At 36.3% G+C, this 72,089-nt stretch overlaps 3 protein-coding genes, 1 non-coding gene and 2 pseudogenes across 8 annotated transcripts; 2 read left to right on the top strand and 4 right to left on the bottom strand.

The window, feature by feature from the left end:
- The first annotated feature begins 22,164 nt into the window (after window positions 1–22,164).
- On the top strand, window positions 22,165–33,059 carry LOC107613136 (3-deoxy-manno-octulosonate cytidylyltransferase, mitochondrial). Of its 5 annotated transcripts, XM_088497144.1 has the most exons (12): window positions 22,243–22,785; window positions 24,037–24,412; window positions 24,511–24,748; window positions 25,856–25,930; window positions 26,663–26,965; window positions 27,974–28,019; window positions 29,512–29,598; window positions 29,729–29,853; window positions 30,296–30,435; window positions 30,552–30,603; window positions 30,718–30,828; window positions 32,706–33,059. In XM_088497144.1, exons 5-12 carry the CDS (start codon window positions 26,693–26,695, stop codon window positions 32,796–32,798), a joined length of 927 nt encoding a protein of 308 aa, XP_088353270.1. In that variant the 5' UTR covers window positions 22,243–22,785; window positions 24,037–24,412; window positions 24,511–24,748; window positions 25,856–25,930; window positions 26,663–26,692; the 3' UTR covers window positions 32,799–33,059. The 5 variants fall into 5 exon arrangements, with proteins under 5 accessions (XP_088353269.1, XP_088353270.1, XP_088353271.1 ...); XM_088497143.1 differs by lacking the exon at window positions 25,856–25,930 and having other exon boundaries at window positions 22,165–22,785; XM_088497145.1 differs by lacking the exons at window positions 22,243–22,785; window positions 24,037–24,412 and adding an exon at window positions 25,678–25,753 and having other exon boundaries at window positions 24,672–24,748; window positions 32,706–32,990.
- A 5,773-nt stretch (window positions 33,060–38,832) lies between these two features.
- On the bottom strand, window positions 38,833–56,412 carry LOC107612033 (delta(14)-sterol reductase-like; annotated as a pseudogene).
- Window positions 51,055–51,162, top strand: LOC148547479 (small nucleolar RNA R71). The gene has a single exon (XR_015897787.1). It is a non-coding gene; the product is annotated as a small nucleolar RNA R71 (small nucleolar RNA).
- A 651-nt stretch (window positions 56,413–57,063) lies between the features above and the next one.
- Window positions 57,064–57,699, bottom strand: LOC110265266 (uncharacterized). The gene has a single exon (XM_021108183.1). It carries the CDS (start codon window positions 57,697–57,699, stop codon window positions 57,064–57,066), a length of 636 nt encoding a protein of 211 aa, XP_020963842.1.
- A 1,340-nt stretch (window positions 57,700–59,039) lies between these two features.
- LOC110265267 (uncharacterized) lies at window positions 59,040–60,438 on the bottom strand. Its single transcript, XM_021108184.1, has 3 exons — window positions 60,406–60,438; window positions 60,120–60,223; window positions 59,040–60,039 (listed from the first exon to the last, which is right to left on the bottom strand). The coding sequence occupies exons 1-3, from the start codon at window positions 60,436–60,438 to the stop codon at window positions 59,040–59,042; spliced, it is 1,137 nt and encodes a 378-aa protein (XP_020963843.1).
- Window positions 60,439–71,603: 11,165 nt separating this feature from the next.
- The window catches only part of LOC148547480 (protein FAR1-RELATED SEQUENCE 5-like), a 1,207-nt pseudogene continuing 721 nt past the window's right edge, over window positions 71,604–72,089 (bottom strand).

A 72,089-nucleotide genomic window follows, 5' to 3' on the forward strand; every position in this document is an offset into this window, starting at 1 on the left:
TGTGGGTTGAATTATGAATTTGTGTTATGAGTTGTGATTTTTGACTGTTATGATTTATATTAGTTATGAATAAGAGGGAGCAATCTCCTTATAACTAAACACTTTTTTCTATTTAGGTAATGCAAATTTTGCTACTTATTCTTTTTTCTAGCACAAGAGTTATCAATTTATCATGAAAGACTTTTTGTATTATGAATAAATAATTGGAAGTACAACTTTTTTGTTAGAAGGGCACTTGGAATTTGTTAGAATATGTTGAGTGGCTTATTAATAATTATGTTCTTGGTTATGATTTTTGGTTTAGGATGTTGATTATGTTCTTATTTGTTCTAATTATTCATTCTAATTTTTTAATTCTGATATTTTTTTTCTAATTATTTGGTTTTGATTTTTAGTTCTAATTATTTATGCTATTTTTTTTATTCTCATTTCAAACTAGAAACTTAAATTTATTTACAAAGTTACCTTTAATTATGAGTTTTTACTCCCTGCTTCTGGCGCATCTAATCACATATGATTTAGATGGCAAGTTTCAATTGATATTTTAATTATACTTAGTATAGCAATTGAATGATTTTTATTTTATTTTACTAATAATTACACAAAAATAAATATGTAATTAAATATGCAAGACACACAAAATATTAATAAATCCATAATACTCTTATCTTTTACCTTTATCATCATCACAACACAAACTTTTATTCTATCACCACCCAATTTTTTTTTCTCTATCACCATTTATATAACTAAAAATAAATTATTCAGATATCAGAAAATTTCAATAATATCACCAACAAATTCAATAATATTAAAAAAATAGAGATGAATAATAAAAAAATTTGAACTTTTTTTAGGAACAAAATAGAAAAATGAAGAAAGAGACAGGAAGAAAGAAGAATGGACAAAAAACAAAATCAGAGAGAGCAGCAGTGGTGGACTAAAGAGGAAGAGGAAGAGACACTGGTGCGAGCCATGAAGAGGAAAAGAAAGAGAGGTGTCGACGAGAAGAAAGCAAAGGCAGCAGGGGATCTGAACCGGCTGTGACGACAGTGGCGATGACGGAGAGAAAAGGAAGTGACAAAGGAAATAGGGAGAAAGAAGGAGAGAAGAGGAGGAGAGTGGAGTTTCTGAAAAGAAGAATGAGAAAGGAGAAGATAAAAAAAAGGAGTTAAGATTAAAGGATAAGAATGGTATGTCTTAGTGTCTCATCTTTTTTGAAAGACATCAAATACATGTATTTTACGAATGTTTGTATATTCTCATGTCTTTAAAAAATTAGTATCATAACAACCAAACATTATACTGTGTACCTGTGTCTATGTCTTCTATAGACACGCACATAAAACAAACCCCCTCTCACTTAGAAACCTCAACCTTCTTTTGATTTGGATTTTTATTTAATCATCATTTTCTTAAACAAATACATCATTGATACTTTCATATGGGAGGAAGGAACACAGTGCTTTTGGATGCTTTAAGTTGGAGGATCCCATTAGTTAGTGACATTCCAACAATAACTTTTGGAGCTGATGTAACTCAGACAGAAGTAACAAAGCATGTAGGATTGGTTTGCATGCAACCACATCATGAAGATTAAAAGATGGTTCAGTTCCGCCACTCCTAGTTCTCAAAGAAAAAGTCAAGAATGTCATGTTCTACTGTTGAATATTATAAGGCCAAACAAATGAGATAAAAACTTCAATTAAAATTAAACAGCACCATAGAAAAAACATCAAAGCTAATATTAGTGATCTCATGAAAAAGTCCATCATCATCATCATCATCATCATCATCATCATCATGTACAACAACATATCATTGTTCATATAAATTGTATATCATTATCTCTATGAAAATTTTGTTAACTCTAGTAGTCTTTGTTTTTTCAAGTCTTTGTTACCAATCACATGTGATGCAGAAAATTGCTTGCTTTCAAGGGTCTAAATGGTGGAAATCAGGTTACAATTTATGACTACGACATTTCAATCCACAAGTCCAAGTTGTAAGAACAGTCTTCCTATGCCAGTATACTAATCCATTTTACCAAATATCGACAAAAAATAAATATGTTGATCTACTTAAAAAAATAAAATTTATAATAAATAACTAAAGAAAAATGATTCCATCACTTACTCTAAAATCTAGAAGTAGGACGAAAGGTGCTAACAACCAATCAATGGGGCAAAATAAAAATAGCTTTGTACAACTTTGATTTTAAGATTGTTCATTCAATTATAATAATTTAAAACTATTAGATAATTTGATATAATTTGAAGGCAAACTTTATGATAGAAGGAGAAAATCCTTCTACACTTGTATGTATGTATTGTTAAAGTCATAGAATAACGATTGTCCATTACGGAAGACAAAATCTTGAAACTGTCAGTACTTTTTTATGTTGCTTTTGATGTGCATCACGTGAGGCATTAAATGATTAAGAAGAGTGAGTTAACATGGTTAATGATTCACATAATTATGGACCTTATATTGGAGGACTTTGAGCTTTTTGAAGAAAATTAAAAGGATAGAAAGAAGGCTTCAAGAGGGTAGGTAGAATTAAGATGTTAGTTTTTGTATCCATAACAAAAATTAAGATGTTAGTATAGATTCCACTGTGTTTGGAATCCGTTAACATATGACCCAACTATACATAAAGTTAACTCAACTATAATCAAGTTGGGTTAGTCTAGTGGTTAGCTCACTAGTCCGCTTAAGCAAGTGTTGAGGGTTTGAATCTCGCTTTCTGCACGCAACAACCCATTAACCAGCGACAAACCGTTAAATGGAGCTCAGTACCGCAGTAGATTAGTCCTTGAGTTGTCGGATTGAGGAATACCGTGGAAAACAAAAAAAAAGTTAACGCAATTATACAAAAAAATTATAAATTTTATTCTATAATTTAAACTAATCAAATTAAATTCATATCAACGTTACAATTATTTCTAATATTATCATTTTTATTATTTATGATCAAGAAAAAAAGCTTTTTCTTGAATAAAAAGGGAAAAAAATCAATAAAAAAATCACTAGTGAATACAAAGAGCGAAGTGCACTTTATTGCTCTCTCTCTTTCCTTGTACAACCTGGACATTTTTTTTTTTGAATCCGGATGCAACTTGCAAAAGGCATATAGATATGCCATCTGTGCTACGCCTCCGCTGCCAACCTGTACATTGTTTGTTAGTATTTAGTACCCATTTTCTTTCTCATTGTAAATAAAAATCCCAATTAAAAAAACAAAAAAATTCAAAAGAATAAAACACACTACCCTCCACATTTTAATTATTATTATTTTAAAGGATTACCATGTGTTTATAATACGTAGCGGGAGAAAAGAAAATAATCCTAAAGATATATTTTGTGCTTAAATTTTATTCTAGAAACAATATATCTAGATCAAATATAAATACCTGTGTACGCTAGTAAAAATCAATTTCTCCTTCGATTGTACGAAGGCGCTATGCGTATCCACACCGATACCAATCTTTGCTGTCAACTCCTCGACCAATGGACATCTTATCTAAATTGAGAAACTTCTTTGCAACTCTTTGCACACCATAAAATTCTTCTCCAAGAATTAGGCTCACATACATTTATGTGTGTAGAGGTAAAGGAATAAAATTCTTATGTTTTTATTCTCATCTCTTCCTCTACTTGTAACACCTTACCGCACAGAGTCTTATGCTTAAGTCGTAAAATAGAGGTGATGGGGTATTAAGACCTCTAAGAATAAAATATATATGTGGATATAGTTGAAGAAATTTGTAACTAGGAGCCTTGAAGAAAGGTTTAAGCAAAAACCGCGAAAAAAAAGCGCATTACACTTGTAAACGTAAAACCGAAGAAAAGATAAGGCTAAGACGTGAGTACAAACAAAGAGTTGAGTATCAGAATACAGAATATCAAGCTCCGGATACAACCTACAAAGCTAAGGCTGGCCGGAGTATAAATACATATATAAGCATAAGTATATATCCCAAGATAACCCAACATGCATAAAGAAAACACCTAGTTCTCCAAAAAGCCTCTAAGAGGATTAAACATCATTTATCTATATATATACATAGGAGAATCTATGAACAGAAAATACATAACAGAAAATTCTAAAATATAACTTCCTAACTTCGCTTGCCAGAGAAACCTCTAGATTCTCTCCAAGTCACATCTCGACCTGCATCTGAAAACAATACCATAGATATAGAATGAGAACCGGAGGTTCTCAGCATGGTAATGATGCCCACATACATAATATATAAGGTCCCAGAAAAGTCAGAGACGATCCTAGAACTTCGACAGTCAGATTTAAATCTTAAAGTTTATAAATGGAAAACCATAAATAGGATAGGTTATATAAGGTTCTTATTTCTAATTCCTTTCTAACTTAAGCCCTAATTTCTACCTTCCTCCAATCCTTCAAAAACTCTGGTGCACAAACAAGCAATACAGACAAAGCAAATGCAAGTAAGATACAGATATAACATATAGCAAATATAACAGGTAAGCATGATAATCACATAGACAAGCCCAATTAATGCACCATCAAATAAAGCATACATATAAATATGATGTATGTCTGCCCTATGGCTGATAAGTCTCATCTGTCAGTTATATAGCCAACCCGACATGTCCGGTAGCTAACCCGAACATCATCCTCTTGAAAACTGGTGAGTGGTATAGAACCACGATCCTCACCTGGGGGGCAGTAAACCACCTCGATCCCCACCATCTGCGAGCGGTAAACCACCTTGATTCCCATAGACATTTTCAATTGGAAAACAGCACACACGTGGGCGGTAAATAACCACGATCCCCACAAAACAATTTTCTTTAAAATCTGGTGGGCGGTTAATAACCACGATCCCCACAAAATATTTCCATATTAAATTTATCCTCGTCATCATTGAATTCATTCAGCAATTATCATCATCACACCTCTCATTCTATTCATCAATAATTCACATTCAAAATATAATTTTCTTCTTAACTAAATAAAACTCAAAATATAATACTTTTCTTGATAATTTAAACTCAAACCTAATCCATTCTTTTCTTAAATAAATCAAAATCAAATAAACTATTCTTCCATCCAAATTGACCAATACAAAATTTTCTAAAATTCTTATAAAATTTCGACAGCACCTTCCCTAAAACTCGGACTTTGCTACCCTAATCGGGTCTCAACCAAACCACCTTTCAAATCCTTTTTAAATCATTTCCAATAAGCCAAACCAATTCCACTATCAAAATTATTTCCAACTCTCAATTCATTCATTATTCAACAAACATATATATATATATATATATATATAACTCAACCAATCCTCAATCTTTCATCATCAATGCTCACATTCATCAATAATCATTCATCAACTCCCATCAACAATATTAATTACCACAATTCTTACAACCAACTTAACAAAATCATCATTCATCAACTCATTCGCAATATGATTCCATATTTCCATCAAGGTTACTAGCATTAACATATTCCCACATTTTCAACCTATCATATGGTCATCTAGCCTATGTTTTCACAAAACATTATATATTATCTATGAGAAACTAAAATTCCGGTTGTGTGCGAGTTTCTGGAAGTGTTTCCCGACGACATAGATGAATTTTCACCTAACCGAGAGGTTGAGTTTGCTATTGAGTTGGTGCCTGGGGCTAGACCAATCACGAGTGCTCCTTATAGGATGTCGCCACTGGAAATGGCCAAACTAAAGTCTCAGTTAGAGGATCTGTTGGGTAAGAATTTTATCCGACCAAGTGTTTCTCCGTGGGGTGCGCCACTATTACTGGTAAAGAAGAAGGATGGGAGTATGCGGCTCTATGTGGATTACAGGCAGCTGAACAAGGTTACGATAAAGAATAAATACCCACTGCCGAGGATTGATGATCTCATGGATCAGTTACAAGGAGCTGGAGTTTTCTCCAAGATCGATTTGCAATCCGGTTATCACCAAATAAGGGTGAGGGGTGAGGATATCCCCAAGACCGCTTTCAGGACTCATTATGGTCATTACAAGTATACTGTAATGTATTTTGGGTTGACGAACGCTCCTGCAGTATTTATGGATTACATGAACAGAGTTTTCTGTCCATTTCTGGATAAATTTGTTGTTGTCTTCATTGATGACATACTGATTTACTTCAAGACTGAAGAGGAGCATGCGAAACACTTAAGGACCGTGTTGTAGATACTAAAGGAAAAGAAACTCTATGCGAAGCTGTCCAAATGTGAATTCTGGAAGAGTGAGGTGAAGTTTTTGGGTCACGTGGTGAGTAAGCAAGGGATAGCAGTTGATCCATCTAAGGTGGAGGCAGTGATGGAATGGAAGCAACCAACCATAGTAATTGAGATAAGAAGTTTTCTGGGCTTGGCTGGCTATTACCGAAGATTTATCAAAGGCTTTTCGCAATTAGCTTTGCCATTGACAAAGTTAACCCGCAAGGACACACCATTTGTTTGGACTCCTGAGTGTGAGGAAAGCTTTCAGGCGTTGAAGAAAAAGTTGATCACTGCACATGTGTTGGTGTTACCTGAGCCGAGCAAACCATTTGAGGTGTACTATGATGCCTCACTAAAGGGTCTAGGGTGCGTGCTGATGCAGCACCATAATGTGTGGTGGCGTATGCCTCACGGCAGTTGAGACCACATGAAGTTAACTACCCTACGCACGATTTGGAACTTGCTGTGGTTGTATTTGCCTTGAAGGTGTGGAGGCATTATCTCTATGGGGTTAAGTTCCAAGTTTTCTCCAATCACAAGAGCTTGAAATACCTCTTTGATCAGAAAGAGCTTAATACGAGGCAGAAAAGATGGATGGAATTACTGAAGGACTACGACTTTGAGTTGAATTACCATTCGGAAAAGGCGAATGTAGTGGCGGATGCGTTAAGTCGGAAGTCGTTGTATGCGGCTTAGATGATGCTTCAAGAAGAGAAGTTATTCAAGGAATTTGAGAGCCTAAATATTGGTGCTCAGGAAGTATCTGGAACCCTGTGTTTGAGTCGATTAGAGATCTCAAGTGACTTTAAATCCGAACTCCTAAAGGCTCATGAAGATGATGCGTTATGGAAGGTGTTACCAGCTATTAAGCAAGGGAAACGGTGGAGAGTGTCGGAGGATAAGAATGGGCTATGGAGATTTAAGGATAGGATCATTGTACCAGATGTTGGCACTTTGAGGCAAGATATCCTAAGAGAAGCACACAAGAGCGGATTTTCTATTCACCCGGGAAGTACTAAGATGTACCATGACTTAAAGGCAATGTTTTGGTGGCCAGGTATGAAGAATGATGTGGCGGAGTATGTCTCAAAGTGCTTAACTTGTCAAAAGGTAAAGATTGAACATCAAAGACCTTCCGGGACGTTGCAACCTTTAAAGGTTCCGTAATGGAAGTGGGAAAACATTGCGATGGACTTTGTGTCGGGATTGCCAAGGACTAGGGCCGGTTTTGATACTGTCTGGGTAATTGTGGACCGACTGAGGAAGTCATCTCACTTTTTACCCATTCGGATGACTTACACCCTTGAGGAGCTAGCACGGTTGTACATAAAAGAGATTGTGAGACTGCATGGCGTACCTGCTACTATAATCTCTGATAGAGATCCTCGTTTCACTTCGAGATTTTGGGGTGCATTTCAGAAAGCTTTCAGAACCTGACTAAGCTTTAGTACGGCTTACCATCCTCAGACAGATGGTCAATCTGAGAGGACGATCCAAACACTAGAGGATATGTTGAGAGCTTGTGTTTTGGACCAACAGGCGAGTTGGGACCGGTATATGCCGTTAGTGGAATTTGCATACAATAATAGCTACCATGCGAGCATCAGAATGGCTCCGTATGAGGCTTTGTATGGGAAGAAATATCAATCTCCACTGTGCTGGTACGAAGCGGGAGAGAAAGGCTTGTTGGGGCCGAAGATGATAGTTGAAACCATTGAACAAGTCAAGAAAATCCGAGATAGGATACTCACGGCACAGAGTCATCAGAAAAGTTACGCCGACCAAAGGCGGAAGCCCTTGGAATTTGAGGAAGGAGACCATGTTTTCCTTAAAGTTACTCCAACCACGGGAGTAGGTAGGGTGATTAAAGCAAAGAAGTTGAATTCTCGATACATTGGCCCATTTCAGATCTTGGAGAGGGTTGGACCAGTGGCGTATCGGGTGGCTCTACCACCTCATCTTTTGAACTTGCACGACGTGTTTCACGTGTCGCAACTTGGAAAGTACACTCCTGATGCTAGCCATGTGTTAGAACTTGAATCGGTTCGGTTAAGAGAAGATTTGACGTTTCCAGTGGCTCCAGTCAGAATCGATGATACTAGTATCAAATAGTTGCGTGGAAAAGAGGTTTCATTAGTCAAAGTGGCATGGAGACGAGGCGGTGTTGAGGAACACACTTGGGAACTTGAGTCGGAGATGCGAACGGTTTATCCGTACTTATTCTCAGGTAATTAAATTTGAATTTTGTGGACAAAATTCCCAATTAGGTGGGTAGAATGTAAAACCCGGTTAATTAATGGCTAATTAACCCATAAATGAGAATTTATTCTAGAAAGCCAAAAATGTGATTTTTATGGCTAAATATGATAGAGGATATTGAGACGAGAATTTTCATACCAATTTTGTAGAAATCGGACCAAGATTGGACCGAACGGGCCAAATCGGGCCAACCGGACCCATATTGGGCCCTTGGCCCAACTAAACCAAACCTAATACACTCATTTCAACACTCTCTCTCCTCACTACACTCAAGAAACACGCTGAAATGGAGGCCAAGGGGGGAAGAATACTCTCTCAAGTTCTATCTCTCCTTTGATCTTCAAACCACCATAACTTTTTATCTAGAGCTCCGATTGCTGCACCGTTTGCGGCCACACATTTATCGTGGAGAGTTCTATAAAACTCATACAATTAATCTTGAGGTAAGCCACAGTTTACTCTTCGAAATTCCAGCCCTTATTTTCAAATTTTATGGGTGAAATGTTGAGATTTTAGGCTCTTTGATGTTATAGGAACCAACTCTCTCTTGAAGAAGATTAATCTTGTCTCTTTGGACCTTGGGTGTGGTAAGATTCTCAATCCTAGTATAAATTGTTGTTCTATGATGTTTGGGTATTGAGATGTTGTGTATGGGTATGATGATTGTGGCTTAGGTTGTGTATATGCAGATATTGGAGCTTGATTGAGACTTTAAAAAGCTTGAAAAGGGATTTTTGTGGTAAAAATCTGTTCTTGGAGGTGTTGAGACCTTGAAAGCTTGTGGACAAGTGGTTTGGAAGTGCTCCGGTTGAGCTTGAAAAATCGGTTAAGGTATGGTCTTGGTTTCTCGTATCTAAAATATAATGTGGTAGGAAATACTTAGGCTAGAGGCCCTAAGATAGGCATTGAATTATTGATGTTGTTGAATGATAGAGATATATGATGTGGTCATATATGTAATTGTGAATATTGATGCCTTGATGGTGCGATATATGAGGAAAATGCATGTTGTGATATATGCTTGATGAATGGTTAATGTTGAATTATGGATGTAACCATGTTGAGAGTGAGCATGGTAGTGATTATATGAAATGTTGGTTAATTGGTAATGGTGTTATTGGAATTTGGAATGAGGAATGATGTGTGCCATGTTAATATGTTGGTAATTTAGCCATTTGATTGAGATGAGATAAAATGGTGAGATGTTGGCTTGTAATGTGTTAATATGCTAATGTATGAGTTGAAGAGGCTTGAGTTGGTTTTTGGTTTACTTTCTTTGATTTCAAAAAGGGTTGAAATTGACATGTTTTGGTTGATTTTAACAAGGGATGAGATTGGTTTGTTTTGAAAATGGCACTTTATGGTTTTGAATGAAAATGTGGTTTTTAGGCATACTTGATGGGACGTAACTTGAACTCCGAATCCCTATTTTGTGCCAAATTTATTTAGAATTGAAATTGGATTCGGGGTGGTTATACCATTCATAGAATGGGCAAAAAATGATTTAAAATGGAGGAGTTATGTCCCTAGGAAGATTGGGGGTTTAATCTGTGAATTATGCAGTTTTTAACTTAGAAAAATTTTTGGCAGAATGACCCCCACGCGTAGGCGTGCTTGACGCGTATCCGTCGTTTTTCAGAAAAACGCCATCCACGCGTGCGCGTGGCTTACGCGTATGCGTCGATGTGCTAAAATGGTTGCCCAGCCAAATTTTCCGAGATTTGTGCGAGCACTATGCGAGTTTTGTGCATGGGGCACAAACGCACCCATGCGTACGCGTGGCTGACGCGTAGGTGTCCCTTGACTGTTTTCCCTTCCATGCGTGCGCGTGGAGGACGCGTACGCATGGACCTGTTTTCATCCCAAAGTTGACTTTGAGTTTTAAAAGCGAAATTTCATACTTCTAAGCCTTCGATCTCACCCCTTATGTCTTAAATCATTATGATATGCCTAGCAGTGAGAAAGGAGCTAGGAAATGTGGTAACTTACGAATGAAGCAAGGAGAAAAGTTATGATCAATGAGGGTCAAAGATAACTACATGAGATGCGGAGGATGGCAGTGGAAGTGATATATGTGCCATGAGCCTAAGGGCTGTAATTGTTATGAATTGGCTGGTTATGGATTTAACCATGAGCTGAATGGTTGAGTTATTGCCGTGTTACGACGGTGCCATTATTGATTATGGCCGAGTATAAATGCATATATGCTATTGAATGAAATGTGAATGTTGCACTTCCACTATCTGAGACACGAGTTTTCCTGGAAGAAAGCAGTGGCTAGCCACCACGTGCTCTAGGTGGAGACTCGAGACTCTGTTGACCCTATGTCGTAAGGATGGCCGAACACTGTGAAAGTTTCGAATAAGCTCGCCTCCGTGAATATACACCAGTGATGGTGTTGGATATGGATCATGATTATGATCACGATTATGTTGAGTATAACTCGAGTTGGGGATGCGCGACAGAGGGACAATCCAATGGTTAGCTACCAGGACTTGTGGGGTTGGCTATATAACCGATAGATGATATCATCAGCCATTAGGGACATGCATTCATCATATTGCATACTACGTGATTTGTTTGAGATTGTCTAATTGACTGCATATTACTTGCTAATTGTCTAAATGTCTTATCTGTTCCTATTTGTATATCTCTTGTCTGATATAATTGTATTTGCCATATTATACTCCTGCTGGTGGTTGGGAAGTTTGAAGGATTTGAAAAGGGAAGTATCAGTTAGACTGAAGAATCTTTAGTCAGTTGCCCTTTTTGGTTTAGTCTGATTATAAGCTTTGATTTATCTGGTGGAAGTTTTAGGATTGCCTTCGCTTTTCCTCTGATATTACATGTTAAATATGTAGGAACTATTACCATGCTGGGAACCTCCGGTTCTCACCCATGCGGATTTTGTGGTTCTCAGATGCAGGACGTGAGGCTTTTCGCTGAGACATGCTGGAGACTTCTGGTTTAGCGAAGATCCTTTGTTCTTGGGTCTCTATTTTTGGTTTATATGTTATGCTTAGATACCTTTATCTCCACTGAATAATACAAACTGTGATGACTCCTCTTAGAGGGGATTTTGGAGAATAGGTCTTCTGTATTTATGTCCCTTTGGGTTTCCTTTGGGGTTTCCTATTTTATTTACTTGTATATATTGCTATGCTCGGACCGGTTATCTTCGCAACCGGATTATGAGTTTTGATATTCATGTTTTTGACACTCTTTTTATATATATAATCTCGTGTTGGTTTATCCTTGTTCGTCACGTTTTCGATCGGAGTGTTGCACTTTCGAGTTGCGATTTTGTTTTACCCATTTTTCTTCAAAGGCTCCTAGTTATAATCCTTATTCACACTGCTATATATACTAAATTTTAATTTTTAGAGGTCATAATACCTTGCCATCTCTGAATTATGACTTAAGCATAAGACTCTGTATGGTAGGGTGTTTCATTTTAAATTTGAATCTCAATTCAAATTTAAATTATATCTTGAAATTCTAAATCTAAATCCTTCAAATTTATGAATCATATTATAACTCAATTTGAAATAGAATCAGTTAGGATCTCATCCAAATTTAGAAATAGAATAACTAATTATTCTCAAATCTCATTTAATATTCTCAATTATCATACTATTATTATATTCTTGGTGCTAGCAAAGAATATAATAATATTCTATTTGAATTAATATAATTATTTATTTGATCAAATCAAAATAATAATTAAATAATTCTATAGCAAAGATTAGAACACTCGTTAGTGTATGATTCCATAGGTTCAATACTAAGCGGGTAGTATATTAGTCATACTAAATTTACTAATCAAGGTTGGCGTCTAACAACACTCTTTAACAACCCGATAGTATAAAGTAATATATTTTTACTAAGAACCCGAGAAGAACAAAGTATAATTCCTTCCATCTTTTTAGCTCTTGGTTAACCCTTAGAGTATGGTTTAATTGTCAAACTCTAATTTGTTACCATTATTATAATGAACTGTAAATGACCTAAGAAACTCATTTCTTCATTCATTCAATCTCCTTGGCCAAGGTTTTATTCATCTTTGTCATTATAATCATAGAGCTCAAACTCTTTACCGAGAGTTGACGGATTCCTTATTGACTAATCATTAATTCTACAAGTATTTAAATTATACCCAATATCCATTCAACTAGCACCCTAGGGTATTAGGTGTCCAAAATCAAAGTATAATAAATACATTGTTAATTACTATGACAGTCGCAGGTCAAAAGAAACTCTATTACTATATTCATCTTGAGAATATCCCATTGACAAATGTACAGTAATTATAACCATTAGAAATTCTCTCAGTTTAATGGTCATATTTCTATATGCACCATCTATATATATAATTTAATAAATGAGATATAGTAATCTTCATCCAATGAAGACTATTATATATATATTGATCTTTTCGGATTATTAATGTCCTTTTTAATAATCCTATGACCAAGAACAATTTACATTAAATTATAAAAGATTTATCTCTCAATATTATGATCACTATCACAATGATAAATCTCTAAATTTAATCAAAGACCTTATTATATTAATATTTTAATATAATAACAATAACAAATTATTTGACACATGATTGATTGGATTGTGGTCATACTACTTATTCCCAACAATCTCCCACTTATACGAGAATCAATCATGATAGATTGGATCTTGGGCATACTATTATCACAATAATTTCCCACTTGCACTAGAGCCAATCAATTATATGTATAATTTTTCAATGTACATTTGTGTTTATCAAAACTTTTTTGACCTTAAACACCTTAGCTCTTGACCACATGTGCTTGACCTTTTACAAGATGTTGAGTCTGCAGCGGAATTTTGACTTCTAATAGCTACAAAGTAATATGAAATTGAACACTACTACTCACAATAATGCACTCGCTATATAATTACTAAAGAGAAAAAGGAGATAAAATAAAATAATAATAATAATATGAAAAGAAGATGTGAATGTAGTTGTTATTGTTGATGATATCAATTACAATTCTTGAGACATATATATAGTATTTCTATGCTATAACTTCAACGAATAAGAATAAAATTCTCCGACAAAAGCTCCTTACTAAACATTTTGAGTTCTCTCCTATTAAAACTCTTTTTTTTTATTTCCTAAAATTACTCTTATTCTTCCTTTATTCTCAACCTTCCTTTTCTTTCTCTCTCCCTCACAATTCTCCACCTCGTTCACAATTTGATATCTAAGCAAACTTTGGACGATCAAAGTGTGATATTCATATCTGGTTGCATCATTAGACAATGACTGCCTAACATGGAACAATATTGAGCAATTTCAAACAGTGTTGGAACTTGCTTCCTGACACTACTTGAGTCAACATGTCAGCGGGATTTTCATCCGTGTGTACTTTTACAAGAGAAATGTCACCTTTCTCCATAACATCACGCACGAAGTGATATCTAACATCAATATGCTTGGTACGAGCATGATGAACCTGATTTTTAGCCAAATAAATTGCACTTTGACTATCACAATTCAGATCCACGCAATCTTGCTTCAACCCCAAATCATCTAGAAGACCCCTTAGCCACAATGTTTCTTTCACCCCTTCTGCTACTGCCATGTACTCAGCTTCTGTAGTAGATAGTGCCACTGTAGCTTGTAACATCGATCGCCAACTAACTGGAGCACCTTGTATTTTATATACATAACCAGTCATAGAACGTCTTCTATCTAGATCACCAGCATAATCAGAATCAACAAAGCCGCTGATTTGACATGATTTTCCACTAAAGCATAAACCTGTGTCAATGGTACCCTTCAAGTATCTTAATATCCACTTGACTGCTTCCCAGTGTGCCTTACCCGGGTTTGCCATGAACCTGCTAACAACACTGACTGCCTGTGAAATATCTGGGCGTGTACACACCATAGCATACATTAGGCTACCGACTGCACTAGCATAAGGTACATTTTCCATGTAAGCCTTATCCTCTGCTGTTGTGGGAGATTGTTTACTAGAGAGCCTAAAATGTGGAGCCAACGGCGTTACCACTGATTTAGCATTTTTCATTTTAAACCTTTCAATGACGCGCTCAATGTATCCTCTTTGACTCAAGAACAATTTTTGGCTTGATCTCTCCCTTTTAATTTCCATGCCTAATATTTTTCGTGCAGCACCCAAGTCTTTTGTTTCAAATTCTTTACCAAGTTGAACCTTTAACATATCTATCTCTACCTTGCTCTTAGAGGCAATAAGCATGTCATCCACATACAATAGAAGATAGATATAATCACCTCCAGGAAGCTTACGAATATATACACAACAATCATAATTACTTCTGGAAAAACCTTGTTTTAACATAAAAGAGTCAAATCGCTTATACCATTGCCGAGGAGATTGTTTCAATCCATATAGCGATTTTCTCAAGCGACATACCTGACTTTCTTTACCCTCAACCTTGAAACCCTCAGGCTGATACATGTAGATTTCTTCCTCTAAGTCACCGTGCAAGAATGCAGTCTTCACGTCTAGTTGTTCCAACTCAAGATCACCATGAGCAACAAGACTTAAAAGCACTCGTATGGAAGTGTGTTTCACCACAGGAGAAAATATCTCGTTGTAATCAACACCTTCTTTCTGTGCAAATCCCTTCGCTACTAACCTAGCTTTGAATCTTGTACCATCTGACTTAGTAGGATCTTCTTTTCTTTTATACACCCACTTACAACCAATTGCAGTCTTTCCCACGGGCAATGGGACCACATCCCATGTCTTGTTCTTATGAAGAGATTGCATCTCTTCCTCCATAGCGACCAACCAACTTTCTCTATCTTTGTCTTTGATAGCATGTTTGAAGGTGACCGGCTCATCATCCTCCACTGAGAGTGCATAATCTACCAAGTTTAGCTGCCCATAATGTCTCAAAGGCTTGTCTGACCCGAACTTCTGAACAAATTTATAATTCCTCTTTGGCCTAGTAGATGCCAAAAAATCATGCTGCTGCTGTTGTAATGCATGTGCATTTTCTCGCTGAATTTCCTCATGATCAAGTTCATCCTCTGCGTCATCTCGAGTAGCATTAGGATGCTCCACCTGGAGTCTATTTGTTGGTATTTAGACTCTATCTCCACCACTTGAGTATTTGAAGTTTTTCCAACATCACCATCATCTGGCACCATATCTTTAGACAAAGCTACCATAGATCGTTCATCAAAGGTAACATCCCTGCTAATTACAAACTTAGAATCATTTACACTCCAAAGGCGATAGCCTTGAACCCCTCTTGGATACCCCAAAAAGATTGCCTTCTTTGCTCTATCATCAAGCTTATTATCTTTGACATGATAATAGGCTGTGCATCCAAAGACTCTGAGTTTCTCGTAATCTGCATGTTCCCCTGACCACACCTTATAAGGTGTGTTTCCATCTAGAGAAGAATGTGGGGATCGATTCACTATGTAGCAAGCTGTAGCAACTGATTCTGCCCACCATTCTCTGCTTAACCCGGAATTAGAGCGCATACACCTTGCCTTCTCAAGTAGCGTACGATTCAGTCGTTCGGCGACTCCATTCTGTTGTGGTGTTTCTCTAACTGTCCAGTGTCTTGTAATGCCTTCTCGGTCACAGAACTCCTTGAAAGCCCCATCCGTGTACTCTGTGCCATTATCAGATCGTAGAGTTTTTAACTTCCTACCCGTTCGATTTTCAACCATTGCTCTCCACCGCTTAAAAGTGTCGAATACCTCATTCTTATGTTTGAGGAAGTAAATCCAAACATACCTAGAATAATCATCAACAAAAGTAACAAAATACCTGGAACCACCCTTGGAAGTAACTTTAGCCGGTCCCCAAACATCAGTATGCACGTAGTCTAACAACCTTTTGCGTTTGTGCTTGCTTGTAGAAAACTTCACCCTGTGTGCCTTTCCATACACGCAATGCTCACAAAATTCCATTTGTGGTTTCTTCATATTCTTCAGCAAACCTTGTCCACAAAGCAATGATAGACCTTTCTCTGACATATGTCCAAGCCGCATGTGCCATATTCTCGTGCAATCTGTTTGATCTCTACTTCCACCGATTCCAACTGCTAACTCACCTATAACCGTTGTCCCCAAAAGAGAATAAAGATTACCGTGACGAACTCCTTTCATCACTACCAAAGAACCACAAACAACTTTCAGTACCCCATTTTCCGCAACTATTTTGCAACCATTTTTCTCCAACAAACCTATGGAGATCAGATTTTTCCGCAAGTCTGGAATATGTCTCACATCCTTTAAGGTTCTTACGACACCATCATGCATCTTGATTCTTACAGTACCCAACCCCACAGTTTTACAAGCATGATCATTGCCCATTAAAACTGTGCCACCATTTATGCTTTCATAGGTAGTAAACCACTTCCTATTTGGACACATATGGTGAGAGGCTCCTGAATCAAGAATCCACTTACCGGAGATTTCATAAGATTGTTCTGTTACAGAGTAACAATCCTCCTCATCATTTGAGACGTAGCTTGCTTCTTGCTTTTCTTTCAGGTTGTCGTTGTCGTTGTTCTGTTTCTTGAAAGCTATCTTCTTATTTGGACAATTTGCTTTGAAATGTCCAGCCTCACCACATTTAAAGCATGTTCTCTCCGCGTGAGGTCTAGATTTTGTCCTAGACTTTCCACGCTTATTACCTTTTCCTCTTTCATTAGTCCTTCCTCTAGCCGCGAACAATCCTTGTGCTTGATCATTATACTCTCTTCCATTTGAAGATGACATTACACTTGTAGCAACCTTACGTAGATCATCTGCTAGAAGTGATGCCCTCGTCTCATCCATGGTCAGAGTGTCACCCACCAGCATCAATGTCTGCACCAGATTTTCATAGGACTTCGGTAATGAAAGTAACAATATGAGTGCCTGGTCTTCATCATCAACCTTCACATCTATATCCTTTAAGTTTGATATGATCCTATCAAACTTATTGATATATTCTCGGATTGAGGTGCCTTCCTCCATCTTGCATGTATACAATTTGGATTTTAAGTAGATCCTGTTAGTTAGAGTCTTTGTCATGAAGTTACTCTCTAACTTTAACCAGACGCCTGCTGCAGTTGCTTCTTCGTTCACTAAGAAAGCAACATCCCTCTCAAGGCATAAGATTATTGCAGCCCGTGCCTCAAGATCTAATTCTTCCCAATCCTCATCTTCCATTCCTTCCGGCTTTTTCTCTTTTCCCGCTAGTGCCTTGTGTAACTTTTGTGATATAAGCAGATTTTTCATCTGCATCCTCCAATAGGAAAAATCATTTTTCCCATTGAACTTCTCGATTTCATATTTGCCTACTTTGACATTACTACTAGTAAAAGCCATTATATTCAAAATTGAATTTTACCACTCAAATAATGAATAATATAACGTTGGCTCTTGATACCAATTGTTGAGTCTGCAGCGGAATTTTGACTTCTAATAGCTACAAAGTAATATGAAATTGAACACTACTACTCACAATAATGCACTCGCTATATAATTACTAAAGAAAAAAGGAGATAAAATAAAATAATAATAATAATAATATGAAAAGAAGATGTGAATGTAGTTGTTATTGTTGATGATATCAATTACAATTCTTGAGACATATATATAGTATTTCTATGCTATAACTTCAACGAATAAGAATAAAATTCTCCGACAAAAGCTCCTTACTAAACATTTTGAGTTCTCTCCTATTAAAACTCTTTTTTTTTTTATTTCCTAAAATTACTCTTATCATTCCTTTATTCTCAACCTTCCTTTTCTTTCTCTCTCCCTCACACAAGATACGCCTAGTGCATAACAAATATCACGTTTTCTCAAAACATAAATCTCCCACTACAATAGTGCATAATTTTATTTTAATGACAATCCTTATCGAACATGATTATAAAAAATCTAAGTAACCATTAGATCTATCTTTATAGAATTGTATTATTATACAAATAAGCCTTTTCAAAAAATTAGTTTGACGATCAAATCTTTTTTTTGTTAATATAAAATTTTTTTTGACATTGCACAAATCAAACTTTTTTTATTGTCTTGACTTTATCAAGTTCTATTGTTCACCTTATCTTCCTTTGGGAGGGAATCCATTTTTCTAAAAAAGAGTTCAACCTCTTATCACAAACACTCTGTCCTAAGAAGCGTGATAGAAATAATACTCATTATTTCTTTAGGATAAGCAATAAATGTCATTTATCGGACCTAATATCAATTCTATTGTCGTGTAATCTTTTAACACATATAAGACATCTCTAGACTATAATGTTCTTGAGTTTCTGTTTATACCCTTTCTATATCTTATATAGGTAAAAACTGATTTATTGAGAAATTTGTTAATTTAGTCACATTTCTAAATGTAATCCAAATATTTAACAAATAGTGATCCTGAACTGAATCGAATTCCCTGTTCTTAAATATGATTGAGTACATAAAGTACTAGTATTTATACGTTGAGAGAATCTCATTCTCCATTCAATAGAATATGAATTGGATAATTAGAGATTTTACTTTAAACTCTTATAATAAAATACTCAATATTTTTATTATTGGTCAAACTAACTCTTAAGAGCAATTTTGATCTGCATCCTCAATACTCATATTGAGTTTTTTCAAAAAGACCACAAACCTTAATCATATTAAGCCCAATTATAAATTGTTTGTAATAAATCTCTAAAAATACTTGCAAGGACAATTCTCGCTAAAGCCATTTGTCTAATGGTATTCCAACTTCTAAAGTTGTTTAATTCAAAATATACTGTCCAATACTCCCACTAGTTTAAACAAAAGTTTTGATAGTCATACTGTCTTACTTTAGTAATAAATAGTGGATAGATGTCTTTGAAATTGGAACTTATGGTTGTCAAAATAACCCATATTACAGTAAAGCAATATTTCAAATACTTCACAAGTACTGACTATTCTAACACCAATTTTATTGAACAATATTATTTCAATAGGATTATCATGTCCATGATAATCCTTTTATACATAAGAACAATTCTTAATTTGTAGCCAATTTATTACTTTCAAGTATGTCATACGAAAGATGGACATATTTAAAAATTTAAAATATGAAAGTAAATAAGAAATCTATATTTTTGACAAAATTATTTAGAATCGTGAATGAGTATCTTGGTTGTCAAGTTGTTACTCATACCTATTCTAAATAAACATGATTAAATTGTACCTCATATAATTATAATTCTAAATAATTATCTGATTGTCAAATAATTATTTAACTGAATTATATTTTATATCACTAAGTTGTCTAGGTTCAAGTATAAAATTAATTATCCTCATACATCTTCATGTGCATAAATAAATTCTATCTTTGAGTATAAGTTTTCTAGTTGTCAGGTTACTTCTCGTAAACAAGAGATAAATTTTTTTGTTTAGCAATCTTCTAACTTTTAGGATTCATCTCCATTGTTAGAGAATTTTTTATCATTATTCATAGATTAAATTCTATACTCCCAGGTTATCTAGGTAAAATATAAAATTAAATCCCTAATACATTAAATGTATATACTGATTATTATCTTGAAAATAAAACTCCTGGTTGTCAGACCGTTCTTTATAATAAAAAATATTAGAAAAACTAATTTCTAAAATTATAATGTTCAAAACACATAAATCAAATCAAAATTTAATTTTTAATAGACTAACGTTTAGTCTTATAGAATTGTCAAATCAAATTTGATATTCTCAATATATATATACTTATATATATAAAAATATTTTTATTCCTTTAAAATGACGTTTCAAAGTAATGATAAAAAAATCAAATAAAATTTGATTAAAATCATAACCATAAAAATTGATAATTTAATTATAATTAAATAATTAACATTAAAATAAATTAACTATTAATTTATTAGAAAACTATCTCAATTGAAATAATTACATCACATGTTTAAAAAAAATTGTGAATTAATCCTATTAATTCATAAACTTTAAGAAAATAGGAATAAAGATTTAAACACAAAAAGCCAAAGCTCTGATACCACTAAAGAATTACTATGTGTTTATAACACGCAGCAAAGAAAAGAAAGTAATCATAAAGATCTATTTTGTGCTTAAATTTTATTCTAAAAATAATATATCTAGATTAAATCTAAACGCTAGTAAAAATCAATTTCTTCTTCGATGGTACAAAGGCGCTATTCGTATTCATACCGATACCAATCTTTGCTGTCAACTCTTTGACCAATGGACATCTGATCTAAATTGAGAAACCTCTTTGTAACTCTTTGCACACCATAAAATTCTTCTCCAAGAATTAGGTCACATACATTTATGTGTGAAGAGGTAAAAGAATAAAACTCTTGTGTTTTTATTATCATCTCTTCCTCTACTCTCAGCATACATATATATAGTATGAAATTTGTTATTGATTTTAAATTTGAATCTTAATTCAAATTTAAATCGTATCTTGAAATTCTAAATCTGAATCCTTCAAATATAATCAATTCATAACTCAATTTGAAACAGAATCAGATAGAATCTCAGCCAAATTTAGAAATAGAATAACTAATTATTCTCAAATCTCATTTAATATTCTCAATTATCATACTATTATTATATTCTTGGTGCTAGCAAAGAGTATAATATTATTCCATTTGAATTAATATAATTATTTATTTGATCAAATCAAAATAATAATTAAATAATTTTATAGCAAAGATTAGAACACTCGTAGTGTGTGACCCCATAGGTTCAATACTAAGCGGGTAGTAAATTAGTCATACTAAATTTACTAATCAAGGTGGCGTCTAGCAACACTCCTTAACAACCCGATATTATGAAGTAATATATTTTTACTAAGAACCCGAGAAGAACAAAGTATAATTCCTTCCATCTTTTTAGCTCTTGGTTAACCCTTAGAGTATGGTTTAATTGTCAAACTCTAATTTCTTACCATTATTATAATGAATTGTAAATGACCTAAGAAACTCATTTCTTCATTCATTCAATCCCCTTGACCAATGTTTTATTCATCTCTATCATTATAATCATAGAGCTCAAATTCCTTACCGAGAGTTGACGGATTTCTTTTTGACTAATCATTAATTCTACAAGTATTTAAATTATACCCAATATCCATTCAACTAGCACCCTAGGGTATTAGGTGTCCGGAATCAAAGTATAATAAATACATTGTTAATTACTATGACAGTCGCAGGTCAAAGGAAACTCTATTACTATGTTCATCTTGAGAATATCCTATTGACAAATGTACGGTAATTACAACCATTAGGAATAGGGCTGTGCAAAAAAAAAAAAAATCCAAATTATGGATTTTAAACCTAATCCAAACCAAACCATTTAAAAAAACTTAGTTTTTTTTAAAAAAAATCCAAACCAAATTACATTAATTTTATAGTTTGGTTTTTTAATCCAAACCATTTAAGCAATTTAAATTCGGATTCGGATCCGGAACCAAATTCGAATTAGGATCCAAAATTGGAAAACCCTAACTCAGTGAACCAGTTCACAGTTTCACACTACACCATGGTTCTGAAAAATCGGACCGGACCGACCGATCGAACTGATCCAACCGGGAATTGAAGGGTTTATGGTTTGGTCTATATAAAAAATCCGTCATTTTAAAAACCGTTTGGAAATTACTGAATCGTCCGGAAATCGGCCGGTTGGACCGAACTGGGACCTGGTCGGTTTTCACAAAAAGGGCCAGATGCCCAGATTTTTTCTCCCCAGCCCGATTCTCCCTTTCTTTGATTGATTCGGAAACACATTGCAAGCAGTTGCAAATCGCCAAAATAAACCCTAGCCATCACCACCGCCGCAAGCAGTTGCAAATCGCCGCCGTCCGTCCGTCCATCTATCTTCCCTCATGCTCCAAGTCTCCAACCCTCATTCGCTTTCACCGATAGCAGCTTCTTCCTCGAGGTCAGCTCGGCGTCCGTCGTCTTCGTAGAGCAGATTCCGCCGCCCAAGCCATTGAATCCCTTTTTCTTCCGGATTGAAGTCCTTCCCCCTTGCTTCTCGTTCGATCGGGCAGAAGGCTCACTTTCCACCCCCAATCGGTTCTGCTAACCGCCTCACAGAGCACTAATTGAGGAACTCTGCCGTCGCTGCGGCGAGGAGGACGACCTTAAACTTCCGCCGTCTTGTCGCCGTCCGTCAACCAGTTCAACCAGAATATCTCAGTTTTCGAAACCTTCTGATCTTGGTGGTTCAAATACGATTCCCCATAGTTCTCGATATCTGAATGATTTTGAGGAGCTACGGCCTCTTGGTAAAGGAGTTTCATGAGTTTCTTTTTGCTTTTTATATTTATATATATGATATATGATTCTGTAATTCTATTATGTCTTTCTTTAAGGTGTATACCATGACGATATTGAAGTACTATAATTTCATTTTTAGTTGATGATTTTGATTTCTTCTCCTTTGTGTTATTGATATTTTGGCATTTGGAAAATATTGGAAGCATTCCTAATTTTATCTTTTTTGCTATATAGAATTTGTATTGGATGTGATCTTTCCACTCTGTTACATTTTGATGCCATCAATTTTTTTTAACAGAATAGGTATTAGGCAGGTCGTTTTTGTCACTAATTCTCATGTGTTGTTTGTTTGCTAATCATTCATCCCTTGTTGAGCTAAATTCTCATAGAAAACCCATGGAATTGGATCTCAACGTGAACTTCCATTTAGCTAGTGATATAGAAGAGAAACCTCAGGTCACTATTTGCTCTGCCTATTGATAACCCACCTCTGGATGTTTACTAGTAATATGGATTTGTGCTCCTTTATGTACGGAATGGCAAACACCTGTTTATTTCGTTTGTTTTAGAAATTATGCTTTCAAATATGTTAGATGGAACCTTCATCCAACTTTGCGTGACCTTCTTGCTCTGAAGACACTAGGAAATTGTTGAAGGCCAGATTCATTACCTGTTGAATTCCTGTTTGCTGTTCTTTCCTTTTCTTTGGGTGATTTGAAATTTGGGTTGCAACTTTCTTAGTAATGTGTAAGTAGCACTTTTTCTTTTCTTAGTAATGATTTGAAAATGCATAGAAAAACTAATTGAAGCTGGTGTAGTGATTAAATTGAATGAGTTCTAATTGTTGTTTCATTTGGATGTTATAGCTATTGTCTTAGGTATTTTTTTTTACTATTTAACTTTTGAGTTTGTATTTTGATAAGATCATATGACTTTGGTTGATGACATTTTATATAGTATTTTAAAGAAGAATGCTAGGGGGCCAGCAACTTTTATGATTTGTAACCATCAAATAGCCATCAATGATGGTTTTAATGGTGTGAGATTGGTGTGAGATTTCATCCAATGGCTCACTTTTCTTTGCTAGTTACATGCTGGCCAGAATTTAACAAAGTTGCTGGACCCCTAGACTTTTCCTGTTTTAAATTTAGAAGATATTTTAAGATTTATATTAGACTATAATTATATTTTAGGATGTTTATTTATAATTTATTTATTATTTTATTTTAAAACGGTTTTTCCGGTTGAACCACGGTTAGACCGGTTGGACCAGTAAACCAATGAACCAGTAACTAGAGCGGTTTGATGACCGGTCTGGTTCTCAGAACCTTGCACCACACACGCGCAAATCCAGTTGTCTTCTCCTTCGGCTCTTCTCCTTCAATCGTGTAGTCTCTGCCGCAGCCGGCACCGGAGCAGGCAACTGGCACCGGCACGGCGGCACCGTGTGGTCTCCTTCAACCGGCTTCACCTCTGTTTCAGCGTTTCTCTTCTTCTGCCTTTGGTCTTCTCCTTCTCGTTCGCCGTCGTCATCCTTTGATTTCACCGTCGCCGACTCGCCGTCATAGGTGTGGGCTTCCGGTTCTTTTGCTTTCCATTCGCCTCTGTTCGTGCTTCTTGCCTCTGGGTCACAAGGTTAGTACCATTTGCCTCTGCTCGTGCTTCTTCTAGAGGAATTTCGGGTTGTCGTGCTTCTGATTTGATTGCATTGCATATTTTGTTTTTCCACCCAGGAGCACAACAAAGTTCGTGAAACTGGAAGTAACCATGAATTTTCACTGAACCAGAACAAGCAGAACAAGCAGTTCCAGCACAAGCAGAACAAGCAGTAGCCCTTGTTTCTCTTCTTTCCACAGAGTTCTGACGCAGTTCCAGCATGCCGGCGTCGCCTATAGCAGCGTCCTCCATCCACCGCCGCTGCAACATCCCTGTCCCCTTTCTTCTTGCCCTGTTCTAGTTCTCTGCTTCCAGGTTTTTGTCCATTTTCCTTTTTATTTTTATTAAGTTTGATTAATTTTGGTTAATTAGCTTAGTTAGATTAGTTGCTGTTAGTTGATTATAGGTGGTTAGGTTGGGATGATTTTCTTTAGAGTGTTAGGTTTTGATTGTTGCTGAAAGTGTTTCGAGCTAATTTGCTGTTTGTGATGGAATTGTTGTTTTGATGAGAAACTGGGCTGAGATGGTCTGAAGTCTGAACATTGTTTGCTTGTGTGGAAATTTACTACTTTATTGCAAAATTGCTGAAATTGTTGCTGAAACTATTGAGATTGTTTAATCCTATTAATCCACTATGTCGTATCTGATTTTGCTGCCATATGCTTACCGAATCAATTGGATTGTGTGTAAGAGTTGCTGTTTTGCATTATTTTCATCATGCTATCATGCTATTCTTGAGTTTGAATTGCAATTTGTTTGGATTGCTGAGATATTGTTGAGATATTGCTGCTGGGATTCTTGAGTTTGAATTGCATTTTGATTAATTGAACTCCTCCACTTTGTTGTTGTTGTTGTTGCTGCCAAGTTCTCCTCCATCTAAGAATCTCACCAATAATTGAACTTCCACTCATCACCACACTAAACCCAGCAAATGTTGCAAGAATTATTGACAGAATTGCTCTCTTGGTAACCTGAAATTGACCATTCTAATCCACTCAAGTCAGTTTTCTACTACTACAAACTCAGACTTTTTTCATCTGGTTTTTTCATCTGATTTTTTATCAGATTCTATTCCCATTCTCTTTTATATCTTTTATACCTTATAAAAAATGGGAAGCATTAAGGGGTGTTTCAATTTCTAATTTTCTAAGTAACCTTTATCATGTTCTCTTAGCATATTGAATGGGTTTTAGCTGAGTTTCAATCCATTTTAGTTTCTGGGTACTTAACATGCTATTGTAAAGATTGTAGTATGTTTCTCTGGCTGTTGTTAAGCGGGTGCAAGTGGCTGCTTGTTCAGCTTTTGCAACACTTGAAGAGGTTCTGACTACAATATTTGTTTGTTTTCGCTTAATGAATCATATTCAGTTATCCAATTTACTTAATTTTATGTATGGCCCACATTTGGTTTCCTTCAAACAGGAGGCTGCAGAAGAGTTGGCACCACGATTAGAAATTATATTGAAGCACCTGATGCTAGCGTTTGAAAAATATTAGGTTGTGGTTGTTTGATGTATTTGCAGATATATTTTGTTATTTGTAGATATATTTTCCTCAAAAGTTGTGGTTGTTTGATGACTTTATTGGCATCTTTTGATATTTTGTGGTTGTTGTTTTAGGGAGAATTTTTAGTGGTATCATTTTGATGTTTTGAGAATGATTAAATGTTATTTAGATTAGCTATTGTCATTAGATTTATAAAGAACCAAATCCTAGTTGTATTGAACCTATATAGTTTAAAAAGGCATTAGTATTAATTTTACTTTTAAAAAAATTATGGTTTGAAAATTGGATTTTCTAAAAACTGGTTTTAAAACTGGATTTTTAGTTAAAAAATTTGGTTTGGAAATGGATTTCTAAAAACTGGTTTTAAAACTGGATTTTTGGTTAAAAAATCTGGTTTTAAAATTGGATTAAAAAAAAAAACTGGATTTTAAATTTGGATATTAAAAAACCAGATTTAAAACCGGATTTTAAATTTGGATATTAAAAAACTGGATTTAAAACCGGTTTATATATAAAACCGGATTTAAATATTAAAATCGGTTTGAAACCGGTTTTTATTTTTTCAAACCGGTTTAGAATTGGTTTCTCTTTTTAATTCGGTTTCAGTTTGGTTTCATGAACCATAAAACTGGTTCTAAAGTGGTTGCAGTTTGGATTTTTGAAAATCCAAACCATGCCCACCCCTAACTAGGTACCCACTGACGATAGAACCTTCTAACGCAGATCGATCTCCTCCTCCTCCTTCACTTTGCCATGGCCTTTTGCCCATCACCTTCGTCTTCTTCTTCCTCTAATTCTTCATCGTCGTCTTCCTCGCCGTTTGAGTCTTCCAACAGCGCAAAGTTCTGGATCCTCCATGGCATTATGGCCGGAGTTGCAGTTGCTACTGCGGTCGGTGCTCGCGCCTACTGGACTCGGGTCAAGAAATTCCGGAACCGGGTCGTCGGCATCATACCCGCCCGATTTGCTTCTACCCGGTTTCAGGGAAAGCCTCTCGTTGAGATTCTTGGTAAACCTATGATCCAGGTCTAATCCTCTTCTTTCAATTTTTTTTTTCCATTTAAACTATAGATGATTACTTCTTCTTTTTTATGTTAATGCCGATTTGATTTTTTGTTGACATTGTGTGCATTTCGTGGAATAGTTTTTGCTCAGGGTTCATATCCAATGTTGGGAAATGAATGAACATGGTATAGAAATAAAATTGTGAGAATTTTTGGACACTATTTTCAGATAATAATCTTCAAAGAGCATGACAGTTTTTCCAACTTGAAATAAAATTGTGACTCTAGCTTTTGTTTTTCACGTTAATAAAACTGAACAACTTGAAGTAATTGAATAAAGAGAGAGGAAATTGTGCATCCTAGTACACTATGGTCTAGATTCATTTACAGTTAAAAGTTAAACTGGAGGGATGCTTTTAAGTTTCAACAGTATTTATATAAACTTCATCACATAGTTCCTTCCTTTAAACCATGAATTCTATGGCAACTGGAAATACTAAAGAATTTCAAATGATAATTTTCTTTATAATTTGTGTACAGTAAGGAAGGATGCTGGTCAATCATTATTGCTACATTGTTATTCTGAACTAACTTAACAAATTAGTGTAACAATAAGAAAACAACAGAAGTGTTGCTTGTTACAATGTACCAAACATGACATGAGAAAATAGAGCATAGTATGCTTGTTTGAAGTTGGATTTTCGGAAGTTAAATAAGTGTAGGAGAAATGGGTACATGTGTAGGCAGTGCAAAATTGTACAAGCTGCACTAACTTGCGGGGAAACTCCACTCAACGGCATTTTGGGTGTTCTTCAGGTTGTGTTATATGCTTAACTATTTGTTTATTTATTTATTGTTATCTCTCTCAATTTTTGCAGTTATTACTTCTATTTTTTTTTTTTTATTGTCAACTAGAAACTTCAGTACCTTTGATTTCTTTTACTATTTTTCCAGCAATTTTTTCTGAGTTTATTGTTTCTAATGTTCCAATTTTGATATATACTGTTTATGTATGGCCGGTTTTTTACAGAGGACATGGGAAAGGGCAAAGCTGGCAGCCACGTTGGATCAAGTTGGTATGTCTATGTACATGATCTTCATTTAATCTAGGCTTGAATGTAACTATATTATATAACTACCTATTATAAATTGTTGGAAATTGTGTTATAAAATAAAGGCCTTTAAGTATATATTATTTGTTTCACCTTAGCTGTAGTCTATATTCTATTCTCGTATGCAAGCAAGTCTTGTTTGATAAAATTAGATTAGGTATTTTACTTCGATTTGGTGCCTTAAAGGAATTTACCTTTTAATATTATCGTAATCGATTTTTCTTAAAAGCTAGTGTTATCTTCTACTTCCTATCCTTTGTGTCAACAATTAATCGGCAATGGTTTCCCGGAAAATGATGTTACAATCTTTTTTGGTTTTGATACATGAATGATGTGGTGAATACTAGTATAGTCAGGGAGCTTCCAGCCTTCAACATGTTGTTGACCATTCTGATCTTATTCTCCTTCCATCTGTGTAATTCTATCTCATATTTTATGGGTGCTCATCATCCATAGCTCCTACATTGGAGTTTGATATTTAAACACCAAAAGCATAAGCAAGTTTTAAGAATAGTTGCTTCAAATGACCTTCTCAGACCTGTCACCCCTTCCTCTTTTTTTTTTTTTTTTTTTTTTTTTATATATATATATATATATATATATATATATATATATATATATATATATATAATATTTTTTTTTGGGATCAGAACATGGCAAATGATCACCTTGAGATACTTAAGATTTCAGAATCCATTGCCCCTCTAATTTTGGAGGACTGTGACATTAAGATCCATAAGTGTGTTAAAATGTTTAACCAGCTTTGCAACAAGTATGTATGTCTCTTTTGAGATATCCATGGAATACTTTCACCACAAGAGGACTATACCAGTATCCGTCTTTAACTTTTGCTACTTCAATGCCCAACAAGTGACGGGCATGCAAGGTCTTCTGTCTAAATATGATGCCATAGATGTTGTTTGACCTAAGTTATTCCATCATTGTCTTTGCTAGCATTGTCAACGTCATCAACTTACAAAATCAAATATATGTTGCCTCGTAGAGTATGATGATAAAACACAGAATGATCAGCTTCACTTAGCATCATACCAAATTGTTGAACCACAATGGAGAATCTACCAATCTACCAAACTAATCTCTAGAAGACTACTCTAGGCCAGAATGAGACTTATTCTTAGCATGATCTTTGGCAATTGGGCGGCCCTTGACAATAGCACCCTTTGTACAAACCTTCAGATTATAAAATCATTAAACAAACAAACCATCAATCTTCCAAGAGGAAGAGAGACATTTTCCCTGTATCATTATTTTGGGCTTGGGGTTAACTTGCCATTAATATTTGGGCGATAATTATCAATGTAATGTTATACTGTTTAGTGTTTACATTTCTTCTCTATTGTGAAACCTCTTGGGCTTTTGATTCTAGAAATTGTCAGTGTTCCCTACATTTAATCTGGTTTACTTTTTTGATGTTTGATTGCTAATCTGATTATAGTTGTGGCAACTGATGATGAAAAGATTGCGGAGTGCTGTCGAAAGTTTGGAGCTGATGTTGTAATGACATCTGAGTCTTGTCGAAATGGTAACAAAAATTAGTTGGATATTGGAACTGTTAAGTTACAATTATTAATAAGATATTGTCTTTATTTGGTTGTTTCTTTCCTCTTCTTCTTGGTCTTACAATGATTCATAACTTTTTTTATGCTTGATAGGTACTGAGCGCTGCAGTGAAGCCCTAGAGAAGCTTGGTAAAAACTATGATATTGTTGTCAACATTCAGGGTGATGAACCTCTTATTGAACCTGAAATAATTGATGGCATTGTCAAAGCTTTACAGGTAAGAATTTACTTTTTGCTTTGGTTTATTGTAGCTAATACCATTAAAGATGGAGACATTTTTACGTGGCAACAATGAATGATTATTTTGCTTTAGGCTCTGGTTATATGCACAGTTTTCTTAGCAAAATTGGGAATCAATGATACTGAATGCATCCTTTAATATCAGTAGGTTACAAGATTCACACACATGACAATATATTAACCAACGAGTTATTAAGCTAGTTCTCAACTTTTTCTCTCAAGTGATGTTGTAAAGTGTGATCTCTCACGATACACTCTTTAAGTAGAACCAAGAAAAAATGAGAGAAGATGTTATATGGTAAAAGATCACATTTCACAACATCACTCGAGAGGAAAAATTGAGAGGATCTATTCCCCAATACTGGATCTATATTTTTTTCAATCATACGATGATCTGTCATGTTGTCTACACTCTACAGGCAACTCCAGATGCGGTGTTCAGTACTGCAGTCACATCTTTAAAGCCAGAAGATGCACTTGATCCGAATAGAGTGAAATGTGTCGTAGATAATTGTGGTTATGCTATCTATTTTTCACGAGGATTGATCCCATTCAACAAGTAAGTTAGGAACACTTAGAAGGTTGATTTTTCATCATCATCATCATCATCATCATCATCATATGTATATATATGAAGGCACTCTCTAAAACTTAATAAATTCATGCACGGTACAGGTCGGGAAAGGTCAATCAACAGTTTCCTTATTTGCTTCACCTGGGGATACAGGTACTGGTGTTCAATTCTTTGGACATGATAATAATAATTCCTCTTCATTCAGGGGTCTATTACCAGTATTTGCTTCACTGGGATGTAATGTTTGTGTTTCTACACATCTTGCAGAGCTATGATACAAAGTTTCTGAAGATTTATCCAGATCTTCAGCCTACTCCATTGCAACTCGAGGAAGATTTGGAACAGCTTAAAGTCCTCGAGAACGGCTATAAGATGAAGGTTCCTGAATGTTTTCATACAAGTCATTAATTTGTCAATGTCTTACTGGCTTGCATTTATTTAAATTTTATCTGGTTAGCATTGGCCTTAAATAGTCTTAGTGGTATTATGATGGAACTGGATCAGAAAAATTAGGGTATGGAAAAATATTGAGAACTGTTTAGTGAAAGAGAGTCTTGCTCAAAATGACTCGAAATCTACATGGGTTGGAGGATATGTTCAATAGCTCATCTCCTCGCCTACCTAAACTCCAGTCTCTTCTGACTCCTGTCTTTCCCTTATGCTTATCTACAATTGTTAAACTCTCAAGTAAACTCCTATGACTAAGGAGTCTAGTCTCTAGATACTTGCTTGAAAGTTTGGACCTAAATGAACATGAGAGAACTTGTACATACGTGGGATAAACTCGTAAATTTATTGTTTTTGTTAGAATTTGATCTCAAGCACTAGAACACTGCATTATACGTGAAGCACTTTAAGTTAGTGCTTCCAAAGTTGATGATCTTGATGTCCGGTACCTTTTTATGATTTCATTTGTGTTTACGTAGTATTTCGTTCATTATGATAAAACTAGAATCTTGTCGTTATACTTTTATTATGAATGTTTATTATAATTAGATATGTAATTAGTTTGTAATATTATTTTCAAAATAAGTAAATTCTTGCAAGTTTTATTGGTCGAATTTTGTGTTTGAGTTTACACATGCATCATGAGTGTGTAGGTAAATTCAAGAGTTTGACATCCAATCTGGGGCAAACTTCTTAGAAACTTTCTGATGGAGCCCACAGGTGTTTTCTTTTTCTTATTATTTTCTTTTTTTTTTCCTTGGTCTGAACTCTAACCTAGCATACAGCTGTAGCAAGCTATATTTGCAGTTAATTGGGCTGCTTATTATTGAGCCCAATTCTTCTGTTCTCTCCTCTTACATAAACCTGCTTAAGAAAATGTGTCTTAGTCAAATACTCATACAATATAGTCCAAGGTTCGGATCCCATTTACATACATTGAACAGTCCAAGCTTTTAAGATTGTTCCTGCTAAATTATTTGTTAAAATACCAATAAAATAATAGAGTAAATAGTAATGAGGAGATGAGAGAAAGTTATGTGATGTGTCTTACATGAGAGGAATACTAGCATCTATTTATAACAATAGTGAAATCCTAATAGTAATAAGGAAATAATGATAAATATCAATGGTAATTTTCTGCATAAGGTTGGTATGGTTGTTACTTTTCAACTTTAGATGTATTTTGCATTGGTGGGTGTATTAACATTTTAAGATATATAATCATTGATTGACCAATATCATATTTATTTAAGCTTTCGGGAGATGATTGATAAAATTGTATCTAGAAAAGCTGCATATATTCTGTAAATACCTTAGTTTTAGCAGCCAACGATAGCAAACATCGAACTGAATACCTGGTGAGTGCTCGTAGCATAAAATGGTTTGCTGTTATTTTCATGTAATAAATCTTTTAATTCTTCTCAATTTGAATAAAACTGATTGTGAATTAAAATTCAGTTCTGACATATTAGACTCAAATGTGATAGTTACAGATTCTCTTGAAGTTTGTAATAGGATTTTGCATTTAAAAAAAAAAAGAAAAAAAAAAGCAGGTGGGGGGGGATAAAATTATCCCAAAGTGTTAATCATCTCACTATTGCCTTTGAACAAGAAGAAGGTGCCTACAGTTTTAAGGACATTTCACGTTTTGAAATAGATGTAAAATGTCTCTAATGACTTCTTCGTTTATCAACTTTGTCATTGTGGATTGTTTTGATTTAAATCTTTTTTGAGTTAGTCATTCATAGCATTATTGTGCATGTTAGCTTGAAAAGATGAAAATTAACTTTTGCAATCTATTATTGTAGGTAATAAAAGTTAACCACGAGGCCCATGGTGTTGACATTCCAGAAGATGTTCAAAAGATAGAATCTCTAATGCGTGAGAGGAACTTGTCTTGAACTCTTGGTTATGATTATGAAAAACCTCCTTAAAATCATCAAGTTTGGAATTAAATTTTGTTCTTATTCGTTTTCCTAATAGTCATGCTTGTTTCTATCCACACAAACTGTGATTTATAATGTATGTTCACTTGCGAAGTTTGTTCTGTTTTAATCCAATGGTATTTATAACATGGAAAGTTGAGTTATACATATATTGTGGTGCACAGATACCACTTCAGGAAAAAAAGTTGTACGGGGATTACTTGGTTGGTGCATCAATTTTTGTCGTTGGTTTGATTCATTTTATTTCCCCAAAAATGTTGAACTAATTTTTATATAATATATAGAAACTGGTTGTCTGTGCATAGCTCTCCTGGTAAGGAGTATATTTACCTCGCGTTTCAAATTAGACTCAAATTTTAATTGACCTAATTAGGATCCCAAATTATGATTAGTGACTTGTGACTGTTCTTTATATTGATCTCCATTGATGGCGTGGTGATTTGATATGTTAAATTGACATATTCTGCCCAATGTAGCTTAACAATAGTCATATCAGAAGGGCAAATGGTGATGATCAACATTGTTTTTGGATTTGGATATCTCAACTATGTCTTGTTCTTCCTCACCACCTGTCCAAACAAAAGACTACACTATCTTCCTAATTTCTGTCACATCAAAAACAAAAATTAAAATTAAAATAATTACCAAATGAAGAAGAATCCTAACCCTCTTTCAGCTGTTATTGCTTATCTTTAACTTTTTCAGTGTACTCCTTTCTCTTTGCAGTTAAAGTCCACCAGAATTTTGCTGTTTGAATTGGCAAAAACCTTTTGGAAACATCACCAGATTTATTGCATAAGCTGGGATAGCTTGAATAAAAAATTTTATTAAAACTTCTTTTCCTATTGAGTTGAGAGCTTCAAAATATTTTCTCAATATTCACCCTGGTCTGGATCAAAACTTGGTTTTCAAATGTTATTCCTGATTGGGTTAAGTACTGTTTTCGTCTCTAAGGTCTAGGGCAAAAATCAAATTCGTCTCCGACCTTTTTTTGTTATTAAAATAATTCTAAACGTTGCAAAACGTTATAAAATTGTGTTTTACTACAATTTTATTATTTTGACAAAATTACCCTTTATAATTAATAAAAATAATATTTAAAAAAAAAACAAAACAAATTGTAGAGTGTTGGTGAAGCCTCGGAAGAGGTAATGCATGTTCTCCATTAGCAGAGAGAGCGTGGGTTGGGGACTGGCAGAACACGGCGCTCTTTTAGAGCGTTTGTTGGCTGTTTTCTACTTTACCGATTGTTCAAATGGTGGTGTTTGGCTGTTTTAGGGGGCTTTGGATTCATCTTCGTTCTTCCTTTTTTTCGTTCTTCCTTTTTTTTGAAGAACATAAACATTTTTTTTAATTCTTTTTAATTTCTGTGGTTGCTAATTTTGGATTTGAAGTGCAATTGATGATTGTTGAATTGTTGTCAAATTTAATTTTTTAGAGATTTATTTTATGGTTGTTGTTGCTGCTAAATTTGTTATTATTGAATTTGTTGGATTTGTTGTTGTTGCTGGTGAAGAAGAGAAGAAGAATTGTTGTTGCTAGATTTAGTTATTGCTGTTGCTAAAGGAGAGAAGAAGAATTGGAATTTTTTGGGTGGGGAGGGGGAGGAAGGAGGAGTTCGAAAAGAGCATAAGGAAGCTGAATTTGTTATTGTGAATTTGATGGATTTGTTGTTGCTGGTGAAGAAGAGAAGAAGAATTGTTGTTGTTAGATTTAGTTGTTGCTGTTGTTGAAGAAGAGAAGAAGAATTGGAGTTTTTTAGGTGGGGGAGGGGGAGGAAGGGAGAATCCAAAAAGAGCATAAGGAAGGGGATGGAAAAGGAAGAAACATCGGGGATGGGGGTGGAGGTGGGGGGAGGGTTTTTTGTTTTTTTTTTAATATTATTTTTATTAATTATAAAGGGTAATTTGGTTAAGATAATAAAATTGAAGTAGTAAAGGATGATTTTATAACGTTTTGTAACGTTGGGGATCGTTTTAATAACAAAAAAAGGTCGGAGACGAATTTGATTTTCGCCCCAAACCTTAGGGATGAAAACAGTATTTAACCCTTCCTGACTACTCAAAATTATCCTTATGCTTCTGTGTATTGATGAAGAATGAGAAATATATGGTATAACTCTTTCTTCTTTAGCCTTTGCAAAATTTATCTAGTCATCTACTAAATTATATATATTATATATATATAGTGGGGCGGGTATTACCTAAACCCGATCCCACCCCGCCCCTCCCAAGAATCCGTCCCACTAAAAACCCGTCCTAATACGGGGCGGGTAATTACCCGTCCTAAGCGGGTAGGAGCAGGATGGATACCCGCGAATTCGAATGGTATTGCCATCCCTAGATAACTTGAATTGAGAGGGCAATGTGTAACCCTGTTATCCTTTCCTCACTTAGCGCTTCCTTCACCGGAATAATTAGAACCTCCGACCCTACAATGAAACAATACAGTGATAAGGGATCTCCTTATCTCAACTTCTTTGCAAAATGATAATCTTGTTGGATTTGTCTACCTCTTACAAAGGCACTTTGAATAAGAGATATGATTTTATCTTGAATACCTTTTAGCCAATTCACTAAAATCTTTGATAACCTTGGCTCTTTGTCCACACAATTTTTCTTCTCTTTTAAATTGTTGCGCAATTTCTCTTTTTAGCTCTTGTATTCTCCTTTGCCACAGTGCTACTCCTCTATGAAGTCCTAGCTTTGTAGCTTATTTAGCTCCTCCTTAAGCCTTACATTTCCTTGTCTGTATATGGAAAGGTACTTTTTAATTTATTATAGAAATCATCATTTTTACCAAATTATCGAAATTTAATATGTCCAGATACATTGATCCCATACATTGATAGCTCATGTATGCTTAATTAGTTACCAATTTTTTTCGTATCAATTAGTTTGTCATATCTGCGTTTATTTCACGTATTAAGAACTAATTAATCTCTAACAATTAAATTAAAAGAGTTTTGATAATTGAATATAGTGCAATAGTAAAAGTGTAAAACACGAATTAATAATCTATTGGCTCTATTCGTAACCAATTATGTTACGTGAATAAAAGAATCAGTTACTAATAAGCTATTATATACATAAATACGTATTTGACATCTTATAAAAAATTATTATACCATTATAAATAAATTAAATTATTTTATTATGATAAATTTAATATTGATGTGATGATTAATTTTTTACGTATTTGAAACACTTTTTATCTGTAATATATTGGAGTTGCAAAATTTAACCAATAATTTGTAAGAGGGTAAAAGGAAAAAGAAAGAATAGATAAATATACATATAAAAAATTACACAAAAAATATAATTATTACGTACGAATTATTTAATGAGTCAAATAATAACATAAAATCTAAGCTTCGTTAGTCACATCTTATTCCATCAGTGAACCTCTATTAATAAAAGTCCTCAAATAATAACATTGGTTTGACAAAAATTACTAAATATAAACATATGCTCTTAGAAGAACTTCAGAAATTGAGTTTCTCTGACATAATTTCTTATAAATTTATTTTAAAAAATAAGATTTTTTTTTATCTTTAAATTTGATATTTTACGCTGAGTAGATTTGGTCTCTTTTATATACTTTTATTTCTACTGTTTGAATGATTGAAACTAAAAACAAAAGTTTAAATATCAAATTTTGCACTAATTCTCTATATGCCACTTTTAAATAATTCTTTAAATATTTAAAAATTAGAATAAATACTTAAGTCATTTTGCTACTTGTGAAAAAAATAATACTATCTTTTAAAAAACAAAATTATTATTTTCATATTTTTAAAATAATTTGTCATTTTAATTTTTCTGGTCAGTTTTTATTAGTGTATTACTCTTAAATTTTTTTTTGTTGTCCACGGTATTTTTCAATCCGACAGGTCAAGAACTAATTTGTCGCGAATTTGAGCTCTATTTGCAGTCATATAAGTAACGATCACTATGTGATTTGGGATTTTTAAAGAAAGGAGGTGAAAGAAATGGTTGGAGGAGAATTTCGTTCGTACTCATCAAATCTAACTTACAAACACAGGCTAATGACAACTGTTTAAAAAATATTGCTTTGATTTTGATTTTTTTTTTGTTTGCAATTAGTTTTAGTTTTTGTGCTTTTATGAGCTGTATTTTTCTCCACCGAAAAAAGGTTCTTTTTCTTTTAGGTTCTATTCAACTCTCAAGTATTTTACATCAAATGGTTGTATGCCAAGAAAGAAAGATGACACCAACACAAGTTTGGGGACAGCAATCTATCATTTTAACTAATGTAATGGTATTTTATGGACAAGGAGGGATGCAAGAATTTTAATAGGGAGGAATTGAATTTTAGATAAATTTTTTAATTATTTTATTATTATATTTTTTTATTTCTTAAAGCAATTTAGATATAACATATAGTTATTGAGTTGGTTTTTCAAAAAGTTCATCAATATATATATATATATATATATTAAAAAAATTATAAATTCTTTTTCATAATTTTATTTTTAGCATGACAACTATATATAAAAAAATAGTAATATCAATAATTTATAGTGTATTTAGTTAAAAAATTATCATATATCTTATTAATTAAAATTAATTCTTTTAAAAAGATTAAAAAATTTAAAAGTAAAGTATAAACTATTACTTATGTGAAAGACACGGTATCTTTATAGAATATCTTTATAAATTTTTTTTTTAACAACATAAATTTAAAAGAAAAATAAGTATTTTTTATAAGAAAAGAATATCTAAAATACACCATGTGATTACCAAAATATAACTAGGTAAGTCATTATTAATATTTTATATAATAATATAAATGTTAAATATATTAATATTATAAAACAAATAAATTTTAAAAAAAAAAGATATAAAGATGATTATATAAAACTAATTTAAAAGATACAAAGACTTGAGAATATGATATTAAATTGGTTAAATAAAAAATATTAGTATGCTAAATAATTAAGAAATAAATTCATCACATAATAAAAAATAATATATATAAAACAATTAAATTACACAATATTTTTTATTTCTTTAAACACATATCTCATATATAAATAATATATATAAAACAATTAAATTACACAATATTTTTTATTTCTTTAAACACATATTTTATATATAAGTATAATCCTTTAAAGTTTTAGAGAGCAAGGTTACTACTTACCCCTCTAGGTCAGTCACTGTCTATGAAATTTTTTATTTTTGGAATAGAATTATGACTATTTGGACCAAATTTCATGAAAATGGTAGTTTTTCAAAGTTTTATTTTTTTATTTCAAGACTCATATCTAAGATCTCTAGTGTATTATATTGACAAATTCAACTTTTTTATCATGATGAAACTATTGAATATCTAATTACCCCTATCTAAGACGAAGATCTAAGAAGGATTTAAGAATCTCGCGATCAAAATCTTTTTTCATTTGTTATTTTCTAATAACCAACTTGCTTGGTTAAGTGTGAATTTATTTGTCTACTTAAATAAGTATTGAGTGTTGAAATTTTATAGTTTTAACCAACAATAAATTCTTAAACAATGTTTAAATTTATAATAAATTAGTTTTTGATTCGCTGAATTAAAAAATACAGTGTAACAAACCCAAAAAAAAAAAAAAAATCACGAGCACTAGTTAAGAGACCAAAATATCTACAATGTTCACCAATCTTGTTAACAGCATCTATTTTTGTTTTCATTAATTTTTCTTTTAGAATTTTGCATAAAAAAAACAGAAAACAAAATTTTATTGCTTTTATTTTTTCTATTTAGATGGCTCAAAATCAAAACATAGAGAATGTACCGAATAATAATAATAATATAAAAAAAAGAGACCACTTTGCTAAAATATTCATCTCACTTTAATAAAATCAAACAAGGTTCTTATTAATAAACTCCTTCATAAACAGTATGCAACTTCTATCAATAGTATCAATTCTACAAAAATGCAAAAAGCCAATACAATGGATCCTTCTTTTTCTTCTTTTCTTTTCTAATACACATATGGCAATATTCTCCAAGGAACAAGTTTTCGGTACTCAGTCCATATCTCTTTATACTTCTTCGCACAACGAGATTCATCCCTTCTCTCCCTCCATATCAATAGAATAAGAAGATATATTGGATAGAAGTATGGTACTGGTGAACTACAAAAATGAATAAAATATGCTACAAGGTTTGACATTATTTTCTTTGTAGAAAAATCAATATCTATAACTTTATATCGGCAAAATAATTAAAGAAAGGTGGATACTACTATGAAGATTTTATTATTGTCTTCATATGAAGATGCTTTTTTTTTACCATTAGATGATGAAATGTATGGTTTGATTTTGATGTGTTACAAAAGTGTTATTTTTTTTAAAGTGTGGCTAAACAAACAAAGTACACTTTTAACACAAGAATTTTCATAAAAAGATGTTTTTAGCATCTTCATTTGAGTAGTTGCCTTAAAGAAATGAGTTAATGAGATCATCTTATCCCACAAGGTAAGCTAAAGGAGAGAGCAAGAAACAAGTCACCTAGGTAATTACAATGTCTAGCAATACCTCTTCAACAACAATAACAACAACAACGACAATTTGTGTTAATAGCTTCCATGAGAAAGTGAATTGAGTGTATATACATTGTTCTGGATAGACAAACAATAACGACGGATTAAAACATGTTATTGTTTCCGTTCTTTTTTATCTGTCAAGTGTTACTTTTTGGTACACATTGATTTAAAGCATGTACCAAAAAGTGGACAAATGACCAAAGAAGTAATGTGTACTGTGTAATGCATAAGAAGTTAAGAACTAAATACATATAATCTCAGCATGACCTAAATTTACTGACTTTCTAAATAAAAATTCACGGGGATTAAACAATTTTATTGGTAATATATTATACTATTACTAATTACCAATCATTAATTGAGTAAATATCCATAGTCGTCCCTGAGATTCACGCAAATACCCATAATAATCCCTAAGATTCCGATTTTCCCATTATAGTCCTCCAGATAGAGCTCCGAGCACTCAAAGTAGTCCCTAGCCATATTTTAGGTGATGAGTCATCACCGGAGCGCTGACGTGGCCTCAGATTGCCACGCTGGAGGGTCCAATGGCTAGCTGAGCTGGCTAATTTCCAATTTGTACCCATGTTGGTCCTTCGTATTATATGTAACCCTAAATCCCCAAATTTTCATATAATTCATCTCCTCTTCGACTTCATCTCTTCTTCTTCTTTTTCATACCCTTGAACTACACGTTGTGATCTTCGGGAATGAAGCTTCACCACCTTCCCAGCCATCTGTAGCATCATCATAAACAGAACAATACCATAGTTAAAGGAGAACAATGCCATTCAGTTCCTAAAAGAAGCAGTCTAGGAATACTGAGGGTCAAGCATATCGAAAAATATCAAAACAGAAAGTAACAAACCATTCTCCAAACCAAGTCTTCAGGACCCAATGGTTGAGCTGGACAAGGATACAGGAAATGCATTGAGTATTGGAAAACAAAATAAAAGCAATTAATGCCAAATAGGAAAGCAAGACATTCAACTAAATATCAATTTTAGAAAAATAACAAATATGCAGGATGATTAGTGGTTATATTGCACGGGACATAAATTATGCTTAAACTTGCCATTGGCATTGGGAAATAGTAGAAAGTTTTTGCAAGGTTTCAGCAGCAAAAGACTGTACATAACCCAGAATACAAACCTTGGAAAGATTTTGTTGCATTTCTTTTATACGAGCAGCACTAATACCTTTCAAAAAATTTAGAAGCCAACCTAAAGGATTTGAGGTCACATTGGACCACAAACTATTTGGAAGAAGAGTTTCATGGTTTCCCCTCCTATAAGGATCAATGCAGTTGCAATTCCTACTGATAAATAAACAGTTGGAAAGAGAACAAGCCACACCCCCAATCTTTCACCTGAAAAAGCAAGGTTGAAACCTTTTCAAATCATGCAATGATAGTTTTAGGACTGTTATATGCATATAAATCTTCAATTAACTTGGTTTGAGTACCCAACATAGTTTTTGAGGATCAATTATATGTAAAGCATTTTTGCATTGTTAATTATGCAACTTTACATCAGATTATAATGCACTTCTTTAAAAACATATAAAGAAATAAAACAGTATGGCATGAAATAAAATAGAGATTTTGCAGCAAGGTCTACTTTCACTATTTTTGTGCTAAGAATCAACTCTATACCTGCAATCAAACATTTAAATTTGCATTTGGAAAATCATTGTTAGGGACCATTTTTCTAATTTACTCTTGTTTTCACTTAGCATGAGAGCCTAGTTGTCCTTAAAACTATCCAATAATTGTGATGAACCAAACGTAATAATCACCTTTTTCATTATACCACTCAGGAAGCAATCTTTCTCTTCCACTTCCAACATAAACATGGAAACCAGGAAGTCTAGCAGGGGCTGCAAAATCCAATTGTCACATCAAGATAATTATAGCATAGAGGGAGAGAGAATATCACAACTTACACTCAGGAAAAAGGTAAGTCTTGCTTAGTACAGGACGTTCATAAGGTGCTACCTACAGAAAATACAAAAAGAAAATACAAGGGAACATGTATTAAGACAAAATGTAAAGAAAGCCTACTAATGCATTAAAAAAAATTAATCACCACAAAAAAATATATTTTTCCAATCCTGCATACAACTCCCTGTTTCATCCGTGTTTCATTCAGGTTAAATAGAGCAACCCTACAAACCCCAGCCAGCCTTCAAACCCTAGACACTACAATGAGACCAAAACTCTAGAACCTCAACTATACTAACAACTTGCATATCATGAACCAACACTGTATTGAAAAAAAAAAAAGAAGGTTACCTTGAGTCCGATCACAAAGTCAGAACCTCGTGCTTATGGTGGTGAAGGAGGGGAAGAACGATAACAACTTCTGATCGGATTACTTCTTCTCTCAAATTTTCCTAAACCCAGCGAATACAACCCTATGGCTACGCCATTGATGGGGAGATGAAGAAGAAGTCCGAAGGTGGAAGAAGAAGAGATAAGTGAAGTAAAGTATTTGTGTACGGCGTCGTTTTTGGCTTTTAAGGGTGTCAAACCCAAAACGACGACGTTTTGGACCCCTCCCACGTGGCAATCCAAGTCCACGTCAGCGCTCCGGTGATGACTCATCACCTGAAATATGGCTAGGGACCACTTTGAGTGCTCGGAGCTCTATCTGGAGGACTACAATGGGGAAATCGGGATCTTAGGGATTATTATGGGTATTTGCGTGAATCTCAGGGATGACTATGGGTATTTACTCTTAACTTTGATTATACAAATACTCAAACCAACCATAACTTTCGCTATTTGATAAAACGAATAACTTAGCCAATGGAGCCTTTTCTCATCCTATTTTTTATTCCGAAGCCTCCCAACATGTTTCAAGATAGTGATCGGTAATCACATATTATGTGTTAGATTAAAGGTGAAAGGAAAGCAGATGCATATCTACTCCAAGCAATCTTCATTTTTTTTTTCAGTTTTTTCCCCTTAAATCAAGAAAGAGGGAAAAGAAAAAGAGAAACAAAATACAGATATCAAATGAAAAGAAATCTTACCAATAACCAGAAGCAAGTAACTTTCCACCAATGACTTTTGGAGGCTTACCCCAAATAGGAGCCTTTGGATTCTTTTTGAATACATGTTTTTGCTTGTTTGCTCCTCGAAATACCATGTATCTGCAAGGTTTGATCCACAAATTTATGTTATGAACTAATGTAACTTCAAGAGTGTATGTGGTGTATTATAGAATTCACGGTTGGATATTATAGACACGTTACCCAATCAGGAAGACAAGGCAATTAGCTATAATGGTTGTCGTTGTTAACTCCACCTCGTTCGCCAAGAGCCACCAGCCCTGACAGCAATTATAGCATGTCAATACATGTTATGTGTTTAAACAAAAAAGTACTATACATAATGGCGCAAATAAATGGCAAGCTGGGAGCTAAGTTATAGCAATTACCTGTATGCTAAAAGTAAAAAGAATCCACACTAAATCTCCAAAAATCAACATGGAGCCCAACCTCTCTGCAATTATGTTCCAGCTAAAAACAAAAATTAAAAGATAAGATCATAAAAAACAATTATATCCAACATGAATGATAGTATAGATATCACAATCATGAGTTCATAACTTAGTGAAAATATTGCAAGGAAAACATGTTTTATTATTTTAGAGAGATTAGGATGAACAATTTTTCAAGTGGAGCAAACGCAATTCACTTACGTTGATGTCATGTACTGTTCATGCACAAAGTAGTCCAAGATGTATAACTGGCATAAATGTGAAGAAAATCACTCATCAAATACCCAAACTAGTGCTTATTAAAAGAAAAGAGAAAAAAAAAAGGAAATTCAAGAAACTAGAGTATGCAAGGTTTTGAAATTACTGCACAGAATATCTGGAAGAGAATCATTGATTTGCTCAAAGTACCATCTTGGATGCTCTCTGCAAGAACGGATAAATTGATAAGCAGCCACCCCATTATTCCAGCTCTAACAAACAAAAATCTACAATTTGACAATTTCATTATATGTGCAGGAATATTTATAGTATTTAGAATAATCATAAAAAAACCGCAATTTTGACAATTCCATTGGCAGGGTTGCAAGCTAAGAACGCTTTTTCTCCATCATAACTGCCAATTATATACACTTAAGCAATCATATAAAATTAGAAAAAGCAAGGAACCACATCAGGTGGATAACATACCATAAACTGAGGATTCAGTTGTATTCCAAACCACCTATTAAAGTAAAACAGAAAACGAAAAAAATAAAATCCAATTTCTCCAACGGTCAAGGAAATAAAATCAACCATGTTCACACTTCCCACTAGTTAAAAAGTCGGGGTTCATTGTACTAGACAGAAAAACACAACAGAGATGCAAACACAAACTTCAAACAGAAGCCATTACGATTAAAGTAATTTTAACATCTAGAACATAGCAATCATATATCAGGTTTCCAGTGGTATGAGGTTTTAGTGATGAACTTTTACTTTGTGACTTGCAACCCGCAAAATAAAGTGCCAGGGTCACCTGATATGAGATTAGTAAAAATGACAACAAAGAAGGTAATTATCAAGCAGTGCAGAATAACAATAAAAACAAATAAGGTATCAAGTTTGGCTTTTGATATATTTCAACAACTGTGCATTGGTACGTATAGCCAGTCTTATCTAATGATACGATAAGATTTGACTTCCATCATTGTTATTAAGTTCAATAATGTGTCATTTGTTCATATTTCAGTTCTATCATATTCATATGATGAAATTGAACACTACTCCATTAATACAAGTGTTAGTACCTAAATTCTTCAGTGTTGACTAGACGAGCTAGGCAACAACATTGGAGAATGTTAACTACTGAAGACCTTTATATAACAACACCAGAATCAGAGACAGTCAGACAGATATGACTATGAAAAGAACCATTGAATGTCATTACTTTGAAGTTCTAAATAAGATTCTATGCTTAGAATTATGGTGCACGAAATTGTGATGTCCAGGCTCGAACAATCCCTGGTAATGGCTCCAAAGCTTGGTGCTTTGATCTTAATTCATAATTGTCACAACTTCGATACAACTAACCAGCAAGTGCACTGGGTCGTCCAAGTAATACCTTACGTGAGTAAGGGTCGAATCCCACGGAGATTGTTGGTATGAAGCAAGCTATGGTCACCTTGCAAATCTCAGTTAGGCAGATATAAAGTGATAATGGAGTTTTCGAATATTATATAATAAAATAGGGATAGAGATACTTATGTAATTCATTGGTAGGAATTTCAGATAAGCGAATGGAGATGCTTTTCGTTCCTCTGAACCTCTGCTTTCCTGCTATCTTCATCCAATCAGTCTCACTCCTTTCCATGGCTGGCTTTATGTGATACATCACCACTGTCAATGGCTACTTTCGGTCATCTCACGGGAAAATGATCCAATGCCCTGTCACGACACGGCTAATCGTCTGGAGGCATCACCTTTGTCAATGGCTTCATCTTATCCTTTCAGTGAATAATATGCTCACGCACCCTGTCACGGCACGGCTATTCATCTGTCGGTTCTCGATCATGCTGGAATAGGATTTACTATCCTTTTGCGTCTGTCACTAACGCCCTGCAATCGCGAGTTAGGAGCTCGTCACAGTCATTCAATCATTGAATCCTACTCGGAATACCACAGACAAGGTTTAGACCTTCCGGATTCTCTTGAATGCCGCCATCTTTCTAGCTTACGCCACGAAGATTCTGGTTAGGAGATCTAAGAGATATTCATTCTAGCTTAATTCATGTAGAACAGAAGTGTTTGTCAGGCACGCGTTCATAAGGGGGAAGGATGATGAGCGTCACACATAATCATCACCTTCATCACGTTCTTGGGTGCGAATGGATATCTTAGAAGCGAAATAAGAAGAATTGAATAGAAAACAGTAGTACTTTCATTAATCTTTGAGGAACAGCAGAGCTCCACACCTTAATCTATGGAGTATAGAAACTCTACCGTTGAAAATACATAAGTGAAGGTTCAGGCATGGCCGAGATGGCCAGCCCCCTAAAACGTGATCAATAGTCTCCTAAGATGAACAATGGATTAAAACTGAGACCAAAGATCCTTAATACAATAGTAAAAGGTCCTATTTATAATAAACTAGCTACTAGGGTTTACATGAGTAAGTAATTGATGCATAAATCCACTTCCGGGGCCCACTTGGTGTGTGTTTAGGCTGAGCTTAAGTGTAGCACGTGCAGAGGCCATTTGTGGAGTTGAACGCCAGTTTCTGTGCCAGTTTGGGCGTTCAACTCTGGTTTTGGATCCTTTTCTGGCGCTGGACGCCAGATTTGGGCAGAAGGCTGGCGTTGAACGCCAGTTTACGTCGTCAATTCTTGGCCAAAGTATAGACTATTATATATTGCTGGAAAGCCCTAGATGTCTACTTTCCAAAGCAATTGGAAGCGCGCCATTTCGAGTTCTGTAGCTCCAGAAAATCCACTTTGAGTGCAGAGAGGTCAGAATCCAACAGCATCAGCAGTCCTTCTTCAACTTCTGAATCTGATTTTTGCTCAAGTCCCTCAATTTCAGCCAGAAAATACCTGAAATCGCAGAAAAACACACAAACTCATAGTGAAGTCCAGAAATGTGAATTTAACATAAAAACTAATGAAAACATCTCTAAAAGTAACTAGATCCTACTAAAAACATACTAAAAACAATGCCAAAAAGCGTATAAATTATCCGCTCATCACAACACCAAACTTAAATTGTTGCTTGTCCCCAAGCAACTGAAAATCAAATAGGATAAAAATAAGAGAATATACTATAAATTCCAAACTATCAATGAAGCAGAGCTTCAATCATATGAGCGGGACTTATAGCTTTTTGCCTCTTGAATAGTTTTGGCATCTCACTTTATCCATTGAGGTTTAGAATGATTGGCATCTATAGGAACTTCCAGATTTCGAATAGTGTTATTGACTCTCCTAGTTCAGTATGATGATTCTTGAACACAGCTTCTTTATGAGTCTTGGCCGTGGCCCTAAGCACTTTGTTTTCCAGTATTACCACCGGATACATAAATGCCACAGACACATAATTGGGTGAACCTTTTCAGATTGTGACTCAGCTTTGCTAAAGTCCCCAATTAGAGGTGTCCAGGGTTCTTAAGCACACTCTTTGTTTTTGCTTTGGACCTTGACTTTAACCGCTCAGTCTCAAGTTTTCACTTGACACCTACACGCCACAAGCACATGGTTAGGGACAGCTTGGTTTAGCCGCTTAGACCAGGATTTTATTCCTTTAGGCCCTCCTATCCACTGATGCTCAAAGCCTTGGGATCATTTTTATTTGCCCTTGCCTTTTGGTTTTAAGGGTTATTGGCTTTTTCTGCTTGCTTTTTCTTTTTCTTTCTATTTTTTTTTTCGCCTATTTTTTTTTCTCTTTTTTTTTTCTTTTTTTTTTTCTGCAAGCTTTGTTCTTTGCTGCTTTTTCTTGCTTCAAGAATCATTTTTATGATTTTTCAGATTATCAAATAACATGTCTCCTAGTCATCATTCTTTCAAGAGCCAACATATTTAACATTCTTAAACAACAACTTCAAAAGACATATGCACTGTTCAAGCATACATTCAGAAAACAAGAAGCATTGTCACCACATCAATATAATTAAGCTAAGTTCAAGGATAAATTCGAAACTCATGTACTTCTTGTTCTTTTGAATTAAAACATTTTTTTATTTAAGAGAGGTGATGGATTCATAGGACGTTTATAACTTTAAGACAAAGTTACTAACTACTAATGATCATGTAATGAAGGCACAAACATAGATAAGCACATAACATAGAAAACGAAAAACAGAAGAAAGAAGAACAAGGAATGAATCCACCTTAGTGATGGTGGCGTTTCCTTCTTGAGGAACCAATGATGTCCTTGAGCTCTTTTATGTCTCTTCTTTGTCTTTGTTGCTCCTCCCTCATTGCCTTTTGATCTTCTCTTATTTCATGCAGCATGATGGAGTGCTCTTGATGTTCCACCCTTAGTTGTCCCATATTGGAACTCAATTCTCCTAGGGAGGTGTTGATTTGCTCCCAATAGTTTTGTGGAGGAAAGTGCATTTGAGGCATCTCAGGGATCTCATGGAAGTGAGCTTCTTGCGCCTCTTGAGCTCCATGACTGGGCTCTCTTGCTTGCTCCATCTTTTTCTTAGTGATGGGCTTGTCCTCTTTGATGAGGATATCTCCCTCTATGTCAATCCCAGCTGAATTGCATAGGTGGCAAATGAGGTGAGGAAAGGCTAACCTTGCCATAGTGGAGGACTTGTCAGCCACCTTGTAGAGTTCTTGAGGTATAATCTTATGAACTTCCACCTCTTCTCCAATCATGATGCTATGGATCATGATGGCCCGGTCTATAGTAACTTCAGACCGGTTGCTAGTGGGAATGATTGAGCATTGAATAAACTCCGACCATCCTCTAGCTATAGGCTTGAGGTCCAATCTTCTTAGTTGAACCGGCTTGCCTTTGGAGTCAATCTTCCATTGAGCTCCTTCTACACATATGTCCATAAGGACTTGGTCCAACCTTTGATCAAAGTTGACTCTCCTTGTGTAGGGGCGTGCATTTTCTTCCATGTATGGCAAGTTGAACGCCAACCTTACGTTTTCCGGACTAAAATTCAAGTATTTCCCCCGAACCATTGTAACATAGTTCTTTGGATCCGGGTTCTTACTTTGATCATGGTTCTTGGTGATCCATGCATTGGCATAGAACTCTTGAACCATTAGGATTCCGACTTGTTGGATGGGATTTGTTAGAACTTCCCAACCTCTTCTTTGAATTTCATGTCGGATCTCCGGATACTCATTTCTTTTGAGTTTAAAAGGGACCTCAGGGATCACCTTTTTCTTGGCCACAACATCATAGAAGTGGTCTTGATGGGCTTTGGAGATGAACCTTTCCATCTCCCATGACTCGGATGTGGAAGCTTTTATCTTCCCTTTCCCTCTTCTAGAGGATTCTCCGGTCTTAGATGCCATCAATGGTAATGGAAAAACAAAAAGCTTATGCTTTTACCACACCAAATTTAGAATATTGCTCGCCCTCGAGCAATAATCAAAAGAATAGAAGAAGAAGAAGAAGAAATATGGAGAGGGAGAGGGAGATGTGTTTCGGCCAAGGAGGGTGTAGAGGGGTGTGTTGTGTGAATTTGATGAAGAATGGAGGTCTTTATATAGGGAAGGGAGGGGGGGTTAAGGTTCGGCCATATGGGTGGGTTTGGGTGGGAAATTGGTTTTGAATTTTGAAGGTAGGTGGAGTTTATGAGGTAGGTTTATGGGGAAGAGTGGGTGGATGTGAGTGGTGAAGGTTTAATGGGGAAGAGAGATTGAGGTGATTGGTGAAGGGCTTTTAGGGAAGAGTGTTTATGGGGTTGTGTGAAAGAGAGTGGTGAGAAGAGGTGAGTGGAGGTAGGTGGGGATCCTGTGGGGTCCATAGATCCTGAGTGGATCCTGTGGGGTCCACAGATCCTGAGTGGATCCTGTGGGGTCCACAGATCCTGAGGTGTTCAAGGATTTACATCCCTGCACCCATTAGGCATGTAAAAATGCCTTTGTATCCAACTCTGGGCGTTCAGCGCCAGGTTGGTGGCCATTTTGGGCGTTCAACGCCCATTTGTGTGCCATTTCTGGCGTTGAACGCCAGAACCATGCCTGTTCTGGCGTTCAGCACCCAGAAGCTGCCCATTTTGGGCGTTCAGCGCCAGAACCATGCTCTGTTCTGGCGCTGAACGCCAGACAGATGCTCCTCCAGGGTGTGATTTTTCTTCTGCTGTTTTTGATTCCGTTTTCAATTTTTCTATTTATTTTGTGACTCCACATGATCATGAACCTAAGAAAACATGAAAAACAATAAAAATAAGAATTAGATAAACATTGGGTTGCCTCCCAACAAGCGCTTCTTTAATGTCAATAGCTTGACAGTGGGCTCTCATGGAGCCTCACGGATGTGCAGAGCTTTGTTGAGACTCTCCAACACCAAACTTAGAGTTTGGATATGGGAGTTCAACACCAAACTTAGAGTTTGGTTGTAGCCTCCCAACACCAAACTTAGAGTTTGACTGTGGGGGCTCTGGTTGACTCTGCTTTGAGAGAAGCTTTTCAAGCTTCCTCTCCATGGTTGCAGAGGGAGATCCTTGAGTTTTGAATACAAGGGAGTTCTCATTCCATTGAAGGACTATTTCACCTCTGTCAACATCAATCACAACTCTTGCTGTGGCCAGGAAAGGTCTTCCTAGGATGATGGATTCATCCTCTTCCTTTCCAGTATCTAGGACTATGAAATCAGCAGGGATGTAAAGGCCCTCAACCTTTACTAAAACATCCTCTACTTGTCCATATGCCTGTTTTCTTGAGCTGTCTGCCATCTCTAATGAGATTTTAGCAGCTTGCACCCCATAGATTCCCAGTTTCTCTATTACAGAGAAGGGCATGAGGTTTATTCCTGAACCAAGGTCACACAGAGCCTTAAAGATCATGGTGCCTATGGTACAGGGTATTATGAACTTTCCAGGATCCTGTCTCTTCTGAGGCAATGTCAGTTGATCCAGATCACTTAGTTCATTGATGAACAAGGGAGGTTCAACTTCCCAAGCATCAATGCCAAATAATTTGGCATTCAGCTTCATGATTGCACCAAGAAACTTGGCAGTTTGCTCTTCAGTGACATCCTCATTCTCTTCAGAAGAGGAATACTCATCAGAGCTCATGAAGGGCATAAGGAGGTTCAATGGAATCTCTATGGTCTCTAGATGAGCCTCAGAGTCCTTTGGTTCCCCAGAGGGAAGCTCCTTATTGATCACTGGACGTCCCTGGAGGTCTTCCTCCTTGGGATTCACGTCCTCTCCTCTCCTCACAGGTTCGGCCATGGCGCTTATGTCAATGGCCTTGCACTCTCCTTTTGGATTCTCTTCTGTATTGCTTGGGAGAGTACTAGGAGGGATTTCAGTGATCCTTTTACTCAGCTGGCCCACTTGTGCTTCCAGATTTCTAATGGAAGATCTTGTTTCATTCATGAAACTTACAGTGGCCTTGGATAGATCAGAGACTAGACTTGCTAAATTAGAAGCATTTTGTTCAGAGTTCTCTGTCTGTTGCTGAGTTGATGATGGAAAAGGCTTGCTATTGCTAAACCTGTTTCTTCCACCATTATTAAAGCCTTGTTGAGGCTTTTGATCCTTCCATGAGAAATTTGGATGATTACTCCATGTTGAGTTATAGGTGTTTCCATAAGGTTCACCTAAGTAATTTACCTCTGCTATTGCAGGGTTCTCAGGATCATAGGCTTCTTCTTCAGAAGATGCCTCTTGAGTACTGTTGGATGCAGCTTGCATTCCATGCAGACTCTGAGAAATCATATTGACTTGCTGAGTCAATATTTTGTTCTGAGCCAATATGGCATTCAGAGTATCAACCTCAAGAACTCCCTTCTTCATAGGCGTCCCATTACTCACAGGATTCCTTTCAGAAGTGTACATGAACTGGTTATTAGCAACCATGTCAATGAGTTCTTGAGCTTCTGCAGGCGTTTTCTTTAGATGAATGGATCCACCTGCAGAAGTGTCCAGTGACATCTTTGATAGCTCAGATAAACCATCATAGAATATATCCAGGATGGTCCATTCTGAAAGCATGTCAGAAGGACACTTTTTGGTCAACTGTTTGTATCTTTCCCAAGCTTCATAGAGGGATTCACCTTCTTTTTGTCTGAAGGTTTGAACATCAGCTCTAAGCTTGCTCAGCTTTTGAGGAGGAAAGTACTTGGCTAAGAAAGCCGTGACCAGCTTATCCCAAGAGTTCAGGCTGTCTTTAGGTTGAGAATCCAACCATAATCTAGCTCTGTCTCTTACAGCAAAAGGGAAAAGCATGAGCCTGTAGACTTCAGGATCTATTCCATTAGTCTTAACAGTATCACATATCTGCAAGAATTCAGTTAAGAACTGAAAAGGATCTTCAGATGGAAGTCCATGAAACTTGCAGTTCTGCTGCATCAGAGAAACTAATTGAGGTTTCAGCTCAAAGTTGTTTGCTCCAATGGCAGGGATGGAGATGCTTCTTCCATGTAAATTGGAATTAGGTGCAGTAAAGTCACCAAGCATCTTCCTTACATTATTATTATTTTCGGCTGCCATCTCCTCTGCCTGTTCGAAAATTTCTGAAAGGTTATCTCTGGATTGTTGTATTTTAGCTTCTCTTAATTTTCTCTTCAGAGTCCTTTCAGGTTCTGGATCTGCTTCCACAAGAATGTTCTTATCCTTGCTCCTGCTCATATGACAAAGAAGAAGGCACAGAAAAATAATAATAATAATGGAGATCCTTTATACCACAGTATAGGGATCCCTGTGTGAGTGGAAGAAAAGAGGGGGAGACAAAGAATGTGATGTAAAGGAAGAAACACAACTGTACGAATGGAAGAGATGTGAGATGAGATGTTAGAATATGAATGAATAATTAGAATGAGATGGGGGAGGAATAATTTTCGAAAATTATTTTGAAAAAGAGTTAGTGATTTTTGAAAATGGTTTTTGAAAAATGTTAGTAAATAATTTTTTTTTTGAAAATTTTTGAAATAAAAAAATAAAAATAAAAATAATTAGTTAATTAAAAAGAAATTTTTGAAAAAGAGGGGAGATATTTTCGAAAATTAGAGAGAGAGAGTTAGTTAGGTAGTTTTGAAAAAGTTAAGAAACAAACAAAAAGTTAGTTAGTTAGTTGAAACAAATTTTGAAAAGATAAGAAGTTAGGAAGTTAGAAAAGATATTTTGAAAAGATATTTTTGAAAAAGATAAGATAAGAAGATATTTTTGAAAAGATATGATTGAAATTAGTTTTGAAAAAGATTTGATTTTTAAAATCTCAATTAATGACTTGATTCATAAGAAATCACAAGATATGATTCTAGAACTTAAAGTTTGAATCTTTCTTAACAAGTAAGTAACAAACTTTAAATTTTTGAATCAAAACATTAATTGATTATGTTATTTTCGAAAATTTGTGATAAAAATAAGAAAAAGATTTTTGAAAAATATTTTTGGAATTTTCGAAAATAACTAATAATTTTGAAAAAGATTTGATTTTTAAAAAAAGATTTTGAAAAAGATATGATTTTCAAATTGAAAATTTGATTTGACTCATTGGCAACAACTTGATTTTAAAAATTTTTGAAAAAGTCAACTCAATTTTCGAATTTGATGAGAGAAAAAGGGAAAGATATTTTTTTGATTTTTGAATTTTTATGATGCAAGGGAAAAACAAGAAAAATGATGCAATGCATGAAAATTTTTTTGATCAAAACAATGAATGCATGCAAGAATGCTATGAATGTCAAGATGGACACCAAGAACACTTTGAATGTCATGATGAACATCAAGAACATAATTTTGAAAAATTTTTAATGCAAAGAAAACATGCAAGACACCAAACTTAGAATTCTTTAATGCTTAGACATTAAGAATTCAAGAATGCATATGATAAACATGAAAAGACACAAAACAAAAAATCATCAAGATCAAACAAGAAGACTTACCAAGAACAACTTGAAGATCATGAAGAACACCATGAATGCATGATATTTTCGAAAAAAAAAATGCAAGATGCATATGCATGTGACACCAAACTTATGATATGACTCAAGACTCAAACAAGAAACACAAAATATTTTTGATTTTTATGATTTTCTAATTTTTTTTGGATTTTTATTTTATATTTTTTCGAAAATTATATGAAAAAGAAAAATAAGGATTCCAAAATTTTTAATATGAATTCCAGGAATCTTGCCATGTTAGTCTAAAGCTTCAGTCCAGGAATTAGACATGGCTCACTAGCCAGCCAAGCTTTCAAAGAAAGCTCCAGTCCAAAACACTAGACATGGCCAATGGCCAGCCAAGCTTCAGCAGATATGGATACTTTTCATGTATAGAACAACTAAGTGTGTGAGAATCTCTTCATTTGTGATGGTAAGTTGAAACCCCAGTCCAAAAATTAGACATGGCTTACAGCCAGCCAGGATTCAACAAATCATCATGAAACACTAGAATTCATTCTTAAAAATTTTGAATAAAATTTTTGAAAACATTTTTATTATTTTTTCGAAAACAAAAGAGAAATTTTTTGAAAATATTTTTAAAAGATTTTTGAAAAGAAGACGAAAAGAAAGTTACCCAATCTGAGCAACAAGATGAACCGTCAGTTGTCCAAACACGAACAATCCCCGGCAACGGCGCCAAAAACTTGGTGCACGAAATTGTGATGTCCAGGCTCGAACAATCCCTGGTAATGGCTCCAAAGCTTGGTGCTTTGATCTTAATTCATAATTGTCACAACTTCGATACAACTAACCAGCAAGTGCACTGGGTCGTCCAAGTAATACCTTACATGAGTAAGGGTCGAATCCCACGGAGATTGTTGGTATGAAGCAAGCTATGGTCACCTTGCAAATCTCAGTTAGGCAGATATAAAGTGATAATGGAGTTTTCGAATATTATATAATAAAATAGGGATAGAGATACTTATGTAATTCATTGGTAGGAATTTCAGATAAGCGAATGGAGATGCTTTTCGTTCCTCTGAACCTCTGCTTTCCTGCTATCTTCATCCAATCAGTCTCACTCCTTTCCATGGCTGGCTTTATGTGATACATCACCACTGTCAATGGCTACTTTCGGTCATCTCACAGGAAAATGATCCAATGCCCTGTCACGGCACGGCTAATCGTCTGGAGGCATCACCTTTGTCAATGGCTTCATCTTATCCTTTCAGTGAATAATATGCTCACGCACCCTGTCACGGCACGGCTATTCATCTGTCGGTTCTCGATCATGCTGGAATAGGATTTACTATCCTTTTGCGTCTGTCACTAACGCCCTGCAATCGCGAGTTAGGAGCTCGTCACAGTCATTCAATCATTGAATCCTACTCGGAATACCACAGACAAGATTTAGACCTTCCGGATTCTCTTGAATGCCGCCATCTTTCTAGCTTACGCCACGAAGATTCTGGTTAGGAGATCTAAGAGATATTCATTCTAGCTTAATTCATGTAGAACAGAAGTGTTTGTCAGGCACGCGTTCATAAGGGGGAAGGATGATGAGCGTCACACATAATCATCACCTTCATCACGTTCTTGGGTGCGAATGGATATCTTAGAAGCGAAATAAGAAGAATTGAATAGAAAACAGTAGTACTTTCATTAATCTTTGAGGAACAGCAGAGCTCCACACCTTAATCTATGGAGTGTAGAAACTCTACCGTTGAAAATACATAAGTGAAGGTTCAGGCATGGCCGAGATGGCCAGCCCCCTAAAACGTGATCAATAGTCTCCTAAGATGAACAATGGATTAAAACTGAGACCAAAGATCCTTAATACAATAGTAAAAGGTCCTATTTATAATAAACTAGCTACTAGGGTTTACATGAGTAAGTAATTGATGTGTAAATCCACTTCCGGGGCCCACTTGGTGTGTGTTTGGGCTGAGCTTAAGTGTAGCACGTGCAGAGGCCATTTTTAGAGTTGAACGCCAGTTTCTGTGCCAGTTTGGGCGTTCAACTCTGGCTTTGGATCCTTTTCTGGCGCTGGACGCCAGATTTGGGCAGAAGGCTGGCGTTGAACGCCAGTTTACGTCGTCAATTCTTGGCCAAAGTATGGACTATTATATATTTCTGGAAAGCCCTGGATGTCTACTTTCCAACGCAATTGGAAGCGCACCATTTCGAGTTTTGTAGCTCCAGAAAATCCACTTTGAGTGCAGAGAGGTCAGAATCCAACAGCATCAGTAGTCCTTCTTCAACCTCTGAATCTGATTTTTGCTCAAGTCCCTCAATTTCAGCCAGAAAATACCTGAAATCACAGAAAAACACACAAACTCATAGTGAAGTCCAGAAATGTGAATTTAACATAAAAACTAATGAAAACATCCCTAAAAGTAACTAGATCCTACTAAAAACATACTAAAAACAATGCCAAAAAGCGTATAAATTATCCGCTCATCAAATTACATACAAGAAAATGGAAGATAAATGTTGTGGACAGCAGCTCAAGTCCTCTCTCAGATATAGCCTGCAAAAAAGTTGCCACAAGTTATTTTGTGTCACTCTAACTCTAGCATATGATTCATAGTGTTATGCAAAATCCAGAATATCCATATGAACACGTATGGTAGAAGATACAAAACCCATCTTTGCACTAATCCCAAGAAGTGCAACCAACAGAAGAAGCAAGACTAGACCTGAGGAAATGTGAACATGGAGTTACACCTCCAAAAAAACATAAAAGGAATAGTGGTGTAAATATAGGCTCAATTCTTGTGAATCTTATATGAATCAACATGCAAAATATCCTTAAAAGTATAAAATATACCATAACAACTGCTAAGCCTTATCTCACTAGGTACAATAAGTAGCATAAATAAGAAATCATCATAATCTTTGTTATAAATCATGTATACATTCAAATTATTAAAATCTAGCGATTATAACAATTTCACCTATCACCTATGATTTTTCCTTTTCTAAGATTCCCTCTATTAATAGGTCATTGAACAAATATTTTGCCATGTATGGCATTGAAGACTGACCATGAAGTGAAAAGCAAAAATATGTTGCCATTATAACACTGATTTAAGGATTACCATGAACTAGAGAACCTATATTACATCAAAATCACACTAAAATGAACCACATTTTTGTAATGCACTAGAATGTTAAAAACAAACCATTGCAGTGATATGAAGGCGAGTTCCATTAGCAAGAACAACTCCAGGAACAAGTTTTCCCAGCACAATGGATCCCGCAATTGCCAAATAAGCAAAGAAGCCCAGAAGCAAATAAGCCTGACCCACATTCCAAAATAGTGAAAATATTAAAACTTTACATATTACATTCGTAGAATCAACTAATTCATAAAAAGGGTATAGTGAGTGAATGAATGAATAGTACTAACTGAGTTCCATGATGGTATAAGAGCTTGAAGAAGAGAACCCAGATCCATGAGCATGTGTGAACCTTGTATCTGAATGGAGTGAGTAGTTTGATTGTGACTTTGGTGTCAGAGAAGATTGTGACTTCAATTATTGCAGCAGTGCTGTTGTTGCTACTTTATTGTACTCAAGGTTCTAAAAACTTGACTGATTCAATAATTTAAAGGTCTAATCTGTGATCTAATCGTAATCGAACCAGTTTAATTAAATATATAATAAAATTTTAAATATTTAAACTCAATAATTCATATAATGACAAAATTTAAAATTTCACAATCTCACGGTTAAATTCACGATGTTTAATGACCAATAAGTAATAATCTTTTATCTTTAAAAAAAAACCACTCATCACAAATCATAATAGTTGTTAAGTGACCTGAAATCAACCATCACAACTAACTAACTAACTCTCAAAATAAAAAATCATCAATCAGGAAAAACTCAAAAACATTACAAAATCATATTAATATCAACCATCAACAATCAACAACAATCAACAATAAACAAGAGATTAACAAATAAAATAATTTTGATCTCATGAAAATAATTTTTTTTTGAATAAAAGGAAGCTCAACACATTAAAGTGGAGCATACAAAAGAAAGAAAGAAACATAAAGAGCTACGGACAATAAAACAATCCACTGGCATCTCCAGTGCTGCCATCAGCCTCCCACAGGATCACAAGCACGCCATTCTGTGTAGCTCAACACCGTCCTTGTGTGAATTGCCTCAAGACTTGCTCTTTTATTCTTGAAGATCCGTGCATTACGTTCCAACCAGATGTTCCAAATCACTGCAAAGAACGTGGTCATCCACAACTTCTGCCCTTGTTGTCTATTGTGCATGCCACGCCAACTCTCAAACAGTTCTTTAGTGGTTCCAGGAATTACCCAGTCTCTACCAAGTGACCTCAACCACTTGCACCACACCTGCCATGTTACCTCACACCGAAGAAATAAATGCTCAGCAGATTCTACTTCCTTGGTACACAGTATACACATACTATCACTCATAATGTTAACTCCTAATTTAGTCAACCTCTCCTTGGTGTTAACTCTACCAACTAGCACAAACCACCCGAAAAGCTCAATTCTTGGAGGTACGAAACCTTTCCAAAGGGAACTCGTGAAACTATAGCTCATGATCTCGGCCGACAGTGTCTCCAATTGTATGGCCTGTATCACAGAGTTAGTAGAAAAAATACCTCTATTTTCAAACTTCCACACCACAGTGTCCTCCCGATCAGATGACAACTTCACTGGCCTTAACCTCTCATGGAGCTGATGGACTAGTTCCATCTCCTATTGGAACAGCTCCCTCCTCCATTGAAAATTCCATATCCATTCTAGCCCATCCCAAAAACCACAATCCCCAATGACACCTCCTTGCTGCCTTGAAATAGAGTAGAGTCTTGGAAAACTCACTTTGAGAACACCACCTTGAACCCAGTTATCTTCCCAAAACCGAGTTTGCATACCATTGCCTACTTCCATTGCCAAACCACTAACCACTTTATCACGAATCTGTTGTTCTTTTATATTCAGCTGACAGATGTCTTTCCAAGGTCCACCTTTTACTGGTAAAGGCTGAGTTGCTAGCATTACATCCGAGTTCAACTTGTTGCACGAATAAACAATATTCTTCCACAGCGGGCAATCCTTCTTTGAAAACCGCCACCACCACTTAAACAGGAGCGCTGTGTTTCTCAGTACCGCATCCCAACCCCCAAGCCCCCCAGCCTTTTTTGGAGCCTGGACTAGCTCCCACTTGACCAAAGGTATACCATGGTCACCGTTCTCCTTGCACCACATAAAGTTCCTTTGTAAAGCAATCAGCTTGTCCGCCACCGCCTTCGGCATCTTGTACAGACTTAGATAATATATGGGGAGGCTATTCAGGACCGATTTGATAAGGACAAGCTTACCTGATTTATTCAAAACCTTCGCCTTCCATAAGCTAAGCTTCTGTTCCACCTTATTGATGATTGGTTTCCAAGTCTTCACTAGGTGCGAATTCGCTCCTAGAGAAATCCCCAAGTATCTAACCGGTAGAGCGGCTTGCTGGCATCCCAATAGTTCACATGCATGATCAATCCATCCTTGCTCACAGTTCACCGAAATCAGATTCAATTTACCAAAATTGATGCTCAGCCCAGACATCAACTTAAAACACCGCAACAGCCTCTTATAGTTTACAATTGTTTCAGTCACCAGCGGGCAGAACAAAATGGTGTCATCCGCAAATTGTAAGTGCGACAATTCAATATGATCTCTCCCTACCAGCAGCGGAGCAATGCGCCCGTTCCTGACAGCTTCCCCCACCATCCTATGCAAAATATCGACAACTAGCACAAACAGAAGTGGAGAAAGTGGGTCCCCTTGTCTTAGTCCCCTCTCCATCTTGAATGGCTTAGATGGTGACCCGTTAACCAGGACTGCCATGGTAGCCGACACACTCCTTCACCCAATTCCTCCATCTTTGCCCGAAGCCCATTTTCTGGAGCACAATATCAACAAAGCTCCATCTTACTCTATCATAAGCTTTTTGAAAATCCAATTTGATAATAGCCGCTGGCTTTTTCCGAGTCTTTAGCCAATGAACCGTCTCGCAGGCTATGAGTGCGCCATCATGAATTTTCCTACCCTTTACAAACGCAGTCTGAGTCTCTCCGACTAACCCCGGCATCACAGATCTCATTCTTCTCACCAACAGAAATTACTTTATACACACACCCCACCATACTAATCGGCCGAAAATCCTTCACCTCCTTTGCACCTTCGAACTTTGGGGCTAGTGTCACCCACGTTACATTTACATCCGTTGGCAACTTAGCACTTTGAAAGAACCCCAATACCGCTACAGTGAATTCCGGCCCAATGTCCTCCCAGCATCTCTTGATGAAGTTCATATTATACCTATCGCTCCCTGGGGCCTTTGAAGATTTGCAGTCCCACACGGCCTCCTTGATTTCCTCCTCCGATGGCATCACTTCCAGCACTTCAGCCTCATCCCTATGGATATGCTTCACTAAGCCATCTCTAACTCCAATCCTCGGAGCATATTCCTGTCTATATAAATTCTTGTAGAACCCTCTAATCGCACCTTTTATTCTTGCCTGGTTCTGCACAAGTCTTCCATGTATCATCAGGGCATCGATCCTGTTATTCCGTCTTCTGGCCGAGGCAATGTTATGAAAGTATCTGGTATTCTTATCCATATTTGTAGCATTCTTGGACCGAGACATCTGTTTCCAGTGTATTTCCTTTCTAATGTACCATTTTGCACAAAAGCTCACTAGTGCCTTCCTTCTAGCCTCCGTTGTACCATCATAAATCCCATAACTAACTAAATTGTCCAGCTTGGTGATCTCCTCCTCAAACCTCATGAGTCTCTTATCCATGTCCCGGAAGTTATCCTTGTGCCATTGCCGCAGTGGTACTGTTAAAGTCCTCAGTTTGCACGTGAACTGCGCTTCTCCGAGGCTTCTCCATTCATTCTTCACCATCCTCAGAAATCCCTCATGCGTAAACCAGGAATCCTGACTTCTAAATGGTCTAGGGCCCCCTCCTAGTCTTGTACCTTCCAAGATCAACGGGCAGTGATCGGACAACCCCTTGGGCCACCCTTTAGCCGAATATCTGGAAATTTCTCAGTCCATTCAATATTTACTAGATACCTATCAATCCAACTACAGGATCGACCCCTAAACCATGTATACTTTCTATCAGTAAGAGGCAAATCTATCAACTGCATGTCATGCACCCAGCCCTTAAACTCTTCCCATGATGCCGGCAAGCTAGTAACTCCTTCGCGATCCTCAACCTGTAAAATTTCATTAAAGTCCCGTAAAAAGCAGAAAGGAACCTGACACAATCCCGCCACGTAGCTCAATTCTTCCCACACCCTCCTCTTTGCCTCCCTCCCGTGCGCACCGTACACCAAACAAAAAGCACAACGGAAGTTGGTCCTTGTTAATACTCCTTCAACGCACAACCACCACTCACCTTTATAGCTGTGATGTACTTGGAACACTCCATCATCCCAAATCAATAACAGACCCCCCGCCGTCCTACAGATTCTACAAACTCCCAACCAGCAGTATTACTTCCCCAAAGCCTTGTAACATCATATTTAGTAAGCACTCCTTTTTTAGTTTCCAGCAGTCCTAACATGTTCAAGTTATATTTATTCTTCAGAGATTTCACCATGCTCAATTTTCTGTCCCCCCTCAACCCCCTAATGTTCCAACAGCTCACAATTATTTAAACAAGTTTTTACTCACCTTATTTTGATTTTTCGGCCAACTCCTTCTCGCCTTTTCCTTTTGCTTCGCCAGTCTTCTCTTCGCCGCTATTTCCTTATTTTGTGCTTGCGAAATCCCTATAATATCTTCTTCTGCATCGTACAAAACAGCCCCCGATTCCACAGCCAGTGCCCAAGTTGCTTGATTTTCCTGGATCTGCTCTTCATGCGTCCCCTTGGACTCCACGCCTTCTGAATGACACCCTGTTTCAGGTTAGACCCTGCTTCTGCCCCCAGGGGAGCACCACCGCCAGCCACCGCCGATATGTCCCCCTCTACTTTACTGTTTGTTACCGAGGTGCTTCCCTTTCCAGTTTGCCGTCTCAGGCCCACTTGGGACCTATCATAGTGTAGTCTGTCCGCACCTCCCCCTTCCTGCGCCACCTGGTCCTACCGGCGTATTTCCTCTCCGGCATTCGTCTCCCCCGGCGACACCCTTCCACACTTGCGCTCAATAACTGCGTGCGCGATCGATTCTGCTCTCTCCAAATCCGCCTCCAATTCCTGGGTCCCAGCCGCCAGCGATCTCCACGCACTGTGCGTCATCCCGTCCACCGCAGTAGCAGCCTCCTCTAGGTACCCTAGTTCACCGCTCAGACCTTCCAAAGGCACCACTGCACTCAGATCTCGTGGAGCCCTCCAGGTCCTCAGTCCACCCGACCTGCCCGTGCCTCCAATGGGTAGAGGTCTGTGATTCGTTGTAGCCAGTAAACAACCCTGGCCCAGCCCAACATCTACCCCAACCACCAGGCGCTCTTCATTCTGCAGCCCACATCCACCTTGATTTGCTGTTGGGCCAATTAAAGGCAAGCCCAAAACTAACCCATCACACCTCCCAGCCTTGTAACACACCGGATGGCCCACATTAAACATACCATATGGTCTAGCACACGCAACCCCTCCTCCCCCAGTTCCACATATCGCGTGACCATTTTCTCCGACTCCCCCTCATTAACCACATCAAATCCCTTAGAATCTGCTACCCTATCGTCCTTGGTACCACTAACTGAATCTGGTACATGCATATCCTTTTTGAAATTCAAATAATCAACGTTAACATCATTCAAAAAGATATCATTAATTACTACTCTGTCCTCCCCGTGCACAGGCTCCGTAGGACTACCGGCAACCAGTCCCGCCGTCGGATCCCAACTCCCCGCCCCCTTTTTCAGGAACGCACCAGCAACGTCAGAAACTATCTTCTCAGCACAGTCAGTGCGGCTCATCTTCACACTGTCCGCCGCACTCACCTGGGAGCCTACCTCCTTCACAAAAACCCCAAACTCAGTATTCCCAACAGCAATTTGCACCCATTCTCGAATTTCATCAAACACCCCCGTCTCAACTTGAATCCTTCCTACTGTAAACGATGCTCCTTCCCCTGTCGTTACATCACACTGAAGCATGTCTCCCCATTGCCCTCCTATTTTTTAAACGTTTCCGGCGACCATGCATGTAAAGGGATTCCGTAGCACTCTAGCCACGTTCTTCGAGTGTTACAGCGTTCCGACTCCTCCCAACGCCAGACCCTATGGAAGAATTTCAACAAAGTATCCATTTTGAATGTAAACGCTCCCTCAGCATGCTGCACAGTATCAAAGATTAACAGCACTTTGGACACCCCGATCTCCTTAACGTCCACAATGTGAGGCAGATTTTTACACACCACCTTCTTCACTGATCTCAGGTCCACAGAGTACAAGGTTTGTCCCACAAAACTCCTCACCAACTAATCCATATTTGCTTCGACTATCGGCACATCAATTCTTTTCAAATTTCCACACCCCTTTGTGGTAGCCTTATGGTCTCGCACTGGCTGTTCCTCAATGACTTGATCAGCAGCAATGCCTTTCCCATGATGGGAACCCTCTGGTCCTCCTCCATGCTGACTTGTGAGGTCCAGCCGCACCTGTCCTCCCCTCGTCTGAGATTGTCTTCTATACTTAGCTTCTCCAACAGTAATTACCTTTCCCCGGATTCTCCAATGGTTCATCTCTATAATCGCCTTTAGAGCGCCACCTTTTGTCGTGTAACGAACAAAGGCAAAAAGGTAGATCAGTCCACTCTTCCTTTTTCGGCCAAGATATATGTCGTTAATTCTTCCCGTCCACCAAAACAAGTGATACAATTCTCTCCTTGAGATATCATCCGGTAGATTATCCACGAACACAAAGAACGAATCATTTTCTAACCGTTGATATTCCTCCCGATTCCAAATCCTCGGATCCTTTGCTTGTTGGTGTACGCCTCTAGTCCCCCCCTCATGTTCAACAAATCACTTTTTTTCCTCTCATGAAAATAAATTAAATCAAACAAATAAAAAACGAAAAAATAAAACTAAAGAAGAAGACGCTGAGTTACGAACAGGGAAGTGGGGGAGTGAGCAGCGACAGCAAGAGACGGTGGCATCAACAAAGCCGGCGACGACAGGCAACGTAGGCGAGAAAAGCGACGATGCAGAGAATAGGTTGCAAAAGCGCCGGCGACAGCAGTGGGCAATACAATAGCATGGGAAACAGCGGCAAAGCGGGCGACAGGAGCAATGTGGCCAAGGCCAAAAGCTGCACCAATGCCGGCGACAGTGACCTTCTGAACTGGCTAACGGAGCCAATTGGGCCTGCCTCCTCCTCCTGCCTCTAGAGGTATGGCCGGCGGCTGCAGCTCCTTAGGTGGGTGGGTTTTAGGATTTTTAATTTTAGGCGTAACCTAAGTGAATGAATCTGAACTCTTCAACTCCATTTGTTCATGACAAAAAAAATATATGTTTTTTTTTAATCCAAAGTCACGTCGTTTAAAGGGGATTTTCTTTTTAAAATAAAAGTGCCAGCCTGGGAGATCTGCTATTGGTTCAGAGTCAGTTTTAGTATGTGGACTATGCGCCAACCCAGTTCAGGCGTCACGATGCCGGTCGCTTTTTGTTGTGTTGGAGGTTCGAGTATTAGTCACGTGTATGTCCAATTGACGTAGATGGTAAATCATCGAACCGCTCTAGTTATTGGTTTACTGATTTAGTGGTCCAACCGGTTGAACTATGGTCTAACCGAAACAACTGTTTATATAAAATAATAAATAAATTGTAAATAAATACTCTAAAACATAATTATAGTCTAATATAAATTTTTAAAATGTCTTCCAAATATAAAGTACTACATCAACTAAAATCTAATATAACCTTTAATTTCATAATTATTAACAATTTATCATTCATTAGTCGTTATATTACTATTGAACTCATTAAGATAGTCACAAAAAATAAAACAAAACAAAAATAAAGAATTAACCAAACTAATAACAAATATTCGATCATATACTTAACTAGTTAATTGAGTTAATTCAATTCATCTATTACTTCATTGAATTAAAAACAATGAGCACAAAAGGCACAAAAATACAGTAACATTCAGAGTAGAGAAGAACGAGCACAACAACAGTGAGAAGAGCTAATCAATAATCATTCAAAGTGGTTTCTGAACAAAATGTTCATCAGGCTCAATAGGAGAGGAAACAAAAACCATTTCATCAGGCTCATGAGAAGCGTAGCTTGTAAAATCATATAGTTTCTCTACCAATGTAGTGTACAAACACAAAAGTTAAAGCCCTTACAAGACAGAGGTTATATGCACAAACATTTAATCAATAATCAATAATCAGTGAATCAAAATAATAAAATCACAACACAAAACAGTAGCACAGCAAAATCAGAGCTAATCAATAATCACATAATCTTTCAACAAAAATTAAAAACACAAAAAATATCTAAAAATAAAAAGTCAACATGAAAGTTTGTCATCAATCATCAAAATTTGCAAAAACTCAATCTAAGCATAATTAAATCATAAACCAATGAATCATTAAGAGTTTAAGAGAGTCACAAATTCACAATATAAGCATCATTAAATCACAAAACAATAAAAAACAAAACAGCACCTCAACAGCAGCAGCTCATCACTACCAAAAAATAAAAGAAAACTACAAAACAGTAAACACAAAGCAGCACATCAACAGTAGCAGCAGCACATCACGATAAAAAAAATTCACAAAATAGTAAACAAAAACAAATTCATCGCTAGCAGGCAACAACACAGCACAACCCAAAAAAGTCACAAAACAGAAAACACAAAACAGCAGCAGAGAGCTAATCAATAATTAGATAATCATTCAATAAAAACACAAAATATTCAGTAATCATTTAATGATTTCTGAACAAAGCATAAAAAATTAAAAGTGATGAAGAACGAGTTAGCTCTAAGTCAATGACCTTCGATCGCAAAGGAGGACAGACGGCGATAGACGACAGAGACAAGATGGCGGAAGTTCAAGGTCGTCTTCCTCGGCACACCGACGACAGAGTTTCGCAACTAGTGCTCTGTGATGCAGTTAGCAGAACGCATTGGGGGTGGAAAGTGAAAAATAAAAAAAATTATTCAACAAAGTCCACAGTTCAATTCAGTAACTTCAGTTCACAGTTCACAGAAAAATAAAAAATCACAAAAAGTTCACATCTCACAGAACTTCCCAGAATCGAAAAATTATTCAATTATAGATAAAGAAAAAATTACCTAGAAGCTAGAAGAAGCCTTCAACTGAGCACGCAAGAGGGAGACACGGAGACAAGGCGCACCTTCGAACAGGACAGTGGCTGCGGTGGAACAGAGCTATAGCGCCGGCGGCGGCGTGGCTGCGCGACGGAGGCTTCCACGTTTGCACGGTGGCTGCACGATGAAAGGGAAGGAATGTTGCGACGGAAATTGGCGCTGGCGGTGGCTGTGATTTTGACGATTGAAAGGAAAGCTGGCTGCGCGAGTGGAAAGCTGGCTGAAAGGAACTTGCGACGGTGAGTGACTTCCACAGACCTTGCGAAGGCGGCGGTGGCTGGACGGAGGTTACGTCGGAAGCTCGAAGTGGAGACTGGGAAGTGGGAACTGTGAGCGAGAGGTGAGAGTGGAGGGCTGGAAGGGAGGCTCGAAAGTGGGTCTCTGCTGTCTGTAGGTGTCTGGGTGAAAGACTAAGGTTCCTCTTTTGGCTTAATTTCAAAAACCATCCAGGTCACGTTTCGGTTCGACTGACCAGTTCCCATCCAATTCGATGGTCTAATTCTGGTTTTTAAATTTGACGGTTTTGTCTTCTATCCGAATTGTGTTTGTTAACAGTTTCCGGTTCGACCGGCCGATTCGAATCGATATTCTGAACATTGGGTAAATGACGTGTTGCTTCTGACCTGCACGTAGTTAGAACCGGTTTATAACATTTGCAAATGTATCCGTTGTGTCATGGGTGATAACATAATATATATGTTTATAAGAGGTTAGTATTAAATATTTGCTTTCGTCTGATTTGGGCCGTGAATGGACAGTGTAGTAGTTGGGCTGCGTTTGTTTTGAAATTTGTAAAGGTATGATATTAGTTTTTGTGTATAATTATAAAACGGTGGTAATATATCTTTTTTATGGTTGTATATATGTTGATTTTGGACTTGTCCCAAAAAAAAGTTGATTTTGGACAAAAAAACTAGCTTAATTTGAATCAATCTGAAACTCAAGAAATAAGTGTGCCTATAAATTGTTAGTTTCGAAAAAAATAATTGTTACAAGTTATAAAGCTAATTTAGAGGATTTAACGTTATAGTTAGTAATTGATGTATGTTTATAAAATGGGAATTATTGTTTATAGTATTGGAATGAATTATTGGTTAGGTGGCTGTGGAATGGAAAAGGAAGAGATGACATTGAATAAAATTATTTTTATGTCCATTCATATAATTATTAGGATTTAGGTTACAAATATAAAGAGACATAGGCGCAACAAATGGATACAACAGAGGGTCTGTTGGCTCCATTGAGACACCAATTTCAAAGGATAGAGGAAAGTATGCAAAGGTACTTCAATGTATAATGTATAACTCCATACAGAAAAAAATATTGTCATTTTTAAATTAATTAATAATACTTGACAAAAAAATTAATTAATAATGTCACCTTTAAATTATAAAATTTTGCTACAAATAAACATTATATTAAGAGTACTATCTTTTAAATTAAAAGTGGCAATATTCATTCTCTTAACTCTCTTATTTTTATACTCATCTTTAAAAATTTTCAATGACAGAGAATTTTTTTTAAGAGATAAAAAATATATGATAAAAACTCTAGGGATCCCATTTCAGCTAATTTATGTTATAATTAATTCTTTTTAATATCAAAATGTTAAAATTAACTAAAATTAAATAATTTTAAAAAGTCATACACGATTTTTCTTTTTCGTAACAGGAATTTTTTTTTATTAAATATTAAAATACGAAGAAGGTATATAGAATACACAATTATATAATTGATGTTAATATAAGAGACATTAATGTTATTGTATACAATTGAGAAGTCAACTGATTTTTTGTCTTAAAATAGAGGGTTTGTTGGCACACTGGAGAGTTTGTTGGCTTGGCTCCATTGAGGGAGCGATTTTGAAGGATGGAGGATAGCATGCAAAGCTACTTGTTCTTCGCAGTGACAAAAGGGACGCAGACATGTGTGTATACTAGTTGGGAAGATACGAGAGACCAAGTTTGTAACTACCCTTTTCTTGAATTCCACGGGTTTAATAGCTACCAACAAGCTGTATTGGCATTCAACACAAGATTGCAATGTATTGCCGCCAGGACAGCTGCAATGCTGGAGATGATTGGTTCCAGTGGCGAAGGAAGTGGTGTTTGGAAAGGAAGTACGCCATCTCGGAGCAGTTGGCCGCGACCCGTGGTGTCTTGTAAGTTTGAGTTTCAATGAATGTGCTTAATCGAAGTTATTCTTATGATATTTTGTTCATTTGAGTTATTGTATATGGTATATATTTGGGTTATTTCAACCGAAGAAAAATAATTATTGGAAGTGATTGCTGGTGCAGGGCTTCCAATAATCCTTGAAGAAGAGCTTAATGGTGAATTTGCCATAGTGAATAGCATGGAAGACTGGCTGGTGAAGGTGTGCCACGAATCTGATATTCCTGGGCCGTGTTTCTTCAAGCAAGAAAGGTATGTCAGAGACAAAGGTTCGTTCTTCGGATTTACCGCGGTTGTTCCAGGTGAACGTATGAGGTCGAACACAGTGCTAAGGGTCGGTTTTCTATGGTAGAAAAGGCGGCTCGTGAAGATGCGGTGCAAGAGATACTTGGTCGAGTCCTGGAAATTATCGATAAGGAAATATAAGAGTATTACTACTCAAGAGTGAAGCTTCTTCGAGACAGTACTACAATACTCCGGGCTAAGGTGGGCCAGTTGGAGGATGCTTATGAGAAGCTTTTGGCCAGTTATGAGGTTGTTGTGAACGCTCGTATTGAAGGCCAGTCCCCTTGAATTAAGTTTTGGTTTATCTGAATTTAGTTGTAGTGAGTATGAAGTTATTATATGTTTGATGTATGTGTTAATGAAGAATTTGCTTTTGTGAACTGTTGCTTTAGTTATTTTCCTAGATTATGGGTCATTAAGTAGCTTGGTAAATTAAATTTAATTAACATGTCAATGTGAGTGCGAGGATGTGAAGCTACTTTCTCGATGTTGTTGTTGCTGGTACTATAGAAATCTGTTTGTTGATGCTGGTAATGGTGAAATTTAGTTAATCTTTTTTCCTTATCCTTCATTAGCATGTGTTGTAATCGTTTATTTTTGAGATGGTTAGTTATCGATATGTTTGGTTTGATCTTTTAAAGTGGGGCTATGGCCTGTCTGTCTTACGTTGTGTTAGACTGTCATATAGCCATGACGATATACATACTTGTACAGAGTCTGTTTTGTCGTGTTGTATTTAATTTTTTTAGTGCAGGGGAGCGATATAGAGTTGTCATTGTTATAGAGTTGTTGTGTTGTATTTAATTTTTTGTATGCTTTCAGTAGAACACCGTGATAGGGATGAGTGTGCATTTATGTTTCGCCTGCACCAAATGAAGACAAAAACTTAAACAATTAAATTATGTTATGGTGTCTTCAGGAAATATGTTAACTGTAAGGAATATTATCACGTGTAGAATTGTACCTGTTTAGTATTAGAGTTAAAGACTTAATGCCATTCTTGAAACACCTAGCAAACCATTTTGGGTATGGGATATTAGGGATGAGCGGGGATCTTTCTGATTCCGATAAACCGCATACGATATCAATGAAGGCTAGGAAAAGGAAGAGGTCGGTTTTGTAGCATAGGTAGACTCTAGGAGTGGAGAAATATAGTTGATGAGCCTGTTTTGCATACTAATTCCCGTTAGTTCTTGGTTTTGGTAAGGTTTTCCTTTTAAGGTAGTAACACTTCGCATGATAGCAGGCTGCATCGAGCCGGAAGTATTAATATGTTGACCAGAACGATGATTTGGATGGAATGGGAACGAGAGCGAGGTCATCCTCACCTTGTAACTTTAGTATATAGATTTTTTCGGTAAACATTTTTCACTAGTACACAAGTTGATATTATTTATATTTTTCTAAATTATATTTATAAATTTAGAGTGTAATATTTATGACTTAATTTCGTAACAAATAGAGAGAGACATTAAAAACAATAACAATGTGTTCTTAAGATAAAATAAAGGTTTGCAACAAATAACCGAAACTTACATGCCAACTTGGATGAGGCCCTCTATGAATCTTAACTACGTATTCATAAATATAACCTATAACATGTTAATAATTTATTCCACAATAATTAATTCGGTACTTCTTTCGTAGGCTTATATACCTGTCATAGAGGATGAGGGACACTGGTTCCTAGCTATCGTAGCATTCAAAGATGAGGTGTTTTATCACCTGGATGCTTTGATGGATGATGAAAAAGCAATTCGATGCAAAGCCACCATAAGAAAATTGGTTAGTCTAATACAGTAACTCGAATTTGTGATGGATAGAGTTGTCTTTAACTTAAAAAAAAATACATTCTGCATGGATTCAGGGAGACAATTTGTCAGTAGTCATTGGTAAACCAAAATACCCGCTGCAATTCTCCAAGAAGTACAAAGGAGTGACATACATCCGCATAAAAGAAGAAGACGGTTTTCCCACAGCCCAATCAAGGTAAGGTGGAATCCATTCTACCTTTCAATTATCCTTATCCAAATTGTAAAGCACACTTTCAATGTTTAATGTTAATATGCCAAGCCAATTCCACCACGTAGGGAGACTTCAGCGATTTCGGTTTTGAATTTGATGGCAACGGGCAGTGCCTTTCAGCATAACCTTAATGCCCCACGTAAGTAATCAAATATGTTCTTGAAAGTTCGATCTATGACAAATGCCGCTTGCTTGACTTGTGAAAATTTGTTGCAGCTCGATAAAAATCTTGTCAGGATGCACACCGCATTGGGTTTGATCATGGAGCCCTTCAACGAAGTGACATCTTCGATGCCAAGTATTGGTGCGAAAGTTTGAGATAAAGAGAGACTGGTCTTCACTGTACACCTTTTGTTGTGAACTGGGCGGTGGTCATAGTAGACTTTATGTTTCATTAGGACGTGTGCCTACTATTTAAATATCTTCCTTTTAATTGGCGTGTATCAGTTTGAACTTATGAACTTATATGTACTCTTTTATGTCTCTGGATCTTACTGGTAAATAGCATTAAGTCGGACAAGACAAATTAAGCCGGTTTGAACCAGAACATTTTTTCTTGTGTTCTATGAATAATTCACTCAGACATCACAAATTAAGAATGGTTCGAATCAAAACAATAAAAAAAGCTAATATCTTTACTTTGAGGTAACAAGTTACCCATAATTACCAAACAATATAAATTAAACTACCCAACATCGCAATTATCTATGGTTTCGATAATGAAACATCGTACTCATGTTCATCCGTTGCACATTGCTCATCCAATTCATCCTCATTAGCATCAACATCACCATTAGTCACGTGTTGGGATATAATAATCTCCATCTTCATGTTGTAAGATTGGTACAAGCAAAGACACACACATTTGTCATAATTATTCAATTTGGTGTAAAACTGATTGTTCAAATTGGTGATTGAAGAGTCATATGAGACTTACCTGGGATATATCATCATAGTATATGTCATCGTCATCATACATCTCACCGCATGGGCTATATCTCGCTGCCAAATACTCAGACTCATGCCTGGTTTGCCTTTGATGGCATGAAAGTCTATTATGTCCAACATTCCTACATATGCCACACCTCTTAACACCCTTGACTAATGGATGGTTCAGTGAACCTTTTTTGCGCCGAGTACGTTGTCAAGCGATATTTGGATCCCTAACACATCCCTCCAGAGTAGAGGATCCGACCACATTTGGTCTTTCTCCAACCTCTTTGACCGAACCCTTAATACAGGAGATCTCATTCCTAAGTTTTTGGGTGACTTCCACAAACTCATCAGCATCATTAGACACTGGCACACACAACTCCCTGCACAAGTCATTCAACATCCAATTATGACAGTTGACCATTGAGTCCCAACAAAATGGTCCTTTCTCCATGAATGCCCTAACTTTGGACCTGGAATCCTTTGACCATGTGCCTAGAACCAGAGTCGAGGGTATCTCTGTGGCATCCATATGAACAAGGACCGCGCAACGTGATCACATGGAATAACCAATGACTCACTTCTCATGCATGAACACTTAAAGAAAGTTCCATTAGGATACTGCGAGACTTGCCACTCTCACTGTGAATTTTCGAATCGTGAAAGTGTATAAATCTCATACATAGGTGTGTATGTGCAGGAGCGAACCTTCAGCGTGCAAGCTCGCGAAAGCATTGGCTTGAACAACAGAAAAATTTTCCAGGTAAGCAAATTTGCAGCCAATCTCTCAAGAGCATGCAATGATATTTGCATTACCAAATCCCTAACAATAGATTACAAATCAGTGTGTGCTTCCCGAGACCTCATATGAGTTATGCAATGAAAGAACTACTCAACGAAATCCTTCAAGTTATGTCTAGAGTGTACAAACTTGCCAAGCATAGAATGCAAACCTTCACACCTCGAGGTCGTTCGGAAGCCACCCGAAAAATGTCTGCAGATATAGGTAGTGGCCCACATTGCTCTCTTGGCATAAAGATCACACACCCACTGATTAGTCTCGAGATCAAGTTTCGATACAAGCTTCTGCCATGTTTCCTCAAACTCAGATACTTTATAGTCAAATAACATGCATTTTTTGAATTCAGACGTAAACACTGGATTGCTAATATTTGAAGTGGCATTCCTAATTAAATACCAAGCACAGAGCCGATGATAACCACCTGGAAATACAACTTCAATGGCCTTCTTCATTGCACCGTGACCATCAGTTATAACACATCCAGGTGCCTTCCTTTTCATTGATTCAAGAAACTGCTGAAGTAACCAAGTGTATGTTTCTTTCGTCTTGTTTGCAACTAGTGCAGTAGCAAA

This window comes from Arachis ipaensis, chromosome B8, assembly GCF_059453495.1.
Source record: "Arachis ipaensis isolate K30076 ecotype BB chromosome B8, ASM5945349v1, whole genome shotgun sequence".
In the NCBI taxonomy this organism is placed as follows: domain Eukaryota; kingdom Viridiplantae; phylum Streptophyta; class Magnoliopsida; order Fabales; family Fabaceae; genus Arachis; species Arachis ipaensis.

Excerpts from the sequence above, each read along its gene's own strand:
- LOC110265267 (XM_021108184.1), bottom strand. The coding sequence starts at position 60,438 with ATGGAGTGTTCCAAGTACATCACAGCTATAAAG. Across the intron at positions 60,224-60,405 it reads AGTACATCACAGCTATAAAG|GTTGAGGATCGCGAAGGAGT; the intron begins GTGAGTGGTGGT and ends GAAATTTTACAG. Across the intron at positions 60,040-60,119 it reads TTGCCTCTTACTGATAGAAA|ATATTCGGCTAAAGGGTGGC; the intron begins GTATACATGGTT and ends AGAAATTTCCAG.
- LOC110265266 (XM_021108183.1), bottom strand. The coding sequence starts at position 57,699 with ATGGAACTAGTCCATCAGCTCCATGAGAGGTTAAGGCCAGTGAAGTTG.
- LOC107613136 (XM_088497143.1), top strand. The coding sequence starts at position 26,693 with ATGGCCTTTTGCCCATCACCTTCGTCTTCTTCTTCCTCTAATTCTTCA. Across the intron at positions 28,020-29,511 it reads AGCCACGTTGGATCAAGTTG|TTGTGGCAACTGATGATGAA; the intron begins GTATGTCTATGT and ends ATCTGATTATAG. Across the intron at positions 29,854-30,295 it reads GCATTGTCAAAGCTTTACAG|GCAACTCCAGATGCGGTGTT; the intron begins GTAAGAATTTAC and ends TACACTCTACAG.